The sequence below is a fragment of the Salvia hispanica genome, chromosome 4, assembly GCF_029641045.1.
Source record: "Salvia hispanica isolate PSC_SH4W2 chromosome 4, Shi_PSC_v1, whole genome shotgun sequence".
Lineage (NCBI taxonomy): Eukaryota > Viridiplantae > Streptophyta > Magnoliopsida > Lamiales > Lamiaceae > Salvia > Salvia hispanica.
Window position 1 is genome coordinate 8,760,983 of NC_142695.1, and position 52,764 is coordinate 8,813,746.

Below are 52,764 nucleotides of genomic sequence, written 5' to 3' on the forward strand. Positions count from 1 at the left end.
AATCATTTATGTTCATTGAACACATATGTCCATTTATAATTATATGCATTGTATATTTGTATAGGTATTATTGCAGCAAAATCATGAGCAAAGAATAATAAAATAATTCACTTGACAGCGAATTGGAGTATTACGTGCAACAACGCTATTTTTTTACGTTATTTATTCTATTGAAGGCGATAGAATGCAAATTAATGTTACGAAACTAAGCTCAAAAAGTAAGAAAAGTTTATACTAGAAATATGTTATCACGATAGTTCCAAATACAAATGTTGATAGTGTTTAACAGCAATGAACTAAAGACAATTCAAGAACAAGGATTTGACGTGGTTCGTCAATAGACTACATCCACGGAAGAACACGCACTCAATCTTTATTCACAATCGCAGTCTGGAAACAATACACTGAGATGAACTACAAGAATAGAAGCATAAGAACAAGACTCAATCGCAATATAAGAATCTTAGCAGCTACAAGAAACTGAACTCTCAAGGATCAGAATTCAGCTGATCTTCTTCTTCTTTCTCTCGTGTTTTTCACTCTCTGTGTCTTACCAGGATTTGCCCTTTTCCCCCTTTTTAGTTTTCAGATCAATGGCTCAGATTAGAGTAGCAATCAGATTCAATCCCCACTGTTGATGACTCCAAACTAATCTCCACCGTTGATGACTCCAACTAAAATCAAAACCCAAGCTGCCTTGCTCTTGTGAATTTCAGGGACATAACATTTCCTAACAACAAATATAAAGCAAAAATCGCAAAACAATTCAAATCCACCTCTAAATACAAGCCGACCCATACTAGCATAAGAAGCTAAAAAATTGACTGCCTTAATCCACATGCTTCCTGTTTCCATAATTGAATAATTAGATATTACCTATCCCAAATAACAGATTTTTTTTTTTTTTTTTTTGTGGGGGCTAAATAACGAGGTATTAAATATAGACTTTTCATAGTCCAATTAATGCGATTGATTTTGTTACAACAAAAGATTCAGTTAAATTACCCCTACGTAAGTTGGAAATTAATACCCCAACTCATAAAAAATATCATGACTCTTTCGCGATGATGAAGATTATGGCACAATTTTTTCTCTGAGATGAGATAAATAATAGATTAATGTTCTTATTGAGTTATCTATTCCTTTTTTCATTTCTTGATCAGGACAACATTATACTAGGACGTATTTTAGATCATTATTGAAGCCATATGTCTAAGATAGTTGAATTCCTGATTTATGAACGTTTGATATTCAAAGTCAATTCATGCATCCAGTAAGCGAATATTGATTGAGAGATAAGATAATGTATTATAAACTTAAATATTAATGAAAATACCTTATAATCTGTATTTTAGAAATCAAGCTCAATTAGGGGAGAGGGATGGCAACTAATAAGAAGTAAGGATACAAGATTTTTTAGGGTTATACTGGCATGTAAATACGCAAAATTTTATACAATGTATCAATGATAAATCGTCTATAAAATAATCACAAAGTTTTAAAAAAAAAATCAACTGTTCCATGATATATAACCAATTAATTTGGAGGAAAATTTGATGCTAAATTGGTGCACCTGTGTAAATTTTGGCGTTTTGAATGAATAGTAGCGTAAATATATACTAATGCAACCATATAGACAACTAAACGACATATTTTTTATTTAAGAAACTAAAAATAATAGCACAAATTTGATCAAATGTGACAATTGAGATTTTTTAAAATTTCATGATTTGTTCATTCAAATTTTGAAAGATAAACAAAAATTTAATCAAACTTCGTGATTTTATAGGCAATTAACTCGATCATTTGTAAATTGAACACTTATAGAAAAGTATAATAATACATACACTTTCGGTTATTATGATTTTATCACGAAATTACTAAAATACTGAAATTTTATTTTACCAAAATATCATTCGATTATACATGAATTGACAGAAAATTTATGTATCTTCATATCAATATATATCCTTTTTGTATATTGAAAGTAAAAGTGTCAGCTTGAACAAATTTGGTCTTTTTTACAAATTACTAATAATAATCAAGAAATAATGGGAAAATCTGCAAAATAAAATTTGAGATTTGCCTAATTTGGAAGGAATAGACGAAAAGAACATGATTTATCAAGACTTTTGTTAAAGAAAAACTGTAATATAGAATTTGGCCAACCGATGCGCTTGCATTCAGTTAAGATTTGACATTTTTTGAGCATATAATAATAATATAATTAACAGTTATACAAGACTTTTGAGTTTCGAAAATGAAATTATTTTATTCTTCCAAAATCTTCCCATGCCCAACCGCTAAAATAATTATATAGTATAATTATTTTAATAAAGTAAATAAAAACAAGAAGGTCAAAAGTCAAAAGAAAAACCGGAGAGCTCAATTTTAGTTCACTAATTTAAGTCTTATTGGAATATCTATATATAAGGCTTTCTGCGTGACTTTAATTATATCGTGATAGTAGTACTTTATAACTGTATTTTAATTCTTTGCGTTTATTTCGTTATATTAACCTTCCCGAGGGCAAAAAGTCTAAAACTGATCCATACTACTATGATTTATTAAATACGAATGTAAATTGAGTCGGTGAATTTATTAGTAGTATTAATAAACTAATTATATATAATTTTTGGTTCGATACAATGTAAAATTAGTAAAGTAAGAGAGGTAGATTAGAAAAACTAATTAAAATATTGTTAGTGAAGAATGAGTCACACCATATTGGAGAGAAAAGAGGTTTCAATATAAAAAAATGCATATTCTTATGGGACGAACTAAAAAAGAAAGAGTGCATATTCTTATGGGACGGATGGAGTATATATAACATACATAATCTATATGGAGCTAGTTCAAACAAAATACTATATTATGAAAAATTTATAGTAACTATATAGTATTTCACACCACGAAATGTCAAAGTGAGATCTTACATAAAATCCTATTTATCTATTTTATCCAACTGTAGCATGGTTGGCACGCGGCGTCACATTTTCAAATCGAACTCTTCAACTATTTGGTCCGAAAAATATTCACTTCACTATTTAACCGTTTCAATGAAACAAAAACAACGTGTGTTTTTTATTTGATGAAATTGATGCCCGTGCCCATAAAATAAGATAATATTGTTCAACATGACTCAAAAATAAAGTCTATCTATTGTTTGTAAATTGCAACTAGACCTATATTTTGGGGCGGCCGCTCGATTTCCGGAGTGAAAAATGAGCTCTTGGCTTGAGTTTTAAGTAAAACAAAGATGCTAAGTACCAAACTTATGTTTTCCTTTCAAAATAAATTAATACATGGTCATTATCAGAAAGGGATAAACCCTATCGGTGTCATATTGACTCATTCTTATATCTTCAAGGAAATTTCACAAGTCAACATTAATTTACTAGCAATTCATTTTGTGGGTAGGTTGGTGCATGGAATAAGATTCTTCTTTTTTTGTAAATGGTATTTTTGGAAACTTGTTTTAGATGTTAAAATTCATTAAACATATATTTTTTAAATTCAATTTGGATATAAGTAACAATACTAAAACTATACTCCATAATTTATTCAAATGATTACTTGGAATCTTTTTTTTCATTTCATTAACCGCGGATAGACTCACAAAAAGATCTTCATATAAATATAGGAAGAATATATATCGATCTGTATATGGCTATGATTCCAAATACAAAAAATCTCTTTTATTTTCTAGCACAGTTTCTCATTTATATATATGTTATGAACGTATACTATGTTTTACTTTTACTTATATAGGTATTTCATTTGATCAGTGGTAGAAAAAGAAGAAAATATATGATTACAATGGAAGATTTAAAATATTGATGTACCAAAGAAAAAATCAACGATTGCATTCATCGGGATAATAAACAATTAGAAACCATCGCGTTTCGTAAGACCCACGGCCTACGGGGAAGGATTCAATCATCAAAGTTGACATTCAAATGAATATTCAATTGCCACTACTCTTCTTGATCTTCTATCATTATCATTCTTGGCCTATAAAAGGAAACCTCCTACCACCTTAGTTTTGTGTCTCAAAATTACCAACTCCCAATAATACTAGGTTTTGAAAAACATTGCCCTTTTGTTTTGCTACGATGAAAATGAGATCTTTCTTCAGCATTACTCTTCTCCTATTAGCTTTTCTTGTGGCGGCGGCCGGTGCCAAAAAAAGTAAACCTCCCGTCAAGCCGGTCGGTCTAATACCAGACTACTATAAGGTTACCGGTACCTGTAAGCAAGCCGAAAAACTTGTGAAACAAGTTGTACAGGAGAAAGTACGAAATGATTCGACTTTGGGTGCTAAGCTTCTCCGCGTGCATTACCATGACTGTTTCGTTAAAGTAAGTACACTTTTTTTTTTTAATCTTGTATTTATACTACAACTATTTCATATATGCATGCATTAAACTATTTAATTACTAATGAAAAACTTGATTTGCGATTAAATTTGTAGGGCTGTGATGCATCGATACTTTTGAACACTGTGGGAACAAATCAATCCGAAAAAGATGCACGACCAAATCTGTCACTGGGTGGGTTCGAAGTTATTGATGAAATCAAGACTCGAATTGAGAAAGTTTGCACCCAAAGAGTGTCTTGTGCTGATATTCTCGCACTTGCCGCACGTGATGCTGTCTCTTTTCCGGTAAATTTGCGATTATAATTTTTTAACCTCCAACTCCAGATTCCTTTTAATTAAATTCTCTAATTAAGTAGTCTATTTTTCAGTTCAAGAAGCCATTATGGGACGTTCTGACAGGCAGAAAAGATGGTAGGGTTTCCCTAATCTCAAATGTCAACGGCAATTTACCCTCACCATTTTCTGATTTTGCAACCCTTCAAACCATCTTCTCCAATAAGGGCCTTGACATAAATGATCTCGTCGCATTGTCAGGTAACTAACTTACTTGATTTAATGATTTATTTCATTTTATTTTTACTATATTTGGTAATTAAGCTCTACATACTACTAATTCATTTCACTTACATTTTATTATAAAATTAATATATAAAAATAGGATGCACATTCTACTAACATTTTTATTTTATAAAATAAAACAATTACTTAAAATTCTGCGTCAGTCAAATATGAGACATTTAATACTATAGTTTAAATTGTGAAATACTAGTATAAGTGAATAAATAATTATGAGCGTGCAGGTGCGCACACGATCGGAGTATCGCACTGCGGCGCATTCTCGCGGCGGCTTTACAACTTCACGGGGAAAGGGGACGCGGACCCGTCGCTGGACCCTGCCTATGCGGAGTTCTTGAAGAAGCAGTGCCCAAACCCGGCGAGTCCAGCGACGGTGGTGGGCATGGACCCCAACAGCACACTCAGCTTCGACACGCACTACTTCACCGCCGTCAAGAAGCACCAGGGGCTTTTCCAGTCCGACGCCGCCCTGCTCACGAACGCCACCTCCGCGGACATTGTGCGCCGGTTCCAGTCGCGGGACTCGTTTTTCAAGCAGTTCGCCAAGTCGATGCTCAAAATGGGCGCCATCGACGTGCTTCTCGGAGATGCCGGGGAGATCAGAAAGGATTGCCGCTTCGTTAATTAATCCGGCCATCTCATTGTCAGGGATAAGTAATTTATTGTATTCAAATTTCTAATTGCTTTATACTCATTTGTCTTACACTTACTACTCACTATGTCTACATGTATTTGCCATCTAGGAATTTCAATGTGATGCAACTTTCATTTTCAGTGACCTTGCAAAATGCAAATTAAATATGATCTATAACTCGCTAATTACAGACTGAATTGATATTAATCACTAATCATAATTTATATTAACGAATCATTGGACACAGTGAAGACTGAGGAGGTTATTGTCGATTTTAGTACTAATAAATGACAATCGATCAATTTTTTTTTTATCATTGTACATATCATATGGATTTTCTTTACTAATAAAACATAATATTAGTATCATCGGGGTCAATGCACAAATTAATTTAAATATAAGAAGCTGAGTAGATTGTCGTAAAATGAAAATGAACCTTTGCTCCGAAATGGAGTGAAGCAGTTGAGGTCATGGGCTTAAAATAGGATACGTCGACATCCCAATCCCATGTGGATCCATAATTGTGCATATATATATATATGTGATAAAAGTGGAAAGCAAATTAAATTAGTTAAATTAATTAATGTACAAAAAGCTCAATCCTCCTAATATTAGTAAAATTTTACTGTACTATATACTTGGTGATCTTTGACCATCATATTAAGAATATCAACTCTATAATTTAAGCTAGTGGCAAGTGATCACAAGTGATAAGTTATTAAAGTTTCAAGGTTTCTCAGTTTTCTTTTTTCTTATTTTTTTGTTTTTTTTTTGGCATTAATTTTCCAACAAATAAATTTTAAAGATAAATTAAAGAATTTATACATCATGACCCTCAGACCTCAATGCTCAATGTATGCAATTCGACCTATCCAAAAGCAAGGGGCATATCCATGAGGCCTTATATGATTGGTATATTTTGATAATTTTTATTTTATATTTTGGTATATTAAAATTAATTATAGATCTAATACTATATGAGAATATGTGAAAAATATTATTTAACTGGATGGTTTTCAATTTTTTCCCTTGTTTTTCTTTTTTCTTTTTAAGTACATTAATTAATTGTGTGTTGGTTTTTATACTCCATATGCTTGTTACTAATAAATTTTAATAATTTTAAAATTTCATGTAATTTAATCTATAAAATTAATTATAATCCATATATTTATTGATTATGTGTGAAATGGAAAATATTTCATTAAATTGAGTTAGGGTCATTAATACTCCATATAGGTTAAGTTGTGTATGAAGCAAAGAGAGAAATCAATATTTTACATGAAAGTTGGGGGAGATAGTCTTAGGGTATAGACAAGTCATTAAGTTTAAACTTCTATTTTAGTTTGTTATTTTGCCAAAATGGTACATTCGACGATCATGGCCTCATAAAGATCATAGTAATACTTAAAATGGAAGGAGTGGACTTTCATGATTTCATCCCCAACGTAAAAAAGCAGCCCCTCTCCGATGCCGAGCTCATCCCCGTCGCCTTATATACAACTCCGCTCTCGTCGGTAGAATTATTTTCAACTTAACCAGTAAATTCCGTCATTATCATTTCCTTTTTCTCATCCAGTATTGATACCAATTACTCAAAAATGATGAATCTATGATGGAAGAATAAGATACTAACAAAATTGCGATGTAAATTGGAGTGTAAAGAAATGAATTAAGTAATAACCACTGTTTTGCCTAGAAATGAAATCGCGTCGGGAATTTTGTTATTGCATACCGAACTAATTTAGGAATTGGAAATAGATTAGTAGTGTAGGAGTAATTATTTAGGAAGAAGATAATATTCATGGCACGTCAGCCAGAGGCGGCACGCGTCTTGGCGGCGACCATATCGATTTCAGCTAGCGCGACAGCGTTGGCCGCTGCTATAGCAGCGGCGCGAGCATCATCAGCATTGTCCATCTCTGATCTGATCTCTCTTGGCTGTGTTGTGTTGTGTTGTGTGTTCTGTGTTATGTGTGTTTAATAATGTTGTATGAGGAAATAGTTATATTTATATACTCAAAAAAGAGGCTTTTTGACATAGAAAGGGAGACGACCTACAGTATCAGTATGTCGTAATCAATATTAATTCGACTATTATTATTGGGCCGTTTCTAAATTCTACTAATAATCCCAACCTAGTGGTTGCTTAATTTTTCACAATGCTATCTTAACAGCTCTAATTAGCACAACTTTTTTTTGAAGAGATTTTTTTTTTGCGTTTAGTCATTGTCTCCAAACGAAAATGGTAGAAGTATATTAGGAGTTGTAAGATATGACAATAAAGCATTTTGCTGATTAGAATATATTGTATTAGCATTACTTTTTTTTTTAGTATTCGCTTTTTATTAATTAAACTCACTTTTGATCAAAATATTAATTAAATTTCGTAATAATTTATACTTTTAAAAATAAGATTTAGTATATAATAACTAATTATACTCCCATGGTAGCTGGAAGTTCAGCGGCAATAATCGATTGGAGAGTTAAATAAAAGGGAACAATGGAAGGTTAAAAAACTAACCCAAACCGAAACCTAGGTGAACCCAATTCGAAATTCAAATTACTTCTTTCGTCCAATAAAAATATAAAGAATTGATACAGACACGTGAATTAAGAAAAAATTAATAAAGTAAGAGAAATATGGAAAAGACTAGTTAAAATAGTATTAGTGGATAGGAAAACCCACATTATTAGTACTACCCTCTTCGTCTCACAATAAGAGTCACACTCTGTCATTTTGGTCTGTCCCACAATAAGAATTACACTTCATTTTTACTATCAATGGTAAGTAGGTCACACATTCCACTAAGTCACTTAATTCACATTCTATTATAAAATCAATATAAAAATTGGATCAAATATTTCACTAATTTTTCCAACCGCTATTCTTTACATTTCTTAAAACCCGTGCTCATAATAAGAGTGACTCATATTGTGGGACGGAGGGAGCAGTATTTAATGGTGGTATAAGTTGTAAATAAGTTGATGTATATGTGAAATAAATCGGGATAACTTTCCGAAAATGGAATGCACAAGATATCAGGCCAATTGGGATAACTTTGCCATTTATAGTAATTACGATCTAGGTTTCCTATTCGCGGCGACCAAAATGGAAAAACGGGACTCCTATTCGCGGATAGAGGAAGTATTAATTACCACTATCCAAGATATCAGACCAATTGGGTTGCAAAAAATCTGCTCCATTTAATAAATCAAAGTAGTGTATAATTATCAACGTATGCCGTATATTATATACAGAGATTAAGAAATAAAGAATCACCAAGACTTCGTCTTTCTGTAGATAGCAATAAAAACGTGTCTATGCTTAAGATTCTTTCAGTGCTTTATCTCATCATTATCACTAGTTTATCGCGAGGTAAAAAAAAAAATTTGGATGGACACTACAATCTTTCGCAATAGATAGTCAAAACCTATTAGGCCGAGAAAATATTTTACTTCTGCAAGGTACCGACTGAGTCACCTATTGTGAGGACATGTTTCAATTCGCAGCCTTCAATGTAGAAGACTTAGATTGATTTCACTTTCCGGCATTTTAATTAATACTCCCCCCATCACATAAAAGTATGTATTTTTTTTTCTAATCTTGGAAACTCTTTTTTGAGACTCATTCTCCACTAATAATACATTAATTACTTTTCTTTCAACCGCATTTTTAATTTACTTAAAACCCCTATTCAAAAGTGCATATTTCTTGTAAGACCGATGGAATATTATTAGAACGGTTGACGAATAATGATCATTAAAGTAAAATACAATAAAAAAGTGAATAGGAAACACAGTTTTGCAATATAAAAGAATCCAATAATTCAAAGAATTTGTATAAAAATTAAATGAAATAAAGTATATTAGTATTGTTTTGCATAAATAAACTTGTGATTTATGTGAAGTCCAAATCTGAATAAGTGCATACAAAACGTAATTATTTATGGGAAATTGGTCTCTAAAATCATGAACTTTGTCTAAAATTTGGTATTTCCCATGAACTTTGAAATTGGTATATAATATCACGAACTTTGCATTTTGTTTGGTATTTCCCACGGCATGTCTATTACTATATTTGACTAACTTACGAGGTTTTTTCATCATACTTCACACAATTAAATCAACGTGATTTTCAACGTAACTTTTTATCCTACATGTTATGAACTTAAAAAGTGGTTCAAAATATTATAAAACATATCACGGTTGCCTATGTTAAATAAGATTTTGATGAAAATATCTTATTTGAGTGAGTTTGGGAAATACCAAACAAAATGCAAAGTTCGTGATATTATATACCAATTTCAAAGTTTATGGAAAATACCAAATTTTAGGTAAAGTTCATGATTTTAGAGACCAATTTCCCATTATTTATATAGTAAAAATAACAATTAATCAAAAATGCCTCATCTGCTCGAATTATTTCAACTCTGTCTCCCCGAATCTCACTCATCGCTTTGACAAGTAGAAAAATGCTGTAAATATCGCAATCGGAAACGTCAAAATGCTAAGCGGCTGCTACATCAGAGCTCTCTGGATTTTGAACAATCAGGACTTTGTAATTTTCTCCAGGTATTTCGTGTTCGGATTAATTTTTCAGTGTCAAATCGATTGATGAATGTGAAGCTTATAATTTCTGCGGATGAATATGTATCAGGAAATTCCCGGTGGTTGAAAAGCGGTGGCGCGTGGCTTGTGAGAAGGAAAGCACCGATGATTTCAAGTATCATATGTTACCTAACGATTCGGACTTCAGTGGTGCTTTTAGCGACCGTAAGAAGCGGTTAGTTCATACCTGCTGATTTTAGTGCCAACCTCTTAATTTGATGATTTTCAAATCGGAATTCTCGATCAATTATACTGTGTTTTCATTTTTATAATTTTTGTGAACCATGGTGAATGTTTGTTATATGTGTGTTACTAAGGTTTCTTTTAGTCATTATCTAAGACATTCGGTCTCCCTTTTGCTTGACTTGGTAAAAGCACCAAAAATATCGTTCATTTGCTGATGGGCAGAAATTTTTGTGGTTTTCGGTTTACTGATTCCTTAAGATGATTAGCTAAGACTCTCATGTCATAATGTAATTGCTGAAGCTTTTAATAAATTCCAGCATTGGCATATTTGGTTGAGGTAATATATTCCAGATAATACTACGTAGATGCTGTAACTAGTTACATTATTGATAGCAATTAGCAAAGACTGATGTGCTTATCTGCTGAAAACGCATAACAATTATTGTATCTTCATAGTTAATGTATTATGAGTTGAGTGTCTATCTAGTTGCAAAATAATGTAGGTAGGCATCGTTGGCAAGAAGAACTTTCTGTTGTTTCTTGTTTTTATTTAGTAATTTAGAAAGTAATATACTGCAACTACTAGATAATCTCTCTCAGCAAAGTAATTTTTAGTAAGAGTTTTGCTGATTATTTTTTCATAAATTCCATTCCTGGATCAAGTTCATCTTTAATAGTTCAACTTTTACTGGTAGAATATTGGAGACAACACTGCTATCATGAGGGATCTTTGTCATTTGATTTCTTGCTTTGCCCCTGCTTTACACTATTATACGTGAAGAATTTTTTATTCTACTTTTAGTGTACTCATTGAGTATAATTCTGATGATTGTAACTATTTCACAAAATAATGAAGGGAGGGCTCAGCTCGAGGGTTTGGTGTACGTGTGAGCCAATCTGTTAAAGGATCAGATTCATGGGTTGATGATCCAATTACTCGTCATGTAATAAGCTTGTACATTAACAAAGAAGAAGGGGAGGGTAATCTCCTGTGGCCCCTGGTCCTACATATTAAGGGCCCATATTCTATTCTTATATTGCCTTTGGTAGAACCTCGTCATTTGAAGTCCTACTCAAGGATGTGTAATACATCAGACTGTGGAAATGCTATTGGGGCTGATGAGAGTTTGTCTTCACTCCTCTTGGATCTTCCATCCATCACAGGGTATGGTAAGTTGTAATTTTTCATTCTTGATTATCCTCTGTTTCTGTAGCAGTCTGTTTGCTCTGATTAATATCAGGATTTTTATATGTGATCTGGCTAATAAACTTGTAGAGAACATGTGTTCTTATATGGGGCATGTGGTGGTGTTTTAATAGCCATCAAGTATTTGAAAGCTCATACTGATGATCTTGCCCTCTATTTTACTCGACGTTGTGGTGAGATAGGGCGGGGCTGGGGGGGGAGGGGGTTCATTGGACATCTTTCGAAATGTTTCTCCTAATGAATCCCCATGCCTCCCGCCACTCTCATCAGCACCCTCCTAATGCATCTTTTAAAGACTATTTTTTCGTCATGCTTTTATGGACCCTTGTGCCCAAACTATATTTGGTGTGAGCAATGAGCATGCTGCTTACTGAGGTTGTCATTTTATTCTGACCCTAATGTTGACCACCCCTTAAATTTTCTGAATTAGGGCGTTTGCTGTGGCACAAACAATCGGGGACATCGTAGTTGGTGAAACAATGGAGCCAGAAGTAGTTGTTGCTGCATCTCCCTCAGTTGGCGGGCTGCTCGATACCCTCACTGGTAGCATAGGAATTACCAGTATTTCTGCAAGAGCAAAACCTGTAGCTTTACCTGTTGCAGCTTCCACTATATCTGGGACTGCCGTGACCGGAGCTGCTATGTCTGATGCTCCGAAGATGGGATCCAGGCCTTTGGATAAAGATGTCCTTAGGTCGTTCATCAGCAGTGCAATGCCCTTTGGTTAGTAAATTTCTTTTGTGGTACTTCACTCTAAGTTCCATTTCAGTTTTATATTATAAATGCCCTATGCTAGTCTTATCATTTCATTATTGCTGTGTGTAGGTACTCCTCTCGATCTTAGCTACTCCAATATTTCTGCCATCAAGACAACAGGATTTTCTTCAGCCGACGTGCCTCCTGCTGATCGAAAGCAACCAGCATGGAAGCCTTATCTTTACAGGGGGAAACAACGGATTCTATTCACTATTCATGACACGGTCCATGCTGCAATGTATGATAGAGATGAGATCCCAGACAGCATAACCATTTCTGGTCAGGTGAACTGCAGAGCAGAGTTGGAGGGACTTCCTGATGTTTCTTTACCATTGACCTGGTTGGCTAGTGCCCGAGTTGAGTCGTTAACCTTCCATCCTTGTGCTCAAGTTCCAGAGCATGGTGGTGATAAACAGGCTATTACATTTTCACCACCGTTGGGGAATTTTGTCCTGATGCATTATCAGGCACTTTGTTCTGTTGGACCTCCCATTAAAGGGTTTTATCAGCTATCAATGGTCTCAGAAAATGAAGGCGCATTTCTCTTTAGGTTAAGCATCATGGAAGGTTACAAATCTCCTCTAACAATAGAGTTCTGTACAGTAACAATGCCTTTTCCAAGGAGAAGGGTTGTTTCTTTTGATGGGACACCTTCAATTGGAACAGTATCAAATACCGAGCACTCATTGGACTGGAGGATAATAACAAACACTCGAATTGCTTCTGGGAAAAGCATTGAGGCAACCTTTTCCGGGACAGTTAGATTTGCACCATGGCAAGCACAAAAAGTGCCTTCATCTGGATCAGCACTGATGGGTGATGAAGACAGCGATCTTGAATCAGAATCTAGTGGCAGCATGGTAAATGTTGAAGATTACATAATGGAGAAAGTGATTAAGGATCTTCCAGCAGCTGATCTAGAGGATCCTTTTAACCGCAAGGCATACAATTATGCTACAGTATGTGTTTTCCTTATTAAATTTATGTGCATGCATTCTTAGGTCACAGCCACCCACAGGAAAAAATTGTGCATGGGTAATATTGGTCTGTTCTGTCTGCTTTTTAGAAGATACTAATTTAGTTCTTGTTACTGATCAAATTCCAAAACTTGTAACTTGTAATGCCCCGAAAATAATAAGCTCAATGCATCAACATTTTACCAATAACTTGCTATAGTACAGTATTTGCACTCACTTTTTCTTTATTTGTTTGTTTCTATTCATGTTAGCGTTAATTTCTTTGTTTACAGGTTTCTTTCAAGATTATAGGGCCTTCATTCTCAGGAATCTCTATTGATCCTAAATCTGTAAGTCTTTTCAATCAATGCCTCACTCTAAAATGAGTGTTATCATTAATTTTGGGGGCTTTGATACTTACACTCAAGTGCTGTATGTAGGTAAGCATATTTCCAGCAGTTAAGGCACCTATTGAAGTTTCAGCTCAGGTATGTTTATCCGTCGTGGATAGTTTTCTTATGGGTTGTTGAAGATCTTGATAGGAGCATATTGATTTAAAATTAAATTATGAGGTGCATGCTGGGAAATTTCTGATTGTTTTCATATGAATTCAATAGGTTACTTCTGGGGATTATATTTTGTGGAATACTTTAGGAAAATGTCCAGTTGCAGCCACACCACAAGCTTAGACAATCAACTCAGGAGAGGCTGAATATATGCTGAAACTAATTTTGCAAGAAAAAAGGTTCATGTGTCTCTTGGTCTGCTCATTTGCCTGTCTTGAAAAATTTCTGTCATCAAATTAACTGTTCATGTGCAAGTACTGTGGCAACCTGCAACAGCATATTGGACTGGATTTTTCAGCAACTAAATGTCAACCAGATGATGATTTATATATTCTTCCCTATGATTTTGTTCCGAGAGATCTGAATTGATTGCTTGGGGAGCGTTGTGTGTATCTCCGAGACATTTTTCATTAGTTTTGCTTGGTTGACAGCTTTATGTGCAGCTCACCAAGAGAGTTTGTTTACTGGTTATGATGAGATGAACAATTAAGCCACTTGACTTCTCTATTTAGATGATGAATGTTGACTACCTTTCAGAGATATTTTCAGTTTTATGGCAATGGCATGATTGAACATTAGAATTTCTCTACTCAACCATAAAGATGAACAAGAGACGAACACATTATATTACACAAATTATATGAAGCTGAAGGTTTACATACAAAATGGCTGTTCGTCCGAGAACAGGGTGAGAGTTCCAAAATCACTATCAACACAATCTGCTCCATACCACCCATCCTCTATGCATATTACAACTCCGTCATAACTGTCATCATCAGGTACACACCGTTTTGCTTTGACAGAGATGCATGTATATATATATATATAGGTTTCACGTACGCCCATCATTCCTCCAAGGCGACCCGCGACGACCTGTATAAGTCGTACGGGGCCCACAAGTAGTCGACTGTGCATGGTCTCCGAGCGTCCAACCTAAGCCATGGTTTCCCCTTTCCACTCCAATGCAGCAAGCTGATAGGGCCAGGGTGGAGCTCCCTACACCTTCCTTCCAAGTTGTCACCCCCTAACCCATGTTGGTTCCACCTATGTTCCACCCCCTTTATATTCCCTGCAAATACAAGCAGGATCGGTGGCAAAGAACCCAATTGATATATCCTCTTATGCTTCTGCACCGCCATCCAGTCCTCCACCTTCCTCGTGTACCCTCCCTTCCGCCACTGATCCACGTCCACCACCATAACCCCCGTGTTGAAGTAGCACGGCCGCCTCCCAATGAACACACTCGCTAGCTGCCTGTCCGACCAGAATGCGTCCGTGAAGTAGCTCGTGAAGTTGGCGTGGCAGTACTCCGGCGCCGCCAGCACCTTCCCGCCCAAATCCACCCCCCAGAGCTTGGCGATGTCGTCGACGAAGATGATGTCCGAGTCCAAGTATATGACGCGCCCGACGGAGGGCGGTAGGATGTCGACCATGTAGATCCTAGCGTAGTTCAAGGGCTGGTCGAGGGCTTGTCGGACCGATTTCGATATCTTTCCACGGACCCTATCGGGGTCGAATTGGTACATCTTGAAGCTGAGGTAAGGGAATGTGGAGTTGATGAGGGAGGAGATTTCGGTGTCGAGGTGGACGGAGAGGAAGTGGAACGACACATTCTCCGGGCACGTCGAATGCTGCAGGATCGACAACACGGCGGCCATGGTGCCACGTATGTAGTTGGTGTCCAGAGGCATCACAACGTGGATTGCATGGGAGCTGCATGTCGCGCTGTTGCGGAAGGCAGGGGCCTCCCGGAACGACGGGAGGGCCTCCTGGAGGTGGATGTCCGTGGCCGTGGCCATGGCCGTATCGGGGCGGAGGAGGATCGTAGACATAGACAGGAGGCCCAGGAGAGAGAGAAGAGACAAGGCCATCCTGTCCCAAGATTCAGTTTGTTACAACGTCTTTCTAACTCTTTTCTTTTTTCATATATTTTAATATTATTTATTTTTAGTGAAAAGGAAGAGAGGCTCTATTTGGGAGGAAAGTGTGTCATGAAACCATTAGAGGATGGAAAAAATGGAGCTTGGGTGAGAAATTTTTATGGTATAAAGAGAGAGAGGAGAGAGAAAGTTGATGTCAAGATTTGTGGAGGAGGAAGAAAATCCGGACATTTGTTTTGACTTGTCTAAGACTGGTTTAAATTTGATTGAGCTGAAGGATGTATTTATCAAGGTACAAATGTTTTTGTATAGAAGAATGTATTTTTAACCATCAATATTTGGATATAATCTTTATGTTAATTCTTGTTGACACAAAAAGTCTTACATTAGTAGTTACCAACATAAATTTTTTTTTATCAATTCCAAACTACTACTATATGTCTGTATAATTTTATTTTTTTGTTTTATTTTTAAAAGTTAGGTCCAACTTTTATGGTAATGACTCAATTTTGACATTAATCAAAGTATAAAGAGGCAAACCTTATATGATCAAAATAGATACATAAAGATAGTACTTCTTTTGTCCTATAAACATAGAGGTTTTACGAAAGAGAAGGGTTCTAATAAACAATTGATAAAATAAATAAAAAATGAATGAATGTAATTAAAGTAGTGTTAATGGGTAATAAAGCTCGTATTATTAGGAGTAGTGTTTAGTTAACGGATAGTGGAGCTTATCTTTAGTCAGTGGATAGTAAGACCCTAAGGAGCCGTTTGGTAGCTATGTTTCGCCTAGATAAGAGATTAATCTGGGTTTATTTATGTGTTTGGTAGTTATGTTACCAAACATAGTAGCCCGTGTTTTGTATCCGGCCCGCACAAAGCCCACTGAAAATCTTATGTTTTAATTATATTTGTAACTACCCAAAATCCTATGTTAGTTATCATGGAAGCCTAGTTAATTTAGCAAAATACAATTTTGCCCATCAAAATTTCTAAACATTTAAACATTAATCATACAGCTTCTAATTTCTCCGAGTATAATTACCTTCTAAACATTTTTGACGCATTACCGTAAATTTTTCTAAACCTGTGCAAAAGTTTCAAAAAGAAAAATGAATGATATATGTATGTATTTTATTAAAGTGCGCAAAAGTTTTAAGAATAGAAAATTGGATTGGTGAACCGTAAATTTTTCTAAACCTGTGCAAAAGTTTCAAAAAGAAAAATGAATGATATATGTATGTATTTTATTAAAGTGCGCAAAAGTTTTAAGAATAGAAAATTGGATTGGTGAACCGTAAATTTTTCTAAACCTGTGCAAAAGTTTCAAAAAGAAAAATGAATGATATATGTATGTATTTTATTAAAGTGCGCAAAAGTTTTAAGAATAGAAAATTGGATTGGTGATTTAAAAGTATGTATATTCCTAATCCTATCTATCACGCGAAAAAAACTCAAATCAATTATCATTGTGGGAAATTTGTACACAGGGTATAAACTGCGCATGATTGGAGTTTAATTTCGGGTAATTACGTGATACTTAAGCAATTGCTGTTGTTTTAAACAAAAATATACTCCTACTATTTTGTTCAACCCACAAGCGCTTTAAACTTTAAAAAATTTGAACGTATAAAATTTGGCACCTGATAAAATATTTTCATATAAAATTTATCCAAAATAATCAGTGATTATTAATAAAATTTGTCCAAAATTATCAATGCTCACAAAAATAGAATACCAATATAAATATACATTTTTTGATAAGGAGTTAAATATGCTAATTTTTGTAAGGAGTTTAGCTTGAAAAGATGCTAATTTTGTGAGGAGTTTAGCTTGAAAAGATGCTAATTTTAAGCAAAAATATATAATTTTATAGGAATTATTAGGGGAAAATGAGGATAGTTTAGCAATCAACTTAAATTAATGAGGATAATTTTGGCAATCATAATTTTAATCCTTACTTGTGACTTAATGTACCAAACACTATAATAACATAACTCATAATTATCTTAATCTACCAAACATCCAATATATGTAAATTAACTAATCGAAACTATGATTACTATCATAATGGTATCATGTCTAGTCGAAACATGACATAGCTACCAAACGAGTCCTAATGATATACTCCCTCCGTCCCACAAAAGATGTCACACTTTCCTTTTTAGTTTGTCCAACAAAAGATGTCACATTTCCTCTTTTTTAAAAAAGTTCCTTCTCATATTAATTATAAAATTATATTTTCTCTCACCACTTAACACACAAAATAACATTTCCTAAAATCCCGTGTCATTTCCCAAGTGTGACATCTTCTCTGGGACGGAGGGAGTAACTCATACTCCCTCCGTCCACGAATAAGAGTCTCGTTTTTCCATTTTGGTCCGTCCATGAATAAGAGTCCCGGTTCATAATTACCATAAATGGTAAATAGCCCCACATTCCACTGGCTCATTCCACTCACATATCATTTAAAACTAATATATACAAGTGGAGCTCCTATTCCACTAACTTTCTTCCACCCACTTTTCTTACCATTTCTTAAAACCCGTGCCATTTAGAAATGAGACTCTTAATCGTGAACGGAGGGAGTATAATATTTCATCTATCCCATTTAAGATGACTACATTCTTGAATAGCACGAGATTTTAGATGTAGTTGGTCGGCGGAGTAAATTAGAGTTATAGTTAGTCATCAATTTAATTTCAAAAAAATACATTCATTTTTGCATTGTTAACCGAATTCCCATGTGAATATTTCTCTTTATTTCAGTCTTTCTTTATTTGTTTTATCTTCATATCTCTCATCAACAATCAACATTATACTGTCACTGCAGTGTCGGAGATACATCTGTCGGAGGTACTAATTCAGCAAATTCAAAATTGGTGAGTTTAAATTCATTTACTAAGATTTATGACGATACAAAAGATTTAATTGTAATTTATCAATGTCGATGATTTAAATGCTTCATACTCCAATATTACCCGAATATATACTCAACTTTTTTCGATCGTGATATTCTTAGCTTAAGTTCTTACAAAGTCAAATTATAAATAAAATTGGAAAATATTAATGGGTCTTAATCCTCCACTGGGCTTAGTTTAGATTAGGGCCTCTCCGAATAGATAATAAGATGGTTAATATGCCATAAAACTGATAAATGGGCTTCTACTTTTGCTTCATACTCGTATAAAATCTTGTCATATTATGTATTTTCTTATTTTGGTGATTAAATCTATAGTATGTCTCACTTTACGATGTTGATTAGATATGTACTTTATCAGAGATTACGTACATAACATAATTAAATCTAAGGTCGGTCTTTGCGTAGTAAATTAGTACACTTGTATCAATTAATGTATTGTGTGTGCATCATCCAACATATAATTGAAAGCAAATTAAAATAATTGAAATTTAATGATTGATCCCATTTGTGATTCATGCATGCAAAACTTTTTGTTTAAACCCCTAAAGACCTTAATCATAATGTTGTGTCCCATAGATTAGCTTATCGAATCTTATTCTACTTGATAACATATCTTCATGGATGTCTGGATTAACTTATTGGGACTCTATTAGAAAACATTTTCGTATCAATATGTATATATAGTTATATGGTGAGTATTATGCCAAAATTCTCTTTGTTACACATGATCGTAGCTAGAAAAACTGCCCTTAATATCCATGAATTTAGCTTTGGAAATGAGATTGCTAGTTATATAAAATTCATAGAGTTTTTTTTTACCAATACTCATTTTTTGTGATTTAGTGAAATATTCATAAATACTACTACTAACATAGAAGAAATCAGGAAAACATACTGTAACACCCCACTTTTTCGACTCTAATTTTAGAGCCAAAAATTTAATTCCCTAATTTATGACTTAGGAGACGAGAATTAATTGAGGAACGAAATTATGACCGGGTCGAGTTTAGGGTTGCGTTGGAAGTTTGAAAAGTCAAACTTGTTGATTATATGACGTGGCATGTGAATATTTGAATTTAAGGAATTATGTGATGAATTATGTGTTTATGGGTGAGTGAGATTATTAGGATATTTTTCCATAACCTTATTTTCTTGAATTTTCGAAAACCCCTCATTTTATTTGAGAAAATCCTTTTTCCCGGATTTAATTTAATTCTTGGGATATTTATCCAAATTAAATCCAAGACCCAATTATTCCCTATTTTAATGAGAAAAATCGGCCCCCACTTGTTCTAGGTGATTTTCGAAAATCACCTATATTTAGGAAGGAAAGAATTATTTTATTTTTAATTGATCCCTTATTGATTTCCTTCCATACCTCAAATTAAATATTCTAGCAAATCTTACCATACCTCAAGGAGATCTTGTCATATCTTATTTTAGTTAATAGTAAAAATCCATTCCTTATTTAATACCTATAGTACATGCCTATTTTCCTTTCCCAATGGGAGGATTTTTATTTTATTTTTCTCCGTGATATTCTATTCTACTCCGTAAAATATACAAAACAAAATCTTGGCTAATTAAAAGCCACCATTTTTGAAAATTTCATGCTTGAGCCCTAGAGCTTATTTTTGTTAATTTCCCTACTCCACAATATTTGTTTATTTAATTGTGGAGAATAAAATTCTTTCCAAATATTCCTACTTAATTACCTAAAGATTTTATTGAACCCTATAAATAAGAGCAAAACCTAACCCTAACCCTCATTATTTTCGCCCCCCATCCATTATACACGCCCCCTCCCTCTTTTTCCCTCACTCTCAAGTTTCTTCTACTTTTCTCCAATAATCCTTCATCCTTTGAGAAGAATTAGAGTTTGAGCCTCAAGATTTTTGAAGAACCAAGTCTCTACTTTGTTTCTACCGTTCGTTTTTCTCCAAAAAGGTACTCCTATATTAATTCTTCTTCATCTAACCGATTAATCGGTATTCTTGAACCTCATGCATCTTGATCGAGTGAAAGTGGGATAAAGGGGATATGGAATATATGTGTGCATGTGTGTGCGTGTTGCGTGTGTGTGTGTTGTGTGTATGTTGGCAAAATACTCTTGTGTGAATATGTTGATGATAGATCTAGAATTAAGATGCGAATGAAATTTATATGATGAACATGACTTGATCTTGATTGGTGATATTAAGATAAACCGATGGAAAAAGGGAAAACGTGAGGCATGCATGATTTAGGAATTTATGTTAGGACTAATACATGGTATATACATGAGTGGTAAAAAGGTGAAACCTCGGTTGCGAAGCTGGATAACAAAGGGAAAGAACATACTTGAAATCTAAGCAGTCGAGGTGGGCTTTACTCTTAAACTCTCTTATTTCTTGCAAAAATATTGATTGGTGTTATAAGGGTGGTTTGAAACGTTATGCCATGCCTGTGATTGTTTTTGATGATATTGTGTGCCTGATGCCTAGTTTGTGAGTACGCTCCATTAGGCTACAATGGCTATGGATATGTATAAACGAATTCGGGTCTGAGTACGGGTCGCAAACCCTACCAGGCTGTGTACACGGTGGGATCGGGAGCCGTCCTTGCTAGTCGGCCGGTCTCGTGGGCAAAAAGTGTGGCCACACTTTCGTCGCACCATGGAAAGATTGTGATTGTGATTGTGATAATTGATGAGAAAGTGGGGGAGTTGTTTGATTGTGATTGTGATAATTGATTGTGATAATTGTGAAAATTATTTTTTGTGATACTCGTGATATTATTTTATAACTGCTTAAAACTCGAGTTCACTATGGTAAGGGTGGCATAACTTATTAAATAAAATGTTTTGGCAACGAGTTCACTGGGTATTTCAAAATACTCAGCCCTGCATGTGTTTTCCTTATGTGCAGGTTGAATGGCGGCGAGCGTTGGCGGGTGTTGAGCAAACTTAATTAATAAGATGGATATTTTGAACCTCGAGTGTAGTCGTGTCTTCATACATGGCTTCACTTTCTCTTGGATGCTTCCGCTAAATTTCGAAACTCATTATTACCACTTAGTCATTTTGAACTTATTTTTCCCCTTGGCTTAGACGATTGAGACATGTCGTGGATTTTGTTGAGCTTATGTCAAACCCTTGTTTTTGGATCGTAGTTTATGCTATCTTTTCTCCTTTGACTTTCTTGTTAAACCCTTGACTATTGAAAGGGAGGACCGGGTATGGTCGGTAAACACGCTGTGCGCACAGAAAGAATATAACAGGTTCCCTTCGTCCAGCAAATCCACTAGATCACGCGGTCTAGGAACTCGTTGGTCGTCGGAGAATCCTGGTCGTCGGACACACAAAGCACTCTTTCAAAAACCCTCAACCACTTTACTAAACCTAGCATAGGGAAGTAGGGATCGATCCCACAGAGATGGATGCGTAATAATCATTTCAAGGATTTGGACTTATTTTTGGGGTTGGCTGCTGCCACGCATTTTTCTTGGGTTGAGGAAAATAAACTTAACTTGGGAATTTAAACTGCTACGCTAACAGCTAGACCTAGGCGAAACAGCAAAAGCATGCACGAAAATTAACCGAACAATCACTAGATCTAAGAAACTACTCTAATTACCTAGACCTGGGAAACAAACTGACTGTGGGGACCATAACTGAAAAAGCAGAGTACGGACGAAAAGCTGGCAAAACAACTAACTCTGGTACTAACTACCAGCGACATCATCTTCTTCAACCAATTTGCGTAAAAACTCAGAAGAAAAACAACATGAACGAAATCAGAACAGAGCAAACTGAATCTAAACCATTTTAAAGAGTAATAACAAAGAACTAAACAGATCTACAGACGCTAGACGAAGCAAAACAGAAAGCAAGCGGAAAACTCAAAATCCATGCACAACTCAACCTCCTCACTTCGGATCCAACCTCAGACGCTAAATCCACTCCGGATCCAAGCATCCGACACAAACTCCAACCAAAAGAAACATTTCATAACTTCAGATTTAAACAACAACCTCCAATCAATCAACAAACCACAAATCTATCACCAAATTCCCAGATCAAGTACCCCAACAGCAAAAACAGAGATCGACATATAACTTGTCAAAATAAAACCTCAACTGCAGGATCTATGTAAATCAACTTGAAAAATCACAGATAAACGCAAACTAGCAGAAGTGAATAGATAATCAGTAGCATCAACAACCGCATCGACTCCCAAAAGTGAAGTTCGACCGCAAAAGTGCAAAACAAACTGAAAATTAAAGAGATTGTATCCTCGCCCTCACGCGGACGGTGTTACGACTGAAATTTTGAAAAACAAACCCCCTCGGAACCGAAACTACCCCAGATCTCCCATTCCCAAGTGTGTGTTGTGTGTGTGAGCTAAGAGTGAGCTAAAAAGAGTGATGATTTTGTGTGTTGCATGCTCTTCTATTTATAGGCGTTGGAGTGGGGCCCAACGAGGTATAGATAGACTTTGATGCCCTCAGCTACTGACTCCCTCCTTCACACCTTCTTTTTCCTTAGATTCTGCTCATTTTTACTTCATTCCTTCGCTAGATTATTTCCTTCAGCACCTCCTTGATCTAGCGATTCTGTCACACACCTGGCTTATAAACCGTGTTAGACCCAGCAAAATGTAACGCTTTTCACCATATAACCGATGCATGAAATTAGCCTTATCAACTATGATCGTCATTTATGATTACCTAATCTTCATTGATTTTTCTTGATTTAACTGTTGTCTTATTGCCTCAATAGCTCGTTAAATGCCTAGGTCAAATCTCTTTAAATGAAACCCTAGCCTTGCTCTCGTTATATTTATGTTATCTAGGTAGCGACCGCCGAATTTATTATACCCTAGAAGGGCGGGTCGTTACATATACCATACATAAAAGACAACATATATATGAAATTTGTGACAAATTTAAATTAGGGAAAAACAATAAATAATTGAAATTAGGTGATCATTTTTCAAGTCATATTATATGATGAGGCCACCGCTCTTATTTTAAACTCTTGAACAGATGTCACATAGCCATGTGAAAGAAGAGTGGTGAAATTAAACATTGTAGTGATACACATACGATGTGTATGTGGATATGTATAGTAGAAAAATTGATGTGGTTGGGGTGAATAGATGATGAGAACAATTTTGAAAAGAGGGCTTGAAGCAGAGGGAACATGATTCCCTTCATGCTATTTCATTCTTTCTCTCCATTTTATACTACTCCATCATTTATTCTTCCTCACTTTTGCATAATAGTGGAGTTATTTTTATCATTTTGATACATTCCATAATAGCATAGTCATTTTCTTTTTTAGTAAAAGTCACACTTTTCTTCTTACTTACTTTACGCTCTCTTACTTTGTTCTCTTTTCATCTCTCTACATTTTTCATTTCCTATTTTATTCTTCCTTTACTAAACTCACCTAACACAGTTTTTCTTAAATCATGTACCGAAAAAATACGCCTTCACTATCGCGGAACGAAGGAAATAGTATTAGTTTGGGAAGTGATGATTTAATTTATCAGGTCAATATTTTTCTCCCTCTTTCTTTCCACCCCATAAATTACAAGGAATAATGACAGCATGTTATGTCAGCACAATCAATGTATTGAGTAAAGGAAATGGTGTTTTAATTAAATACATATATTTAATGAAAAATACTAATTTAAACAATCAGTATATTAAAATATATATAGACTAATCAATATTTTAGGTTGCCGACGTGGGGAAAAAAGGTTATGCACGTCAGAAAAGCAGAGAGAACAGTAATTGTGGTGTTGAATTAATGAAACCATTAGCCTACAATAACATGATTCTCAGTTGCGTGCAATGAATCGACTTGTATGAATTGTTGCCTATACTTTAAATTAATGTTGACATCCAACAAAGCTAAGTTGAAAGGAACTGTGCATTTAAGGGACAGAGAGGAAACAAATGATGATTTGCGTGGTGCAATCAACATATAGATTCTTGCTCAAAATCACTTGTAATTCTTATTAAATTAAATAAAAGCCACGAGAGAATGATGTAGCGTGTAAGGATTTTTCATCCACTTATAATGAGAAAATTTTGTAGCTTTGAAGGGCTCGAGGAATAGTGATGAGTACTGCAATCTATTTGAATAATACTTGTATTTCGCAGTAAAAAAAATTAAGTACTACTACAGATGAATTACTATTAAAATTGGCCGGGGATCTAATTGAATTCTTCAATGCCTCTATTCAAGTTATTCCCTTATGTGTAGTTCACTAATGATTTCAGGTCACATGTTCTATCAATTCATCAGATCTCTTCGATATTTGGAGGTGAGATTTATTGATGTACATATATTAATATACATATTCTTAAGTTACTCCTATATATTATGTCCTTTTCTGAGATATAATATGTCATTAATAAACAATATATATGCAACGAATTTTAGAAGTACTACTATCACTTAATATGACATATTGCATACATCAACATGGGTTCACAAAAAAATCAAAATCAATCATATTTTTATAAAGACAATTTAGCCTTTAATTTGCATTATCATTAGCATCGCAAACATGTGGTAAAGTGGTAAATTAGTGACTTGAAGAATGGAGACTAATGATCTACTTCTTCATTTCTTTTCTTTTTAAGATTAATGATCTAGTTCGACCTCCCATTTACCTAGTTAATAATTAGTGGCAAAACAATTAAACTCAAAGACAAAAAAGTGGTGGGCACCTCTAATGCAATATTTTTGTGCGCATGGTACAGTAGCACTCACACTCTCTTAGTGCTCAAAACTCAACATAAAATAACCAATTATCTAATTTCTTACTTTCTACAAATGGATGAAATATAATCCTTTTCCACATCACCACATGTCTGTGTATATACATATTCACATGTATGTGCGCATGCAAGCATGTTTGGCGGCTAAAGTGAGTTGTAACCTTCTGAAATTATGGATTTGTCGAGCTAATTAAATTAATAATGTCTTTTTTGGGTGGGGACTTCATGTTTGTAAAATTAGATGTAATTTTGGATAGATGTCACTGTGGTAGGGCACATATACTAGATTGTGTTTAGTTACATGGGACTTTGTCGGGTGCACATACTCGTTAGGTTTACCTCTATCATTGGATTTTTTGTGTCCCAAAATTTTATATATCTATGAGTAATAGTATGTGAACTTGGATAACCTTTTAGATAAGGAGATTCAATTTAATTTGGTTTTCATATTTTTGATTTATCTCTTTTCAAATATATTAAGGTATATAAGTCAAAATATAAAATGTATTTTATGAAAAAAATAAGAATATTATGTTAAAAAATTATTTCCATTTACGACTGATCCCGGTGCCTGGTGGTGGGTATTGTTGCAAAAATACCCATACGTACATTTTTTTCGACTCTAAAAATCGACGTGTGATTATTTATATCGCCGTGGCTTTTGGTCTTGTACCCTCACATCAACTTTCTCAAAAACATTTTACATTTTTTAATGTTGAGAATCGATCACATATATACGTTCCATATATATTGTGACAATATCCGGCATGTCCTTATAAAAAAAATAAATCCCATAATATATACTCCACACTAGAGATGATAAAACATACAAGAACCTTCTTATCAAGTGGCACTACACATCAATATATATCTTGATGCTCAATATATATCTTGTTGTTCCAAACATACACTTTTGTTTATGCTTTGAGGTCCCTTCTACTTATCCCTATTCAAACTTGTGTTTTTTTATTCTGTTGGGAAAGATTTGAATTTGACCTTTTGATGTAAAAAGTTGAGATTTTGCTATTCTTTTAAAGTAAGATTTTGCTCAAAAATTACATCCCCTTTATCCCTCGAAGCTCAAAAAAGTGGTTGACCAATTCCTAAAAAACCCACACACACACACGGATCCGTGCGGGTATGTATTGGTATATGGAGTTTGGTGGTTCGCGTGGTCATTATGGTGTATGCCAACCCACCATACGATTAACTATGATGCATACATGCATTGTGAATATCATTTCAATTCTTACTATAAATCATTTTTATTTCTTCGATTCTCAAACTCACAATTTTTAATCATTGATTATCCAACTCTTTTCTTTTATTCTCTTTTATCTTATACACCCCCTTCTCATTAATAGCCATCCTCCAATAATATAGTACTTTCTTTCTTCTTAATAAGTGTCCTAAAATTTAGACAATTTTACTTGTACTACCTCTAATATTGCACTAAAAATTCACAATAATAAATTTAGCAATTGTTTACGATGAAATTCGAAAGAGTTACATTAAGCTATAGTTTAAACGTTATTTATTTATTAAGGTTTTAGCAAATTCAAGAGGTTACAAATATCTAAAGTTGTCGATGATGTTATATTGTAACATTTTGGTTGATCTATTGATTAATTTATTGATTATTTTAATTATCGGCGACGTTTTACCTATTCTTCCCTAGTTTGACTGATCATGATCTGCGACGGGTGGTTATAATGTTTTGGTTACATTGATTTACAAATTTGAGAAATGGAGGATTGCTGATTTGTTTAAGTAAATGTTTGCACCAACAGTGTCATCAAACATGATTAAAGATGGGAGAACTTATTTTATATGAGGGCAAAATTCAGCTTCGGATAGGAGATATATAAATATAGGGAAAAGATCATATATGAGAATGACAATTTGAAGGAAAGAAGAGAAAAAAATTTGCAACTTTTTTTTATCACAAACATCTATGTGAATTTAAACCTACATTTGAAATATTGTCAGAATTTTCATATTACCAATTATCTTAATGCGAGTTCTTAATCTTTTCAGTTTACAATAAATAACACTTCATCCGTTCCATAGTAATGGAGGCGTTTTTTTTCAGCACGGAGATTAAGAAAAATTGTGTAAGGTGTGTTAAGTAAAGGGAGAGTAAAGTGAAAAATGAAAAAGGTAGAGAGATGGAGAGAGAATAAAGTAAGAGAGAATAAAGTAGGTGTGTAAAAATGTGTTGACTTTTACTAAAAAGGAAAATGACTCTATTAAGCGTACTAAAATTACAAAATGACTCTATTACTATGGAACGAAGGGAGTAAGAGATAATGATAATAAAATTTCCCAATTCCTTAATATACAAATTTTGGCAGTTGAAGACATATATGTTATTAAGAATTAAATTATTCAAAATGCATTTATTTTGAAATTTCTGAAGGAACTGGCAGCGGAAGCGCTCACATAAATCATTAACAAATAATTCAGATCTATTTAGCGGATTATTTAGACAAATTCTATTCGCGTAATTATCACATGTATCATGCTCATAACTCAAATAATAACATGTTTTAAATTAATTGAAACCTAAAACACGCTTTTCTAAGGTTTAGCCATTATACCTTGATGATTCTCTAAAGAATCGAAGATGGCTAGCGCCTTCTCCACGTGAAGATCTTTTAGTACAAAACCACAGATCTTCTGACTGGTTCTCGGACTGTGAACTGATATCAGGGTGGACTGATCTCACCAGTGCACTAGGACTTAAATAGAGAAGACAGAAATCCTTTCTCACGGAGGAGAAAAATTCGACCTCTACTAGGAGTAGGGGGGCCGAAAATTTGAGAGTAAAAACAAGTGTATTTTCTGTCTCCTTTATTCTCCTATTTATAATAAGTCACATATTGGGCTCAGACAGGAATCTATAGAAGGCTTTGGATATGAGCTCCTCCAATTAGCTTTTTACTAATTAAATTAAACCCAATTTAATATAAGCTTAAAATTGGAATATTACGAGCAGCCACTACATAAGTAATACTGCACTCCCCATCCAAATCCGAAATTATAAGTACTTCGGGTTTCCATTACTTTATATTTATTTCTCGCGCTTAAGATAGAAACATCCATTAATTAATTATTGTCTGCTATGGACTTAATTAATTAATATCTTATTTATTCCAAGAGATGACTCAGCAAGAAAATCTTATTTATTATTCATAGAGTAATTAAACTCCAACTAGCTAGGTTCCGAATAATAAAACCTTATTTCAAGCTTCTCTTGAGGATGTTATCAAACGAGATTCACCTCGCGCACGATACAACATAATAGCAATCCTAGCACCGCTAGATATTAATCACCACTACCCCATATACTAGGCTTATTGGGTTGCGAAAAACCCGCACCATTTGGTAAGTCAAAGTAGTGCATAATCAATACCGTATGCTTAATGCTAACGTACATTGATTGAGAAATAATTTACGAGACCTCGTCTTTCAGTAGATAGCATAAAGACTGTCTCGCTGTTAGATCCATTCAGTGCTATACCACACCAATGTCATCTTATTTCAGTAAGGCTTAGAAATAATCGGACTGACATTGCAACCTTTCACGATAGGTAGTCTAAGCCTATCTAGGTTGTGAAATTATTCTTTTTCTTTGTTTAGAACTGACCGTGTTACCTTAAAGTGAACGACGCCTACAACCGGTCTACTAAAACAAAGACTTAGACTTTGTTAAGTTACTTATACATTTAAATATGCAATAAACATCCATTAAATGTAAAGCATAACAACATTATGACAAAAATAATCTGTTTATTCATTTGGAAAATAAAATAAGAGTTTTAACAGTATTCAATCACTCGAAAGGTGATTTCTAGTATACAAACTCTAACAATTTCAACCTCATAATTAGTCATATACACTCACACCACACTCACGCAGATTAGGTGGAGTAAACCCCAAATTATTCCTACTTGTAGGGAAGCGTTTTACGAGTATCTCCAATAATTTACACTAAACTTAAACTCATTTTAGTGTAAATATCACATCAAATATGATTTTACTCCAAGCATTTACACAAACTCAAACTTAAAAGAATATTTTTTATATTATGCCTTTTTTACTCATAAAATTTGAAAAACTTTTAGGTTTTGGTTTAGTGTAAACCTAAAGATAGGTATTTTTTTCTAAAAAAACAAAAATGAGATTGATTTTTGAGTAGTGTTGGAACTAAAATATACTTATCCTATTTTAGGTTTTAGTATACCCTTGGAGATGGAGATGATCTTAGTGCGTTTAATCTTCCTAAAGTGATATGTTCTTATATAAAATGATACATATACATACATATAATGATAAAATTACCAGTTATTATAAGCTTGTGACTCTGTCAAGTCGATGAAGATTATCTTTCTTCTCGTATGATTAAGGTAAGTACTCTTTAACAGTTAGAACTAAAAGTAGCTTAAAAGCTAAGGGTAAAACTTTTGGTGGATACATAGACACTCTAGCTTTGTATTAGCCTTCATTATCTTTCTTGAATTGGAAACAATAATTAAGATACTAATACTTTGGTTTTATGCCATCAATGTGCAAGTATATGTCTGTAAGTTGTTGGGTAGACACTAGAAGAACAAAACTTACTACTCACAAGTTAAAATCAATTGACAATTAATTTTTTTCTATCACAATAATTACTTATAAAAGTTTAAAAGCTAGGGGAATTGAGTTTAAATCATCACTGTCAACATGTACTAATCATAACAAAGACCTATTGTGTTAACTAATTAAGTAATTTATAACATAAAATATCTCTTTTGTTGATCTTAATTATAAAGCAAGCCACGGATCAATTACGTCCCAAATGACCAAATGGGAAAGGGGAATAATCGAAACTGTATATCTCCTCATTTTTAATAGTAAAATGTTGTTCATATATAGCTGAATGGTAGGTGCAATGCTCGTATATATAATCCTAAATTAATTTTGATAAATATATACTCCCTCCATTACAAGCTACTTGCTCTATATTCCATTTCGGATCTTTTTAAGTTACTTGCACAAAAGTAGATATATAATATTGCTAGCATAACTAGAGAAATTTGAATCTAATGCTTCACTGTAAGTAACTGATTGTAATTAGGAAGTCAAGATTGACTGTAAAGTTCATGTCCCCTCAATACTTTGGTTACCTCATAGCTTACTTAACAAACTTATTTTTGAGTTTGCATTAATAGTACTAAACTGAAAAAATTGAATTTAATCATGGTAATCTGTCGGCACAATGTAGATGTATACTTGTAGAATTTCCCAATAAGTGAAGTGCAGACAACTGGCCTGTGGTATAATATAAATATTAAAAATAAGAGTATTCCCAATTTTGAGAAATCTTGAAGCAAAATCCAAAAATTGTGTGTGTGTTTATAGTGATGGCGGGATGTGGGCACTTGAGAGCATTCCATACAAGGAAATAGGCCTGCCTCCGCTTAGGAACTCTCATAATTATTATCATGCATTTGAACCATCTAACTCTATTATTATGTCTTTTCCTCTAAATATTACTATTATCATTTTGCCCCTATTCAATCATCTACATCCCTTCACTTTACACTTCTTCTTCTATTATACAAAAACATCAACACCAATATCACTTTTCCTACAGTATTATTTTCAGAACAACCCTCGAATTAATATTCAGAAATAAAAATATATGTATATTGAATCATTAGCTAGGTAGTAATTTGCATGGCTAGTTCAGATTTCAAATGATAACTCGTTAGAAATGTTGTGAAGCGCTCTGCTCAGTAGTGGTGCACCTTTTGAGCAGCATGAAATTATGCCTAAACTCGAATATTTTTTGGCACTTTCCCCACCATATCTCATTGTTTTGTAGTACTATCAAAATTTGATTAATATTCTACTACTAACTACTTAGACTATACACCCACCTCCATTAGTATTATCTCAATCAAGACATACATAATATATAAATACATAAAACAGGGTAGGCGTGGGGATAAAATTAGATTCATGTTATTGTCTTGAAAAAGATATTACAAAATCTCAAAAATAACCATCATCTTGCACTCATTATGCCTGCAATCATTCTCTTTTGGTTGCCTCACCCGCATGACCCCCTCTTCACTCTCTCTTCCCCTTCACCCCCCAACTATATATATACACTCACTCTCCTGTATCACATGATCAATACTCTCCCTTCTTCAAAACACACACATCAATTCAATTCTTGATCGATCCAATGGCAGCCTCGGGGTTCGAAGGGTTCGAGAAGCGGCTCGAGCTCCGCTTCTCCGGCGCGCCCGAGAAGAAGGGCCTCCGCCGCCTGGACTTCTCCAAAATCGAGAAAGTCCTGCACGCAGTGCAGTGCACGGTGGTCTCAGCCGTGGGGAACACGCACTTTGACTCATACGTACTGTCAGAGTCAAGCCTGTTCGTGTACCCCACAAAGATCATCATCAAGACATGTGGGACCACCCAGCTCCTCCAATCCGTCCGCCCATTGGTGGACCACGCGTCCACCCTGGGCCTCACCATCCGCGCCTGCAGGTACACCCGCGGCTCCTTCATCTTCCCCTCCGCCCAGCCCTACCCCCACTCCTCCTTCAAAGACGAAGTCCTCTACCTCGAGGACAATCTCCCCAAACACCTCTCCATCAAAAAGGCCGCCGTCATCACCTCCAAATCCCCCCACAAATGGCACGTCTTCACCGCCTGCGGTTATACAACCGCAGACAATTATAAGGATAATGGTCTATTCACAGTAGAGATTTGCATGACCGACCTCGACCGGGTCCTGGCCAGGAACTTCTTCCGCCGCTTCAACGACGCCAGGACCGGGGACTCGGCCGGGGCGGAGATGACGGACGCCACCGGGATCAGGAGCGTGAACCGGAACGCGCTCATCTGCGACTACGCATTCGACCCGTGCGGCTACTCCATGAACGGGATCGACGGCAGCCGCTACTCGACTGTCCACGTCACCCCCGAGGACGGGTTCAGCTACGCCAGCTTCGAGTCGGTCTACGGAAGCCGGGAGGAGTTTGTCGAGGCGCTGCAGAAGGTGGTCAAGATCTTCCGCCCGGGGGCGATGTCGGTGTCCACCACCGGGCGGGAGGAGGCGTGGAGAGGGGTGGCGAAGGCCCTCGAGCCGTTAGGGCTGAGGGTCAGGAGCCGGGCGGCCGACGAGTTCCCGGATGCCGGAACCGTCGTTTTTCAAACGTTTACGACTCGCCGGAAGTAGGCGGTGGAGGGAGGTGGCTAGATGATCAGTTCAAAGGAGTAAATTAAAGAGTGTATGAAAAGATTAGGTGGAATTCTTTTTCTTTTCTTTTTTTTCCTCTTTTACTCCTTTTTTAATTAAGGGGTTGGGTGGTGGGATTTAGGAAACATGAATATTGATTATGCATGCTAATTGATGTCATTGCATGGATGATGAGAATCAAATGTGGGGTTGACTTTATCTAGAAGAAAAATGTTCAAAAAAAAATTTAAAATGGAAAAATTGTAGTGATATAAGGATGATGTGGGAATGGTTGTAGTAGATGGTATTGGGTTCATCATAATATTGCACCCCACTTAAATATGGCACGCCTAGAACAATTTTTTTACATTTGGAGTATATTTATCATAGTTAGTGGGGTTGGAGGGATCTCTGAAAAGTGCTCCAAATATGTTGTAATTTTTCCATGTTTATATGAACTTTCTACCATCTCTTTCGCAAATGGTTTTCAATTTTGTCTTCTTCATAGTTTAATTTTATCATAGCCGCTAGGCGTGGAGAGGACTAGTCCATTTACTACCATTGACTATATATATTCCTAAAAATGATGTGGCTCAGTGAACTAAGTAAATTATGATGCCAAAAACTATTCGAGAAATAATTATTTGAAAGGTGAAGTTTAACTATATCTAGATATTGTTTATAAATGTAATGAATTATCAGTGCATAACTATATTTTAAATGTATAATTAGAGAATAAATTTTGCTCACACGTCATATTCATCCAAGCTAATCTAAAGAATAAAATAATTTTACACATTCAATTAAGAAATAACTGAATAAGGGTATTTTAATTAAAAACTTTCTTACTATTTTCATCCATATTTACTCCAAATTTTGTTTCGCAATTTTCACCGATTTATTTCTATGTTCCAGATATGTATATAACAACGATAATTTGTATATTCAATGTACTTGCTATTGTTATCAGAGAGAGTAAGTAATACATTCGAAAAGGTGTTATATTATCGATCACACAGAAAGAAATTATAGCTCATAGGGATCTCATTGGTGTCCTGTGTAATTCGAGTTCATCCTAAGGGATCTCATTAGTTCACTTTGTAGTTAATTGTGATTTTGTTGTAAACTTATTTTTTTGTTTAAGCACAAATGCAAATTAGTTTAATGCTTACATGTGTTTAGTTCAACATGTACATGTTTAGTTAATGTTTTTATTTTATTGTAAACTTATTTTTTGGTTCATCATTAGTTTGATATAATTCATTGCTTTAGTTGTTTATTTCATATCAACCCTTCATTAGTTCACACTCATATAAAGGTATTTTTCATATATATTCTAGAATTTTCTATTCTATTTTTTTTTATATTCCATGTAAAAGTCTAGATTTTTTTCTATTAAAATCAAGATAAGTATCTAAATTTCTACTATATAATATATTAAATTTAGATAATGTTTAGATATTTATATCACATAATGTCTATATATTTCTTTAACATAATTCAAATTTATTTTCTTTCATTCTAACAATTATGTATATATTTGGATTGTGTTTGGATTGATGCATTGATTATTGTATTGGATAAATTAATAAATTATGAATGCCAAAAAATAATAGAGAAATAATTTTATTTATAATTATACAAAATTAATAATTGAGGACAAAGGAAACTTTTAATCATAATTTTTAAAGAGTAAGTTGAAAATTATTTGTAAAGAAGATGATTAAATAGTCAAAGAGATCACTGAAGTTTGATATCGATTGAAAATCGAATAAGAACATATTCTGTTGACTAGTATTATAGACATTTGGTCTTCGTATAATTTATAATTATAATAGTTTATTATTAAAGGTCAAACATTGTATAGTAGAATAAAACATGATTAAATAAAAAATGGCCTGCAGTTTTTCAATATGAATAATCGAAGGCATGCGCATAAAATGATTAATAAAAAGTAGTAGTAGCATCTATTTCTAACTAATACTCTTAACCGTTTTACAAATTGGGTACTCTACTCTCTTGTTACCATTTGGGCCTATATATGGGCTAGCTATCGGGTGAGCTAACGGAGAAAGCCCAAGCCCAATGCCGTGATCAATTTGTGCATGCGCAGTTATGTGAAAACACCTAACCTTTTTTAAAGCTAAAAAGGAGTATACTAGGCCTAGAGGTGGCCAAACCCAACCGGACCGCCGGTTCCCAACCGGCGGGTCGGAATCGGACGACGGTCCCGGTTCGAAATCCGGTTTAGGGTTTATAACGGGCCGGTTACGGTTCAAAAAATATAAAACCGGAACCGGCGGTTAACCGAGGTTAACCGGGAAAATGTAGCCGTCGCCGGTAGGTTCCTAAGGTTGCAGGCGTAGGGCTGAAAACAGTCGAAAAAATGCCGGTTTGTGTTGGAAAACCGCCGGTTTCTGACACAAAACCGCCGGTTCCCGACGGTTCAGGGCTAGGGTTGCAGGCGTAGGCGTAGGGTTGCAGCGTAGGGTCTGAAAAGGTGTCGGAAACCGCCGGTTTTCGGTCAGAAACCGGCGATTTTCTGACACAAACCGGCGGTTCGGTCAGAAAACCGGCGGTTTTCGACCGTTTTCAAAGTCTCTTTGGATTTTACTATAGAATTTAAAAGTTTTAATAAGATTTAAATAAAAAAAATAAGAACCGGAATCGGCCCAGAACCGTCGGAACCGCTAAAAAAACGGCGGTTAGTAACCGGAACCGGCGGTTAAACCGGAACCGGATAACTGGTATCCGGGCCGGTTACGGTTCAAGCATTCGACGAACCGGAACCGGCGGTTTTTGAACCGTGGCCATGTCTGATACTAGCAAGTGTAAATTAAAAGGGGAGAAATAAGAAACTGATGATATAAAAATAAAAATAATTTCAATTAAAATAATACTCCACTTATTTGTTTTTTTTTTTTTTTTTGCTAGTTTAGATTGTCCATAAAAATTTGTCTTATTTTACTTTTGTTAAATTTCTTTAATGAGATATTTGTAGACCATATTCTTCACTAACAAGTGTTTTCTTCAACTCTTTCCAATTTTATCAATTTTGCATGTATACTTGTAACAACGAACAAGTTGGCGTTCCTTGCACGAGATGTACTAGTGACAAGAAACAAGTTAGCATGAAAGTGAGAGAGAGAGAGAGTATCTTCCATTGCGGGTGAAGCATATATATATACACGAGGATGCCAAAAGCTTCTTTGTGGAGAGAATTTTATTTTTTTAATTGGTTAAATGAGCATAAATTTAAAGGCCGCGCCACGGAAGACTCGAACTCGAGGCTTTTGGCCGGCCTCAAACATTATTAACCTCTCTACTGCTTTTGCCAACTCACACGAGGAGCGATTCTCATATCAAGGAAAGTTGCATAGCACCAGAAGACAGAAGGCATGCAATAACATGTGGAACAGTAGTACTTGACCCTTAAATCTAACCACATCTATGGAAAGTTGCATAGCACCAGAAGACAGAAGGCATGCAATAACATGTGGAACAGTAGTACTTGACCCTTAAATCTAACCACATATAGATGCTTTTGGGGACAACAAAGTTAACAAGTTTGACACTGGAAAACCCTAAGAAACTTCGTTAAGTACGTCAAGATTCAATATCTTAGCAATTCAATGTAGATAAGTAGATCTAAATGTGGACATTGTCTTATTTCCCTAGCTCAGATGTTATTCTACTCTTTTTTTGGTTCATAGTAGTACCATTTTATCAGAAAAAATATTATTATTTGAATAAGTTAATCAATCTGTACTTATAAGATAATAGCTTGGTATATAGAGTGAACTGCATAAAAGGGCCCTAACTTTTTGGCTTGTTGCACCGTTGATCCCTAACAAAAAAAATCCCACCATAGGGGTCTGACAAAATATAAAATCACAAACTTTGCACATTTTGCCATTTTTCGGACGAAAATGCCCAAATATGGCTTGAAGGACAATTTAGTCTAGTTATCCTTCAAACCTGCAGAATTCTGCAAACCTACACTTTGACTACAAGCTGATGTGTAAGAGATGTCAAAAATCAAACAAGCTATTTGAATCACCTACCTGTTTCCATCGAAATATGAAAATCATTAATTTATGCGTTAATAGTGACTTGAATTTGAATTTGTTGTCTTGCTATATAAAAATTTGCCAGCAAAACCTTTGCCCTCTCACAAATTAATTCATTATTTTATAGTACAATAATAATTATCAGTCAAAAACCTACTAATATTCTTATTTTAATATTTTTAGCTAAAGTAAGACCTCGACATTCTCAAATGTCAATCCATTAACTACCAACAACAGCTAAAATTATTTAAAATAAGCAACCATAATACTAGTATTGTCACAATTAATAGAAATATATTATTTCCAAAAAGGAAAAAAAAACAAATCAACATTTATTTTACTAGTATAAAATTCCAACTAAAGCAAATCAAGCTCTTTAGAGAGAGATAGTGAGCTACCTATTTTCTTTTGTTTTTGTTTTAATTTCAAAATCCCCAAATTGAAGATCGAAAGTCCCCAAATCCAGAAACCCTCCTCCGCCATGGACGGCCACCGCGATCCGCCGCCGCTCCTCTGCCACACCACCACCGCGCAAATCCTCCGCCACTCCTCATCATTGTTCTATTCCCACCTCCTCACCTTCGTCTTCCTCTCCTCTCTCCTCCTCACCTTCCGCTCCAATGTCCAAAGCGCCTTCTATTACCTCTCCTCCCTCATCGACAACGGCCCCTCCTTGAAATCCCTCCTCTCCCTCCTCGATTTCTCCGCCTCCTCCCATCTCCACCACAACCACCACCCCCGCTCCGCAGTCGCCGCCGTGCCTTCCTCCACCTCTCCCGCGTTGGAACCCTCAACGACGACTTCTTCTCCGGCGATTCCAATTTCGATCGCTTGTTATTCCACCCTTCCTTGAGGAAGCACGTCGCCAATTCCACCTCCGTCGTCCTCTCCTATTCGGAAAACCTCTCAGGATGCTCCTCTGTTAGGGTTATTAGAAAATTATATAAATAGCAAAATTAAACAAACAAATATAACATATAAAGTCTAAAATCACAGCACCAAACGGGAGTGGAGTAGGATGAGAGAGCGAAAATGACTACAAGTGAAAGTGAATAGGAGGGAAGTAAAAAATATGTGATTTAATTTTTATAGAATATCAATTCAGGTACACACTAGGTAGCTTGTGGGACGCCAAACTTCTGTCTATTTTCAAGGGAGAGAGAGGAGGGAAGACATGACATTTCAGTCACATCATTGGGTGGATGTCAGTCAAACTGCATGTTGCAGGTGTATGCAGACAGCTCTACACAGGCGGCGTCGGTAAATAGGCGAGAATACCCTTTCAGGGCATAAGGATGTTATTGTCCGAAAAAACCTGGTTTGTGATTTTATATTTTGTTAGATCCATATGGTGGGATTTTTTTTGTTAGGGGTCAATAGTGCAACAAGCTGAAAAGTTAGGGCCCTTTTATTCAGTTCACTCCAGTATATAAAATAAGATTCGTCTTAATTTTATATCCCCATAATCATTTTGACTTAGGACAACACTATTATATGTATAAAACAATCAATTAAAATCAACGATCAAGACCACAGCCATCAGCCACGATGTAAAACACAAGTCCTCCACCTAATAGATGCCTAGCAAAATCACGAGCTACTGACTTTTTGTTGAGATACAATTCAAAGTTTGAAAAATGGCGATCTAAAAATATAAAATGTAAAATAAAAAATAATTCAAAATATGAATGATAAAAAATTTCTATTTAATGTGATATTTACCAAAATAAATTTGAATTTGATATAAATGATTAGAGATATAATAAATACACATAAAATCCTTAATTTCATTTTAAATTTGAGCATGTACACTAACCTCCAAAAAATTTCGATTTTAAATTTAAATTCTGAAGAATAAGCCGCAGAGTAATTTAATAGAAGTACTGTATTAATCAGTAAACTAAAAATCTTGAAATACATGTTGTAATGTCCATTGATTTTGATATCTGAGGCAAAGCAAAAACCACATTCTCTTTCTGCACAAGCCCCACCACCTTCTCTTCCTTCAATTCTCATTTCACTGATAACTTAGCAATTTATGTTTGCTGCGATAAGCACAAAATAAAACTGAATAAAATTGGTGCCTTTTGCTTGTAAGAGCACTCCCAATGGCGACGGCGATAATCCGGCGATTTTTCGCCGGATATCGCCGACTTATCGCCGGCCATTGGGAGTGAGTCGGCGATTTTTCGGCGAATTTCCTACCGAATTTACGCCAAGCGGCGTTTTAACGCCGAAAAATCGCCGGATCATCGCCGGCCACTGTGGGGAGCTGTTCGGCGATAATCCGGCGATGATCAAATTTTTTTTTTTTTTTTTTCCTTCAACGGTCATATTCTAAATTCCACCCCTATAAATATTTCATCCTCTTCCTCCATTCATCACCCACAAACTTCATTCACACAAATTTTCAATCTTTTTTCTCTCCATCTTTATTAAATGAGTTCTGATTCATCGTCTCGTGCTCAGTCCGACAAGGAAATATCACATTCTTCTTCCGAAGAAGAGGTACCTCCCGCTCCCACCGGATGGGATGTAGCGGGTTTCGCCAACAACCCAATCAACAACTATATCTCCCGCCGCATACAAAGCGAGATCGCTCGAATGCAGCAGCCACCCCCCCAACGGCCAATCCGCCGGCGGCGCCGATACATCCCTCGCGACCACACTGGTGCGCACGATCGGCTGTTCGCCGATTATTTCGCGGAGGAACCACGTTATCCGGCAGATGTATTTCGTCGCCGGTTCAGAATGCGCCGCTCCCTCTTCCTGCGCATTGTTAATGCGTTGTCCGCGCGTTACCCCGAGTTCCGGCTCCAGCGAGACGCAGCAGGGAAGCCCGGACTATCGCCCCTACAGAAATGCACTGTTGCCATCCGGCAGTTGGCATACGGAGGGTCCGCCGACATGTTCGATGAGTATCTGCACTGCGGCGAGACGACTGGCAACGAGTGCCTGAAGAATTTCTGTCAGGGCGTGCGAGAGATATTTGGGGAGCACTACCTTCGCTCGCCGGACGCAGCTGACTGCCAGTTCCTACTGGATTGGCACTGGAGGACCCACGGCTTTCCGGGGATGCTCGGCAGCATCGACTGTATGCACTGGCAGTGGAAGAACTGCCCAACCGCGTGGCGAGGCCAGTTCACTACCGGCTACAAAGGTACGCATCCCACCATCATTCTTGAAGCCGTTGCCGACCAACGGCTTTGGATTTGGCATGCTTATTTTGGTATAGCCGGGTCGAACAACGACCTAAATGTTCTCAATTCCTCGCCCCTTTTCAACGAGCGGATCAACGGGTTAGGCCCCTCCATCGAATTCACGGCCAATGGCAATGTGCATAACATGGGGTACTACCTGGCTGACGGCATCTATCCGCAATGGCCCGTGTTTCTGAAGACGATCAGATGCCCACTCGGAGATAGAAGAAGGTATTTTGCCCGAGCGCAAGAGTCTGCGCGCAAGGATGTGGAGAAGGCATTTGGGGTGCTCCAATCGCGATTTGCACTGGTAAAGGGCCCGACGCGCTTTTTCTACCAGGGGGATATTGCCGATATCATGTATGCGTGCATCATCATGCATAACATGATCATCGAAGATGAACACGAAGGCGTCCTCGACGTCACCAACGACCCAAGTGTTGCATCATCGAGTCACGGTGTCTCAACCGAGTCCGCCTGCCAGGGTGTACCGCACAACGAACATGAACGGTTCCAGGCGTTCATGGACATACACCAGAAGGAGGCCCATCAAGCACTACAACACGATATCATCGAAGAATTGTGGGCAAATAGAAACCGCGCCCACCGCCCTTGATTTTTTTTTTCTTTGAATTTTTTTTTTGATTTTTTTTCCATTCGTGTACTTTTTTTTTTTTTAATTTTCTTCGTTGTAATGTGTACCCGTGTTTAATACAACGAACTTTATTACTATTATTTGTTTTGTACTTATAAATTAAATAAGCTAGCTTTATTATATATTAAAATAAAATAATTAAATTAGTGATGATGAAAAAATGAAATGTTGAGTTAGGGAGAAATAAGGGAGAAACCATTGCAGAGGTTGGCTAAAAGTTGGCTAAAAACTGGGGATAAATTTTGGTGCTGATGTGGCGCTGATGTGGCAGGAGTTAGGGAGAAATAAGGGAGACCATTGGGAGTGCTCTAAATTAAGGTTGATTTGATTCTTATTTCTTACACTATTGCCCTTTTTCTGCAAGCACGGGTCTTCTTCACCTTGTCAACTCAAAACAATTCTTTCTCTCTCCGATCATTTCTTGTTGATTGGTTCTTGATTGGGAGATTTTCTCCGCTTTGAAAAATATTAATTCTATATTGGTCAGAACCCTTCTTTTCCGTTAGCTTAACAATTCAAGCTAATTCAATTCTAAGAAACTGCCATTTGGGGGTTTCTCTCTAAATATGCGGGAAACTCTTTTGAATTTCTTCCAAAAGTCTTGATTTTTATTTGTGGGTTTAGTTGCCCTCTTCAAGCCTAAGTTTTTATCAGGGCTTTCCGGTGGAAAATGGGTTGTATTCAGTCGAAATGCTGCCGGAATTACGCGGCATCGTCTGACGGAGAAAACGAGGAGGGTCAGAATGCTCATGTTGTTGCAAGTTCGTTTCTTGATGTTGTTGACGTTCCTTCTCATGATTTCAAGCTGTCTTACTCTGTGATTAGCCAGCGTGGTTATTATCCTGAAACCCCTGATAAGGAAAACCAAGATAGTTTTTGTGTGAGGACTAATATTCAGGGTAATCCCAATGTGCACTTCTTTGGTGTGTTTGATGGTCATGGTTTGTGTGGCACGCAGTGCTCGAATTTCGTTAGGGATAGGCTCGTTGAGATGTTGTCGAATGATGCTGCATTGTTGGATGATCCGGTTAGGGCTTATAGCAATGCTTTTCTAGCGACTAATGAGGCGCTTCACGATAGTGAGTTTGATGATTCGATGAGTGGCACTACAGCCATTACTGCTCTTGTGATTGGGGATAAGTTGTATGTGGCGAACGTGGGTGATTCAAGGGCAGTTTTGGCTGTTAGGGAAGGGGATCAGGTCGTTGCACATGATTTGTCGTATGACCAGACACCGTTTAGGAAGGATGAGTGCGAGAGGGTGAAGCTGTGCGGGGCTCGGGTTTTGAGCGTTGATCAGGTGGAAGGGCTTAAGGATCCTAGGATTCAGTCGTGGGGGGATGAGGAGACCGATGGGAATGATCCTCCGAGGCTGTGGGTGCAGAATGGGATGTATCCTGGGACTGCATTCACACGGAGTGTTGGTGATAACATGGCGGAGAAGATAGGTGTTATTGCTGATCCAGAGGTTGCTACACTGCAGCTTACATCGTCTAGCCATCCTTTCTTTGTCGTTGCGAGTGATGGAGTTTTTGAATTCCTATCCAGCCAGACAATTGTTGACATGGTATGCTGCTGCTGTATATAGCTTTGCCACTTATTTCTCATTGTTGATCTGCATCATAATATCGAAGTCTATTGATTGCCAAAACATGCCATCTTTACAGTCATATATGCAAAACACTAGGCTCTGTTTGAGAAATCTTTACATAATACTACTTGTTTTAGCCTTTGCTTACAGCCACTCGGAGTATATTATTATGCGTCGCGACCAATTAATGCGTGTGCAGTTAAACGTTTTGATTTTTTCGTAAATGAAATATGTCACCTCTGCTTTTTCCTACAAAATGTTGGTTTTACATCTAATAGCATTTCACACTCATTCATTCTTGGCATGCTGGATACATAGCAACTACTAACTAGATTATGTATCCTATAGTTACCAATAGGTGGGACATTTTTTTTTTAACATAATCTGGAAAATGAAAATATTTGATTGCTATGGCTTGTAGAGTAAAGGATTAATATCAGATGAATCTGGTTTTAATTTCTATAATGGATTATTGCAATTGAACTTATAGTGTTAGTTGCATCGTGATGGCTGCTACTGTAATTAGAGACGTAAACAGCTGACTAGAGTGGTTGTTGGTCTATTATATGATGTTCGCCTGTCTATCCCATCCGTGCAGGTTGACAAATATACGGATCCGAGAGAAGCTTGCTCTGCCATTACCGGTGAATCGTCCAAGCTGTGGTTAGAGCATGAAAGTCGAACGGATGATATAACAATGATCATTGTACACATTAAAGACTTGAATACTGTATAAAATCACTGGCTTTCTTCATTCTTAATACCAGATTTGCTTTGGTTAGTCGGGGAAATGTTTTGGCTGATTGTGAGAAATGTAAATTATTCTTATCCAAGTCCTATAGCATTGGTTCTACGTGTTAGTAAATGCTAGAAAGTAAATGTCCAAATAGCAACTGCTGTCATCTACCACTAATCTATTTGAGCCTTATTGATTTGGAAGCATTATTTCATTTGCCTCTTGGATTTTTTCTGGAATTGCAATATACATGTGTTTAGAAGCCATTGATGACCATAACTGAAAGCTCTCGAAATCCATTTGATTCAGATAGATAGAATAAATTGTTAAAAAAAACACAGGCCCTTGACAACTGCTGTTACTCTCGTACTATGTTATTTTGCCAGTACTTGCCATTCATCAAATCATGTTATAAAATCACTTGGAAAGGCTGCAACTATGCTTGGCGACGGCATTCATCTTCTTAACTCTTAACTGGGCTGTTGTAAGTGACTTTGAGGGAGGAGGGCTCTGAGTTCTTAAAGCGGCAGCCTCTTGCCGATAGTGAACATGGGAAGGAGAGAGCGAGAGAGAGTATTGCTGTGTAAGGAAAGAGTAACCAAACATGATTTCAGTTATTAAATAAACGGTCAAGCCAACCAAAAAGTTTTTCTTTAACAAAGATACAATCTTGGCTTTCCATATATTCCATATCTCTATTATTTAGTCTAAGAAATCGAACACCATCAGCACCTGCTCAGTTATTTCTTCCACCATTGCATGCTTTTAGGAGTTGAACTTCTGCAACAAAAAAAAATAAAGACTAAAACAATAGCCAAAGATACCAAGAGAAACACTGCATCAGAGTTTCACTTAACTAAAACATAGACTGGCAACAGTTTTGCTGAAAAATAACTACAAATAATGATACCTTTTTGACAAGATTTCCAATTCCTGTTGGAATTGACAAGACAATCCTGCAAAAATAACTCGAACATAAGTATTTAAGGATGGTTATTGGGTTTAAGCTGCCACACACACACACATACCTGTAGAGCTAAGTACACAGAGGAGCATTCTCCAAGTTGCTTGACATTCTCATCGTCCTCATCTGCATCACTTTGATGTAATTCTGGTGGCCGTGAGAGTGGTTTGCTTGAGCCCGGACTCGAGCTGGATTTTTCCGGTGGGTCCATGTCAGTAAATGACCCTTTCACAAGGCCGAAAGTTTCTTTTCTAGCTTTCCCTGGAAAAAAAGAATAATTCAAAAAATTAGAATAACTCAACACTAAACATTTCTTCCTCAGAAATCTGATTAAGACAGGAAAAATACTTTATAGTTTATGGTTATCCAACATTCCAGCTGGATCTGAAAAGACCCCAAAATTAAATTTGAAAAAAATCCCAAATTTGTTATGGCTACCTTAAAGCATACAAAAAGCTAGGCCAAACATCGAGCTACAGCTACCCAACTAACAACAGTATTAACCCATTCCATAAGAGCTCCTTGAACAACAGAAACGTAATGATTTCTAAAAAAAACACCCAAAACCGAAACGACATCCCGTCATAGACCTTCACCACCCAACTCATTTCACAAGAAGATCTATACCTTGATTGAATTTTTTACACTTCCCTTGAGGCTTTTACAGAAAAGCATATAACGTAAACAATATGCAAAAATGGATCATATAACCTAACAGAAACTAAGCTGATATACACTAAACTTTATCCAGATTGAGTCTCCAATTCCAAATCATAATTAGCACCCACCAAAACAAAATCTCAAGGTATTGAAACAGACCAGGTGTCATTTCTTTAGTTCTTCACAACCAGTAAAATAAATACTAAGACAACCAAAGCAAACGTCACACACACACACACATATAGTTATACCTGCATTGGAATTTCCATTTCCCAACAAAATTTTACGATCTATATCTTAAAAATTTCAAAACTCATTGAACACATTCTTTGATCTAATTGAAGACTGCAAGTACATTGATTAGTGGCAACCTAGGTTGAACAAACCATATAACTCTACCTTGTTAATAGCCCTTCCATCCCACTCTTTATGACCCAAAACTCATTTTTGAGTTGTTTGATTTATAATGGCTCAACTACAAACAAAATGCTTTAGAAAACAGAAACATGTGGGTCTCTTGACTCTCTTTAATAGAAACACATGGTGTCTCTTTAAGTTATCTTGACACTAGATTGTTATCAATTATACCAACATTTGCAGCACGCATACTCGAAGAAATGCCACCTTTAGAAATCGGAGAATGGGATCAATCATAAATCGAGTATAAGTAGGCTTAGGCTATGCACGAACTAAACCAAGCTGATTACTAGCAGGCTCAAGCTTGGCTGCAAAATTCGATTGGCTTGCCAATTTTTTTGGCAACTGTTATTCGAGCTGGACTTGCAGCTTCAGATGCATAAAGCAAGAAATACTCCCATCATTTCACATCCAAATAGTCAGTAACAATCAGCAATAAAGTAAAATGAAGCAAAAATATGAGCACTCTTTATTCAGACTACTCAGTATTTAGAACCCTAGCATATCAATTTGCAATTCGAGCCCTAATTTAATGAATAGTCGAGTCCCTAATTTCAGTAAACGAAAACTGAGCCTAATCTGTCACAAGAGATTTCTAGCTCCACACAACCACGGGAAAAAAATAATCGGAAGTAAATTGAAAGCGAAATGCACTAATAATCTGATTTCAAGAATTTGCTGAAACATTACAAATAATTAAGAACATTCTAAATTAACAAAGTATCCAATAAGAAAACTGAATATATGGAAAACACACAAAAATTAAAGAAGTGCTCGCTATGAAAACTATACCAGTAGCAAATTCTGCAGTTCACGTCTAGCGAATTTTGTAGTTTCTTCAAAAACATTTTAAGACTGAAAAGTTTACCTATGCGTTAGGGCTGGATTCCCTACTCTGCTGTGGTAGTAATACGTCTACGTTTTGTTTCAAATTTTATATTCGTACATACATATTGCACTACTCCACCATCCACACCGCTTATAAAATTAGAATTGTTTACAAATTTATTGATCAGTGAATTTACTTATATAAAGTACTAATAATTTGTTGATATTCATTTTTAGTAATTAATTTTTTTTCTATAATTTGTTTTGGACTAAAAAAGTATCAAATTTGAAAACTCATTTTATATTTAAAATTTAATGATAATGGTTATTAAATTATAGTTATTCGTTGACTTATGACCAATTTCATAACTTTAAGTCTTTAACACTTTAATTAATACACTAACATTTCAGTTTTTTCAATTATCTCATGATGGTAAAGTTAATTTCATAATCCAAAATTAAAGTAAGAAAGATAAAGATAGAGTAAATTAACTGATAGAATAAAGTATGAGTGAGTGATGTTTTATTTTTTGTCAAAAAATAAAATGACTCAACTTAATTAAGACATTTCAAAATGGAATACGACTCAACTTAGTTGGGACGGAAGGAATATAACTTCAATTTTATGCATTATGAAAAAATTAAAAATTATGATTTATATTTTAATTTTGAAATTTATGAGAGCATCAAGAAGTCAATAAAAAAAATGACAATTATCTCTTAAATTACTCCAAAAATAATTTAAAGAATAATACTAAGGGAGTTTCAATTATTTTTTAAAATTAACTTTTAGTGTAATAGTACAAATGAGATTTATAAATTTAAATACATAACGACTTTCTAACATTTGATAATTTTTTTGTTAAAATAAAATATGGATTAGTTAGTTAGTGACTTAGTGCGGTATCTAATTATGTATTGCTATTTGGAAAGAGTTAAGTTTGTACTAAAAAAAATTTTGAGACAAAACGGCGACGTATCAATTCCACAGCAGGGATCCGGTCGTTAAAATGAGAGTAATGTGCATATTTCCCATTATACCCCTGGGTACATCAAATTCACACGCGTACATAGCTGAACGCGAGCCACGTGCGAATGCCAGCACCTTAACCAAGCCAGTGTAAATTAGAGCAAAAAATAAAGAAAATTAAAAAAGACAATCTTTTCTTTCCTAAAAATAAAGTGGAGAAGAGAGAGAGAGCAATTTCTCTTGAGCTTGATAGAACTTTTTATTCTTATTTATTCTACAGACAAAAAACAGAGAAAAGGAAAACAAACACAACTGTCCATAATCTCTCCAGTTACATCCCATGCTCTTAGATTTGTCCATGGTTTGATCCCTCTAATTTCATAAGCTGCAATCGGTACGAATCGATGATGCAAAACATCCCAAGAATTATAAAAGAATCTCACTGTTTTCTGGGATCTCCACGATATGCATAAAAATTGAATCTTTTTGTGGTGATGATCTTGATGTGGGCTTTCCCCAATTTCGATTCTATTGATCTATGCGATTGTGTTGAATTGGGGATGATATTAATTTGCATTGACTATTGAGCTGTTGTTTCTGGGCTGCAATCTTGTTTTTTATGTTATTGATGTGTCTATTGATGCAGATGGTTTTGTTTCTTTTTTTGGTGATTTTGTTTAGTGAGTGGAAACAGTGGCATAGTCTGTAAGAATTTGCTTTACCTGATTAATTTGGTTCTGAATTTATGTTGTTGGTTTTGGATTGAACGGTAGCGAATCTATATTGATTGAGCTTCTTTGCTTATGTAATGATGATTGAATTCTTGTTTGTTAGCTTATTCTTCGATTATTTTTAGCATCGGACCTGTTTTTTAATGTTATATTTATAGTCAAGATGTAAATATTTGAGAGGTGATGGAATGATTGGATTGGCAAAGTGCTAAAAACATTTGTTGTGCAGATTAGATATGGCGTCAATGGTTGCAAAGGCTTGTGGCAGTACTTCCAGTCAAATGCCGGTAATGACGGTTCAAGAAAAGGGAAGTAGGAATAAGAGGAAATTCCGGGCTGATCCCCCTTTGGCTGATCCTAATAAGGCCATCCCTTTACCTTCAAATGAATGCACCAGTTTTGAATTCTCAGCAGAGAAGTATGAGAGTCAGGGGCATATGAATGGGTGTGATATGTGTTGCATAAACCAAGATAGTTCAGATCATAGTTTGAAACTCGACCTTGGACTGTCTTGCGCTGTGGGGATGTCTGAGATAGGCCTGAGCCGGCCTAGAGAGGATATAGAGGTATCAGCGGATGAGTTCCGTGATGCTGATTGGAGTGACCTTACAGAATCCGAGCTGGAAGAGCTCGTTTTGAGCAATTTGGATACAATTTTCAAGAGTGCTGTAAAGAAAATAATTGCTAGTGGTTACAGTGAAGAAGTTGCTACTAGGGCGATTTTGAGGTCTGGCCTTTGGTACGGATGCAAGGACATTGTATCAAATATAGTGGAAAACACACTAGGATTCCTTAGAAGTGGGCAAGAAATCGATCCTTCTAAGGAGCACTATTTCGAGGATTTGCAGCAGATGAAGAAGTATATATTGGCAGAGCTCGTTTGCCTTCTAAGAGAGGTCAGACCTTTCTTTAGCACCGGGGATGCAATGTGGTGTCTGTTGATATGTGATATGAATGTGTCGCACGCTTGTTCCCTGGACGGTGATAGTTTTGTTGGTGATGCGAGTTCAAATATGAACCCCTCCGTTTCTGCTCAATCTCAGTTGAGATCAGAGCTCAAAAGCTCTGAATATAACAATTTAGTTCCTTGTAAGCCAGATGCTTCAATTCCGCATGATCATAGTTGTCCATCTGAAGCAGCTCACCTGGCTTCGGTTCACGGTGATCATAGCTTCCAGTCTGAGACGCCTAAGATAACTAGTGGTCCTAACTCGAAGCTAAAAACTTCCCTTGTTTCGAACGGACTTGCTCAAGATAAAGATTCTCACAATTCTGCATCTAATGCTAGTGAAAAACCTTTCACTGCATCAGGAGTGTCTACAGTTGCTGAGGAGAAATTTTTTGGCAGTAGGAAAGTTTCTGCGATTACGAAAAGGGAGTATATATTACGTCAAAAGTCAATGCATTTTGAGAAACACTACCGCACGTACGGCTCTAAAGGTGCTTCTAGATCTGGTAAGCTTAGCAGTTTTAGTGGCCTAGTCTTGGATAAGAAACTTAAGGGTGTGGCAGAGTCTGCAGGCATAAATGCCAAGAATGGCCCGCTCAAGATTAATAACAAGGGAGTTGGATTTGATGTCACTCCAGATAATGTGAGTCGCAATCTTCCAACAACTACAGCATTTACTTCAGCTCCAACGTTTGGGTTGGAAGCTAATGATCAATCTTTGTTGCCTAAATCGAGTATCTCATCTGCCTTACCTTTGGTTCCAGTGAACGCCTCCCCTTCTTTACCGGTTGCTGATACAGAGCTTTCTCTATCTTTCCCTGCCAAAAGCATCGCGAATCCAATGCCAATAAGCTACAACATTGAGGCGGCCAATTGTAGCTATCTTGGCTTGTCAAGTAATAAGTCTCTTGGCCAGTGGGGCCCCCAGGACAGGAAAGATGAGATGATTATGAAGCTGTACCCAAGATTGAAGGAATTGCAAAATCAGCTCCAAGAATGGACGGAGTGGGCGAATCAGAAGGTCATGCAAGCTGCAAGAAGACTTGGTAAGGACAAAGCGGAGCTTAAAACACTTAAGCAGGAGAAGGAGGAAGTGGAGAGGCTGAAAAAGGAAAAGCAAACGTTAGAAGAGAACACCATGAAAAAACTTTCGGAGATGGAGAGTGCTCTATGCAAAGCAAGCGGCCAAGTAGAGCGAGCTAATGCTGCTGTTCGCCGGCTTAATGTTGAGAATTCTGCATTAAGGCGGGAAATGGAAGCTGCTAAGGTACGTGCTGCAGAGTCGGCTGCAAGCTGCCAAGAAGTGTCAAAGAGGGAGAAGAAGACCCTGATGAAGTTTCAGTCATGGGAGAAGCAGAAGAACGTTTTTCAAGAGGAGCTCTCTGCTGAGAAATTGAAATTGACACAGATGCAGCAGAAACTAAAGCAGGCTACAGATGTGCATGATCAAGTTGAGGTATATGCAGCCATAATTCTAGTGTAAAATCATTATTGATGTTGATTCATCTGATAGGATATGTGATTTTTCGACTTCTATCTAACTAGAAGTCCATGTGTTGTTGCCACGTCTTTCGGTATGCTCCTTTGTATGTTCGTGTTGATATATTTGACTGGGATTCCTGTGACTAAACAGCTAAAGTTAGTTATGGAGTAAACTGTTTTGACACCATGATGTATTTTGAGTTGCACCTTATTGTTATGCCTCACACTTGGAGTACCTACGTTAGTGTCTTCAGGGAGTCGAAATGAAAGATCCCATTATAATGGGAACTACATAGTATTTGATAAAATATCTGACTGTGGACTCAATGAGAAACATGGCCATGATAATGGTATAAATATATGTTGGTCTTCTTGGAAGATGGAGCTAAGGGCTAACAGCTAATTGTTGTCAAAATCTTTAGTTTCCATCTCCGTCTAATCTGATCATGTGAATATGATGACAATTACAGGCCAAACTGAATCAGGAGGAGCAGGCGAAGTGTGAACTGCTTACACAAGTCAGTTCATTGAAAAAAGAGAGAGAACAAATTGAAGTCTCCACACAATCCAAGGAGGATATGATCAAATCAAGAGCTGAAAACAATCTACAGAAGTATAAAGATGATATAGCAACGCTCGAAAAAGAAATTTCCCAGCTGAGGTTAAAGACCGACTCGTCCAAGATAGCTGCCCTTAGAAGAGGTGTAGACGGAAGCTATGCCAACAAACTGACCGACTTCAGAGACACAGAGCTTCTGAAAGACTCCGCAATCTCTTACATCTCCAAGATGGTGGCAGCCACAGATCTCCATGGCTTCTCCAAGAACGGAGGTGTGAAGCGTGAGAGGGAATGTGTGATGTGCCTCTCTGAGGAGATGTCTGTGGTCTTCCTCCCTTGCGCACATCAGGTGGTGTGTACAATGTGCAACGAGCTCCACGAGAAGCAGGGAATGAAGGACTGCCCATCCTGCAGAGGCCCAATCCTGCGACGTGTCTGTGTACGTTATGCTCTCCCTTAAAGTTTTAATATTGCAGATAAAGATGAGTTTGCTAATAATATATATGTGTTGGACTGATTTACAATAAACATTGGATGTGTGGATACAACCCCTACAAAAAGAAAAGGGAAAAAACACAAACAAGAAGAGAAAAAAACCAAATGGCTTGTGTTTGAGTCTGGTTTGTATATGCTTGTTACCCTATTTTTATTTTTTGTTTCCTTTTTCGAATAATAGCGTGCTGCGATTCTTATGTCTGCCGGTACATGTAATTCTGTTTAAGAACATATTTATAAACTCAAGTGGAGATAGTTTTGGCTTTAAATTTTGTTGTTGATTTGTTGTCTGAACTTTGTTTGTTCATGGTCTCATATATACTATGGATTTTTTGTGCTGTGATAATTTTAGGTGAAAGAGCTTTCTTGATTTCTTTGTTGATCAGCTTTATGAGAGTGGTGTGATTCTATTTTGTAGCTTTGGGAAATCTTTCTGGTCAATTAAACTAACTTATTTGATTCTTGACTGTCTTTGTTGAGCATCTATCATACCAATTGAATTAAAAATTGAATTGAATTTTGTTTGATGGAACATATAGGTTGCCTTTGTGGAATTCTTCCTAATTTATTTATAAAAAGAATACTATATTGTGCGCGTATTATTTTAACTCACACATTTATCTTTTAATTTATGTTTTAAAATTTTGGAAACCTTTTTGTTCAAAAATTGTAACTATGAAATGTTCCATATGCGAATGTGTGGCATCGCAATTTCGGAAACCTTTCTAATAGTAGCATTTTTTCTGCATATTAGTAAACTTGCAGTTTTTCAAATTCTACTGTCTGAATACAGTCTAGTTATATTAAATTTCATATGTTTGCAGTATGGACAATTACTAGAATGGCAAAAATAACCATGTGCAAAAATGAATATGGCAACACCTATTTATTTGATAATTTATCGATGTTTCAAACCTTTGTTAGCATATAATGTGCCTAAGAAATACCAAGATGTTACAACACAATAATTTGCTATTCATTCATAAGAACAGTTTTACACCCGTGGAATACATGGGTTTTTTTAATAATTTCTATGTTATGTGAAAGTATTATCAAAATACTAGTGTGAGTTAACACTTCTTAGTTCTAAATGTACAATCATTGAAATTTGCATAGATACATATCTTATAAGGTAACGACTTATCTACTAATTCTTTCATGCATTTAAAAATTGCTTCCAGACAAGACAAATTAAATCCAACTACACCTGGAGGAATTAAAATTAATTTGTGTGAATGCATTATAACTAAAAAAGAAACCTCGCGATCAACTTGTAATTGATTCAATAAATATTAAGCAAAAAGTGCTATGCATAATTTGTAACTTTACCGTTATTCAAAACTATCACGTGAATCCTATCTCAATTAACTAACATATGGCTTTGTAATTTTATGATAGTAGACATTTTAATTTTATAATGGACTACTAAGGTTTTTTTTTAAACAAAAAATTATTTTTAAGAACCCAAAATTTTATATAGAATGGAGTATGCTGAAATTTCCATTATTTATTTTAGACTAAATGAAAGCTCCAAATTAGTAGGAGTGGGGAATGGGGTTGCAAAAGTCCAATGATTTGAATTATTGCATTTATAAAGATAATACTCCGTATATAATAATCCAAAAATCTGAAATAATTATTTTAAGAGTTCTAAAATTGGACCAGTGCCATTTTGTCAATTAGAAAAATATGTGTTGTGCACAAGGAGGGAACTAATATAAAAATTTCCTCATGTGTTTGCGCCAAATTCAATTTTTATTTTGATAC

General features: G+C 35.9%; 6 protein-coding genes and 1 pseudogene across 10 annotated transcripts; 5 read left to right on the top strand and 2 right to left on the bottom strand.

Moving 5' to 3' along the window:
* The first annotated feature begins 4,068 nt into the window (after window positions 1-4,068).
* LOC125193731 (peroxidase 24-like) lies at window positions 4,069-5,731 on the top strand. The gene is made up of 4 exons (XM_048091597.1): window positions 4,069-4,361; window positions 4,475-4,666; window positions 4,750-4,915; window positions 5,182-5,731. The coding sequence occupies exons 1-4, from the start codon at window positions 4,116-4,118 to the stop codon at window positions 5,583-5,585; spliced, it is 1,008 nt and encodes a 335-aa protein (XP_047947554.1). The 5' UTR covers window positions 4,069-4,115; the 3' UTR covers window positions 5,586-5,731.
* Window positions 5,732-10,003: 4,272 nt separating this feature from the next.
* On the top strand, window positions 10,004-14,422 carry LOC125196213 (clathrin adaptor complexes medium subunit family protein). Its single transcript, XM_048094634.2, has 8 exons — window positions 10,004-10,163; window positions 10,249-10,374; window positions 11,242-11,550; window positions 12,023-12,315; window positions 12,418-13,307; window positions 13,598-13,654; window positions 13,745-13,792; window positions 13,922-14,422. The coding sequence occupies exons 1-8, from the start codon at window positions 10,096-10,098 to the stop codon at window positions 13,991-13,993; spliced, it is 1,863 nt and encodes a 620-aa protein (XP_047950591.1). The 5' UTR covers window positions 10,004-10,095; the 3' UTR covers window positions 13,994-14,422.
* Window positions 14,423-14,435: 13 nt separating this feature from the next.
* LOC125196214 (putative galacturonosyltransferase-like 4 pseudogene) lies at window positions 14,436-15,881 on the bottom strand (annotated as a pseudogene).
* Window positions 15,882-31,601: 15,720 nt separating this feature from the next.
* Window positions 31,602-33,171, top strand: BUD2 (Adenosylmethionine decarboxylase family protein). The gene has a single exon (XM_048091225.2). It carries the CDS (start codon window positions 31,689-31,691, stop codon window positions 32,688-32,690), a length of 1,002 nt encoding a protein of 333 aa, XP_047947182.2. The 5' UTR covers window positions 31,602-31,688; the 3' UTR covers window positions 32,691-33,171.
* A 7,811-nt stretch (window positions 33,172-40,982) lies between these two features.
* LOC125196470 (putative protein phosphatase 2C 35) lies at window positions 40,983-43,039 on the top strand. Its single transcript, XM_048094996.2, has 2 exons — window positions 40,983-42,182; window positions 42,805-43,039. Exons 1-2 carry the CDS (start codon window positions 41,286-41,288, stop codon window positions 42,940-42,942), a joined length of 1,035 nt encoding a protein of 344 aa, XP_047950953.1. The 5' UTR covers window positions 40,983-41,285; the 3' UTR covers window positions 42,943-43,039.
* A 173-nt stretch (window positions 43,040-43,212) lies between these two features.
* Window positions 43,213-45,971, bottom strand: LOC125196471 (Cox19-like CHCH family protein). Of its 3 annotated transcripts, XM_048094999.2 has the most exons (5): window positions 45,776-45,921; window positions 43,971-44,167; window positions 43,853-43,898; window positions 43,675-43,722; window positions 43,213-43,521 (listed from the first exon to the last, which is right to left on the bottom strand). In XM_048094999.2, the coding sequence occupies exons 2-4, from the start codon at window positions 44,115-44,117 to the stop codon at window positions 43,679-43,681; spliced, it is 237 nt and encodes a 78-aa protein (XP_047950956.1). In that variant the 5' UTR covers window positions 44,118-44,167; window positions 45,776-45,921; the 3' UTR covers window positions 43,213-43,521; window positions 43,675-43,678. The 3 variants fall into 3 exon arrangements, with proteins under 3 accessions (XP_047950956.1, XP_047950957.1, XP_047950955.1); XM_048095000.1 differs by lacking the exon at window positions 43,213-43,521 and having other exon boundaries at window positions 43,538-43,722; window positions 45,852-45,971; XM_048094998.2 differs by lacking the exon at window positions 43,213-43,521 and having other exon boundaries at window positions 43,538-43,722.
* Window positions 45,972-46,982: 1,011 nt separating this feature from the next.
* LOC125194222 (putative E3 ubiquitin-protein ligase RF298) lies at window positions 46,983-51,266 on the top strand. Of its 3 annotated transcripts, none has more exons than XM_048092331.2 (3): window positions 46,983-47,272; window positions 47,742-49,917; window positions 50,414-51,266. In XM_048092331.2, the coding sequence occupies exons 2-3, from the start codon at window positions 47,749-47,751 to the stop codon at window positions 50,960-50,962; spliced, it is 2,718 nt and encodes a 905-aa protein (XP_047948288.1). In that variant the 5' UTR covers window positions 46,983-47,272; window positions 47,742-47,748; the 3' UTR covers window positions 50,963-51,266. The 3 variants fall into 3 exon arrangements, with proteins under 3 accessions (XP_047948288.1, XP_047948289.1, XP_047948287.1); XM_048092332.2 differs by having other exon boundaries at window positions 46,983-47,175; window positions 47,747-49,917; XM_048092330.2 differs by having other exon boundaries at window positions 46,984-47,175.
* Window positions 51,267-52,764: the final 1,498 nt, after the last annotated feature.

Coding starts and splice junctions, on each gene's coding strand:
- LOC125193731 (XM_048091597.1), top strand. CDS start 4,116: ATGAAAATGAGATCTTTCTTCAGCATTACTCTTCTCCTATTAGCTTTT. Junction 4,362..4,474: donor ACCATGACTGTTTCGTTAAA/GTAAGTACACTT, acceptor TTAAATTTGTAG/GGCTGTGATGCATCGATACT. Junction 4,916..5,181: donor TGATCTCGTCGCATTGTCAG/GTAACTAACTTA, acceptor ATGAGCGTGCAG/GTGCGCACACGATCGGAGTA.
- LOC125196213 (XM_048094634.2), top strand. CDS start 10,096: ATGCTAAGCGGCTGCTACATCAGAGCTCTCTGGATTTTGAACAATCAG. Junction 10,375..11,241: donor TTTAGCGACCGTAAGAAGCG/GTTAGTTCATAC, acceptor AAAATAATGAAG/GGAGGGCTCAGCTCGAGGGT. Junction 11,551..12,022: donor GATCTTCCATCCATCACAGG/GTATGGTAAGTT, acceptor TTTCTGAATTAG/GGCGTTTGCTGTGGCACAAA.
- BUD2 (XM_048091225.2), top strand. CDS start 31,689: ATGGCAGCCTCGGGGTTCGAAGGGTTCGAGAAGCGGCTCGAGCTCCGC.
- LOC125196470 (XM_048094996.2), top strand. CDS start 41,286: ATGGGTTGTATTCAGTCGAAATGCTGCCGGAATTACGCGGCATCGTCT. Junction 42,183..42,804: donor GCCAGACAATTGTTGACATG/GTATGCTGCTGC, acceptor CCATCCGTGCAG/GTTGACAAATATACGGATCC.
- LOC125196471 (XM_048094999.2), bottom strand. CDS start 44,117: ATGGACCCACCGGAAAAATCCAGCTCGAGTCCGGGCTCAAGCAAACCA. Junction 43,899..43,970: donor CTGTGTACTTAGCTCTACAG/GTATGTGTGTGT, acceptor TTATTTTTGCAG/GATTGTCTTGTCAATTCCAA. Junction 43,723..43,852: donor TTGGAAATCTTGTCAAAAAG/GTATCATTATTT, acceptor TTTTTGTTGCAG/AAGTTCAACTCCTAAAAGCA.
- LOC125194222 (XM_048092331.2), top strand. CDS start 47,749: ATGGCGTCAATGGTTGCAAAGGCTTGTGGCAGTACTTCCAGTCAAATG. Junction 49,918..50,413: donor ATGTGCATGATCAAGTTGAG/GTATATGCAGCC, acceptor TGACAATTACAG/GCCAAACTGAATCAGGAGGA.